General features: G+C 41.7%; 2 protein-coding genes and 2 long non-coding RNA genes across 5 annotated transcripts; 3 read left to right on the top strand and 1 right to left on the bottom strand.

Moving 5' to 3' along the window:
* The first annotated feature begins 8,894 nt into the window (after positions 1–8,894).
* Positions 8,895–32,673, top strand: ptf1a (pancreas associated transcription factor 1a). Its single transcript, XM_034104215.2, has 5 exons — positions 8,895–9,498; positions 9,801–9,997; positions 30,563–30,627; positions 32,119–32,374; positions 32,554–32,673. Exons 1-5 carry the CDS (start codon positions 8,895–8,897, stop codon positions 32,671–32,673), a joined length of 1,242 nt encoding a protein of 413 aa, XP_033960106.2.
* A 26,882-nt stretch (positions 32,674–59,555) lies between these two features.
* On the top strand, positions 59,556–60,426 carry LOC139435678 (uncharacterized). Of its 2 annotated transcripts, none has more exons than XR_011644888.1 (3): positions 59,556–59,719; positions 60,089–60,206; positions 60,280–60,426. It is a non-coding gene; the product is annotated as an uncharacterized lncRNA (long non-coding RNA). The 2 variants fall into 2 exon arrangements; XR_011644887.1 differs by having other exon boundaries at positions 60,089–60,234; positions 60,266–60,426.
* Positions 60,427–61,511: 1,085 nt separating this feature from the next.
* On the bottom strand, positions 61,512–62,276 carry LOC117462131 (uncharacterized). Its single transcript, XM_034104214.1, has one exon. The coding sequence runs from the start codon at positions 62,274–62,276 to the stop codon at positions 61,512–61,514; it is 765 nt and encodes a 254-aa protein (XP_033960105.1).
* Positions 62,277–62,913: 637 nt separating this feature from the next.
* On the top strand, positions 62,914–63,959 carry LOC139435646 (uncharacterized). Its single transcript, XR_011644864.1, has 3 exons — positions 62,914–62,995; positions 63,346–63,437; positions 63,819–63,959. It is a non-coding gene; the product is annotated as an uncharacterized lncRNA (long non-coding RNA).
* Positions 63,960–68,695: the final 4,736 nt, after the last annotated feature.

Raw genomic sequence — 68,695 nt, 5'->3', positions numbered from 1 at the left:
ACCCCAGCCTGTCTATAGGCACTCGCAGAGCCATCCTGTCAGGCGTTTCTTGGACAGAGCTTTGCCACAACATCCCAACAGCACACAAGCAGCTGTTCAGTGCGCCTAATGGAAGTCGTGCGCCCTGCATAACATGCCAGCGGACAAACTGGGCAGAGGAGGTGCAGTGTAGCCTCCCTGTCCCCAGTATGGGGTGGAAGAGTGAAGCCATTTACCCTCATCCTCCTCCTCGGCAAACGGAGCCGTCCGCCCCGCTGGAATGGCGAATGTGAATGGCACCGCCTCGGCCATATCCTGGTCCCCCAAACACTCGAAGCAGAGGTGGCGGGGATCGGCACCCGCTATTGCAGCTAGGGCACGAAGGACAGGCCCGGGTCGAAGTGGTGACCTCGACTCTTTCTTCTTCTTTCAAACGTTTTACTTTCTCTGCTTCAATTGTTGCTCGCTGAAGAGAAAAGGATGACAGTCAGGAGGCGTGGCCGCCTTTTATACGCACGCATTAAGGTAGGCCCGCCCAGAGGGGGCGGCTACGTTTATAGATATCTCAGTAGGTGAATGCTCGCATAGTATGGTTAAGAGGTAGTACCCATAGAGTCCAGTAGAGGGCAGAGCCTGTTTGAGATATAACCCTTTTCCTTTTTTAAGATTTATGAGTTGGTGTATTAGACAATTGGTGTTTGTGCAACTGGTGTAAACTATTCTTGAACCAAAAATGTGATTTTGGCCTAATAATACATTTGCCCTATAAGTATGTACCAGCTCTATGTGCCACACTAAGCTGTGTGGAGTGGAGCTAACGGCCTGACCCGCCATCAGTGAAGCTGTGATGTGTTGCCCTTGAAATAAACAAGTGTTCTCATTCCCCTCCTCAGTGTTAATGTGTGTGTCCCCGCAGAGCGTCCTGACGTCTGTCCTGCGCTCTGCGGCCTGCCTGCCTGCATGTGGTGGGGTTCCCAGGCCTCCCGGAGCTCAGGAGACGCTCACACACTGACCCCCGGTGACCTGCTTTCACCACTGTGTGTGTGTGTGTGTGTGTGTGTGTGTGTGTGTGTGTGTGTGTGTGTGTGTGTGTGTGCGTGCGTGCGTGCGTGCGTGCGTGCGTGTGTGTGTGTGTGTGTGTGCGTGCGTGCGTGCGTGCGTGCGTGCGTGCGTGCGTGCGTGCGTGTGTGTGTGTGTGTGTGTGTGTGTGTGTGTGTGTGTGTGTGTGTGTCTGCTCCAGTGTGGCACAGAGAGGCAGAGCAGCTTCACCAAAGTGTGTGTTCAGTGAACAGGTGTGTGTGTGTGTGTGTGTGTGTGTGTGTGTGTGTGTGTGTGTGTGTGTGTGTGTGTGTGTGTGTGTGTGTGTGTGTGTGTGTGTGTGTGTGTGTGTGTGTGTGTGTGTGTGTGTGTGTGTGTGTGTGTGTGTGTGTGTGTGTGTGTGTGTGTGTGTGTGTGTGTGTGCTCCAGTGTGGCACAGAGAGGCAGAGCAGCTTCACCAAAGTGTGTGTTCAGTGAACAGGTGTGTGTGTGTGTGTGTGTGTGTGTGTGTGTGTGTGTGTGTGTGTGTGTGTGTGTGTGTGTGTGTGTGTGTGTGTGTGTGTGTGTGTGTGTGTGTGTGTGTGTGTGTGTGTGTGTGTGTGTGTGTGTGTGTGTGTGTGTGTGTGTGTGTGTGTGTGTGTGTGTGTGTGGACGAGCGGACGGTGTGTCTGCTTGGGTGCAGATTCCCGTCCAAGTCAAAGTCCAGCAGTTATCAGCTCCAGAGGGACGGTGCCCCCCTTGTATCTCTGCCATTAGGCTGCAGGAGACGGTGCTCTCTGCAGGACAAAGACACGTGTGGCTGGAACCATCTGTCATTACGTGAAAGCAGGAAGCAGTGGGACAAACATTCTTATAGTGCAAAGAAAAGTATAGGTGCCCAGGTCAGGGGGCATGTCTGTGTCTTTGACCCCTGAGACATCATGTCCACTCACAGTCTACTGGCTTCCTTGCCAACATAGCAATCATATCATTTAGAATAGTTCTCTAAAAGGTTGCACGATCCAACACCAGAGAAGAACGTGGTTAAAGGATATGTTCAATACTTTGTTTGTAAGAAATACTTTATTTTACAATATCTGCTCATAAAAATAAGGTAGGGTTCAATTTAGGGAATGATTCTGGTTTAACACCAGACACATATTTTGGATTCTTTAAACTTCATTACTTCCTGGTCTGTGACAGGACACTGCTCTGAACATGAGATGCCCTCAGTCTCCACAGTCAGAACGCCAGGTACAGCATGCCGGTGCAGAACCCTGGCAGAGTGTGCAGGGCATTCATCATTCATATGGGATGTACATGGCAAGAATTGTGGTTTTATTCAGGTATGAGTGAACACATGTACGTTGGTCTCTGAGACCCACAATGCTTTGCTCTCACTTTGCAGTGTTTCATCAGGATTCTTTCTGACTTTAATTGCAATAGGATGCCCATTCAAAGACTGTGAAATATACAAACCTTTAGTTCATCCTCACTGACACGTGGAATGTGAAGCGCTTTGAGCACTTCATAATAGATACCATGAATGATTAAGAACCAACCGGAACATTTACCCCAAAAGTATAGAACAGTGAACTCATAAGCCCAAGTTCCTTCAGCACAACCCCGCCCGTTTCAACTAAAGATGGGATCATTCATTTTCCTTTTTGATTTCATGTTGTGTAAATATGACCTCCAAATACTGAATGTGTCTAAATGTTGTTTAAAATAATCCCTGCACTGCCAGATGTGTACATGGGCTGGAAAATACTCGACACGTGTCCAGATATTCAACCCTAAAATGTCAACCCAACATTTTGATGATGTAATGATAGAGTCAATATTTTTTTAAATATCCAAATTCCAGAGAATATTCCAGAGCACATCATCTAACATGTGACCTTTCATTAAAGTAAACAGTCACGGAAATGTATAGAAATAAGTATGTCAAATATTTCTTAATGAATTAAAAATTACTATTCAACATTTTAAATCACGCAGCGACCTTCAAGCGGCCGCAGCAAAGGTCACAGTAAACTGTGATGCATCGACTGAAGTTGTTAAATGACTCTTCAGTAAATCCCTTTAATTAGTTTCAGTCACAGATGGATAATCCCCTGAGCCAGAGATTAGGGATTACCCCTGAATCAGTGTGGAGGATTAGCCTCTCAGCGGTCTGCTGCTGCGGTTCACTTTCTGGATTCCCTCTTCTCTTCATGGCGGACAGGAAAGGTGTTTTTAGAATGGGTTCATATTCCTTTGCTTAGTAAAGATGAACCCTTTCATTTGGTACTGATCGAGAAGAAAGGGATATAGGTGATCTAGCACATCATTCACATTTCTTTATAGTTAAACAATTCAACATACACTCTGTATGAAGTTGAAAATGATAAATGAAAAATAATTTCATATTTAAATTGAGCTTTTTTTATGTTGGCAATTAGGTAACTATTTAAATATTACCAAACTGCATTTTCTTTTATCTTAAAAGATTGTTTTAGAAAAATATATATGAAATTACAGACCCTTAAAATAAAATATGGCTAGAATTAAGCCCCTTTCCATCTGGATATTAAATAAACATGACAAGTCAAGAATAATAATCCAAATATCTTTAAACAGATCATGGGTTTAAAGTGTTTATTATGACGGCTTCTTTATACAGGCCTACATATATGTATGTGCATATTCTTATTTGAAGCATTGGCTATTTATTTGTATATTTATATTTAGTGTTATAATGCTTGTTAGTATAAATAGGATCTGGGATTTTGTGAATGATGTTGGACTAACATGCACCAGGAGAGAGTGATACAAATGATACACCAAATAAAGCAGTCAGAGGATAAATCAGACCTGTGTGTGTGTGTGTGTGTGTGTGTGTGTGTGTGTGTGTGTGTGTGTGTGTGTGTGTGTGTGTGTGTGTGTGTGTGTGTGTGTGTGTGTGTGTGTGTGTGTGTGTGTGTGTGCGCGCGCGCGTGTGTGTGTGTGTGTGTGTGTGTGTGTGTGTGTGTGTGTGTGTGTGTGTGTGTGTGTGTGTGTGTGTGTGTGTGTGTGTGTGCTTGTTTTGTTGTGTTTGTGTGTGCCCGCAGTGTCCGGTTAATGCGCCGTCCCGCCGGCTGCAGGCTGCAGACCGAGGGGCAGCATGGGAACTGAAACACTCGGTGCGCTCGCGCAGGTCGGCCTGTGACAGCACGTTCATCAATGAGGCGGCGTGGAGCGCGCGGTCACGGCACGTTAAAAACCTGCACGGTCCGAATTATCATCTGTTTTTTTCAGAAAAGAGTGGGGGGGTGGATACACACTTTTCTAACATGTCACTGCAAACACACACACACAGTGCACTGTTGCCTTAGTGATAACATGTTCAGAAGATATAAAATCACTGCACACAAATGAAGTCTTGAAGATCTCAGAAATGAAATGTTCCCAACCTGACATGTTGGAACTTGATCTGACAACCTGGTTCAACTGGAGCCAGAGACATCCACGAGAGCTGCTGGGAGAGGCACGTGAGCAGCAATAACCAAAAGAGATCGAGCCTCACGTGTCACCGAGATGTCATGGATGTGTTTGGCATATTAGCAGCACATGCAATAAGACGTACACATAAACAACAATAGTGCCATTGGAAATGTGTTAGAGAATGATGCAAGATAAATGCATTTCATAATTAAATAAAAACAGAATGTTATATTAAATACTGTACATTGAAATTAAATAGCGCATATTTTAATAATATCAAAAATCTATGTGCTCTAAACATAAGAAGTGTTGATCGTGTTTGAACATTTAGCAGCACAAAGAAGTCATACATTAACATCGATGTCACATTTAAGCAGAGCCTTATTGAGCCTTTACATATTGATGGTATCGATAATAGAGATGTGATAATGATCGGGGGGCAGTTTTAATAAAACTACAAAAGTATAATTTGTAAGTCAAATAGGACTTTCTGGCTTCTCAACAGAAGGAATGTATATTTGTTTACTTTGGTGTTATACAGTATTCCCCTGAAGGAAACTCGCCTTCTGGTGTCAGCTTTTTGTTTTCTGAAACCAGAAGAATAAAATATCACTTGTCACCATCACATGTGTGTACCTCTTTTATTAGCATGTGTGTGTACTTCTTTTGATATCAAAGATTGAAAGGCTCAAAGGGTTGTTGTTGTTGTTGTTTTTGTTGTGATATGCACAGAGCTACCGCGTGGTTTGGGCCTTGATAACATCTTGAGTCTCAGCTTTTCCAACAATGCAACATGCAATATACTTACATCAAAGGAAAGGACATCAAATAGTGAAATAGACTAAAGGCTTGGAGGAAGTTGCAGGAATAGGAAATATAGAAATTAGAATAAGATTAAACTTAGTCCAAATATTAGAATAAATATAACATTTTTATCCTAACTTTTGTCATATTGTTGTGCAATTCTCACAACAACAAAACGTTCACATGTTAACAAGAATCAATATTGAATTCCAAAAAAGAATAATGGTTATATATTAAGGTTATGGTGATATCCTCAATAAGGTCCTTATATTTAAGGATTGCTTGATAAAGGCTACATTAATATGATATTGAACATCTTGTGACGTGGAGCGGGCGGCATGCCGCGAGCTCTCTCTCCTTCAGGACTCTTTGTTGGTAATAATGTCTTCACAAAGACTATTGATGACGACATTTGAATAAACTGATCCTAAAACAAAACCATTGAGCAACCCTGCATTAGCAGCGGAGAACAGGAGCATTTCAAACCACATCGCTTCGTTCACATGAAGGTGGCGGGACAATGAAGTGTGCTTTTTATGGTGGAAGCAGCTCAGGGTCCTTTCAGTGTGTGGTGTTGTGTTCAGGGTCCTGTCAGTGTTTGGTGTTGTGTTCAGGGTCCTGTCAGTGTTTGGTGTTGTATTCAGCACCTGGTTAGTACCGGGCCCTGCGTGTATTGTGTGTCTCTCCCCCAGCCACTGCTTCATTGTGTAGACAGCAACACATGCTCATTTATAACCCGACATGTTGCATTGACTGGCGGCAGGACGCGGATGGTGTTCTTCCCACGGCCGCGCCCGAGTGGCAGCTTTCTGTCCAACCCACACAGACACGCGGTGCGCGCGCACCCAGCCTCGCGCAGCAAAAGAGCCATTTGGGAACAAAGTGGGCCCTCTTGTGTGAATAGGCTGAATAGATTTGTACTTATAGAGAGCACCGGTGGGAAGACTCCTTTCGGTATACCGAGGAACGTTAATATGTCGCGTGAGGTGTCAGGGAGGCGCGTGCTCCAGGGCCCACCACTGTGCCTTTATTTGTCAACCAGCTCTCCCAATACAACCCGCTCTGGAGGGCACAAGTGGCGCATCGACCACTCTGCTGGTGCATGTGTTTATGGCGCAGCGCTGCCCACTTACTGCGGAATAAATGACCCAGCTGAGCGCTCTCTGCGGGGCTCCTGGGGCCGGGCCAGCGCTCCGCCCGGGACATGGTGCCGGGTCACACCATGTTCTGTGTAAAGAGATAAACACTACTTTGTTTTTTATTTGTTTTTGTATTGAAGCCGTTTTGCTTTCATGGTAGGATCCTCCATTTCCAACATGATCACTTTCTTTCTATCACATTGATTTTATTAGTATTGAATTATCTATTACAAATCAGAAAAGCAAATATAAATAACTAACAATAATAATTGTTGAAGAAGAATTTTAATTATTATTATAATAAAATCTAGCAATATCTTAACTGTGTACACATGGGTAACCTGTTGCAGAGAACATCACAGTGAGACTGAGGGAGTGGTGATGTCATCGTGTTGAGCCACCTCGTGCCACATAGTAATAATGATAGGCTATTGTAATATGAATGTGTGTTCTGTTATGGACGGCTGTGTCAGTGGGAGACTCCATAGCTGTATTACACTGTTGCTGCTGACATGTCCAACACTTTATCCATTTTCTTAATGTCTTTCGTTTTTTGTAAAGCACTTTGAATTGCCTTGTGTTGAAAAGTGCTATATAAATACACTTGCCTTGCCTTGCGTTTGTTCGAGCGAATGTTGCCCGGGCAACGGCCCGTTTTCCCTTTTTGACTGACCTGCCCCTCTGTTGTGGTCGAATCAACTTGATAAGCCCACAATTACTAGTATTGTAGTGTCTCTTCTTCTTCTTCTTCTTCTTCTTCTTCTTCTTCTTCTTCTTCTTCTTCTTCTTCTTCTTCTTCTTCTTCTTCTTCTTCTTCTTCTTCTTCTTCTTCTTCTTCTTCTTCTTCTTCTTCTTCTTCTTCGTCTTCTTCTTCTTCTTCTTCTTCTTCTTCTTCTTCTTCTTCTTCTTCTGAAGAACTCGTTTCAGTGTGAACCATAAAGCGTGTGAACTCATTCTACAGTATGACCACAAAAGTGTTTTAAACCAGGTAGGCCTACGTTTTTATTATGTATGTTCTATATCGCTAAGTGTGTGAGTACACACGTTACGTATTATATATATATATATATATATATATATATATATATAATATGTATTATAAACTACTGTATTGGTGCCGGTGCGTTAAGACCACCTCTAGTGTTGGATGTTGGAAAATGGATGTTGAGTGTTCTCACGGCAGGGACTTTCCTTCCTCTTGACACCGTCGGTTATTTCTGTGTCTTCTCATCTGCTCCGTGACTCCCTCAACGCGCCACTCGCTCTCTTCTCTTGATCGCCCTCTCACAGGAGAACCCTTCACTGTCCCGCTTTATTGTAGGATTTCTGCCATGTCTCTATACTTTAATTTGACCATCTCTGTTTATTAAGTTATGGAATACTAAATAAATAAGTAATTAGATACCTTACCGTTATAGCGCTCATAAAGAATGATAAGAATAAGAATAATGTGTATTGCACTGGTTTAATTAATTAGTGCGTTTATTTAAGGTAATTATAAGCCCTATTTTATCAGTATGTCTGCACAACAGTTACAATGGTCAAACTACATTGAATTGTTCCCATTTTTTCTTTAATAGTTACTAACATTAGATATTTTAATGAGATATGGACCGCAAAACAAAAAATGTCCCTGGTTTTCATTTTAAAAATCAAGTCACCGAATGCAAGTAGTTGCCTTAGCTTATTTTGTTATGAGATGATGATATGAATTACTCTTCAAATTAGTTAATGTAATAGTCGTTTTGGTCTTATATTTTTTTCGGCAATAGCCCCTCCAAATGTCTGTGCACGTCCCTGGATGTTACCGACTTGAATGAGCCACAACTTAAAGTTATAGGCTAGTATCTCAAATGAAGTTAAACGCGGATTCATTCTTCAGATAACTTGGTCAGATAACTGAAAGGTCACGTTGATTTATTTTCAGCTTAAACACGAGAATAAGCAATGGAACCATTTCTGGACACCGTTTAAGGCTTTAAACTGAGTCAGTTGATTGTATTGTAATATGCACAATATCTAGCGCAGTTGTTGCTAATGTAAATCTAAAGCCCCACATTATTCCAACAGTGCAGCAGATAAGATATGTTCATGTAAAATGTAAAAAGCCGGTGTCCTAAGGGTAATAACTGATAAATCAGTCTCTTCACTTCGGGGGGTCAGTGTTTTAAACCTGTCACGGGAACATGTTCTCAAATAAACACTAAATTGAGTTATTAGTGAGCGCAGGGAGCAGCCGGTGTCCGCGCGGAGTTGAGATGTTAGTTCAGCGGAGACAGGGGGCGTGGCCTGTGGGGGATTATCTCGAGGTGCGACTCACGGATAGAGCTGTGATTGGTTGGCACTCCCGGCCAGCGGCACGCGACTATGGATGTCGCTATAAAGAATCCTCGCGTGCCTGTTCTTCAACTAAAACTAACTGTTGAGAGAACAGGGAGCAGCGCGCGGATAAAAGAAACAGAAACAGCGTCATTGTTGCAGCGGACAAAGATGGACAGCGTGCTGGACCCCTTCTCTGGACTCGACTCTTTCTCCTCCCCTCCTTACTTCGACGATGACGAGTTTTTCACGGACCAGTCCTCGAGAGACGGACACTTGGACACGGATGACTTTCTGGATGAGGACGTGGACTTCCTCACGAGTCATTTCCAAGACTACTACGGCAAAGACGGCCGAGCGGATGGAGACTACGACATGGGCAACCTGTCCTTCTCCTCCTCCTCCTCCACCTTCTCCTACGGCTGCGCGGACAGCACCTCGGAGCTGTCCCCGCGGATGGGGCACCACGGCGGGCCGTCGCTGAAGCGCAGGAGGCGGATGAGGTCGGACAACGAGATGCAGCACCTGCGGCAGGCGGCCAACGTGCGGGAGCGGCGCCGCATGCAGTCCATCAACGACGCGTTCGAGGGGCTCCGCACTCACATCCCCACCCTGCCCTACGAGAAGAGGCTCTCCAAGGTGGACACGCTGCGGCTCGCCATCGGGTACATCAACTTCCTCGCGGAGCTGGTGCAGTCCGACCTGCCCATCAGGAACGCCAACAGCGAGACGCATGCGCAACCCAAGAAGATCATCATCTGCCACAGAGGAACAAGTAAGTTCTCCTAAACACATCCAGATTCGGCCGCATACATGTGAGCTGGCGGCCCATGTACTGAGACCATGTGCCTCGTGTCATCTCCCGCTTTCCACACTGCAGCTAAACGAGTGGCATACTGGTTGCTCAAGACAAATGTTTTAATAATCTAAATCCAGTGTTGGCGCATAGTGATCTGCAGAAATGCCATGCATCATTTCTATTTTTGCAAACCTGAAAAGTCTTAATATGCTAATAAATATGATGATAAATCAAATAAAAATAGACACTAATGTTCCTCTCTTCTCTTCTCTCCCCAGGGTCTCCCTCTCCCAGCGACCCGGACTACGGCCTCCCCCCCCTGGCCGGGCACTCTCTGTCCTGGTCCGATGAGAAGCAGCTCCGCGAGCAGAACATCATCCGCACCGCCAAGGTGTGGACCCCCGAAGACCCCCGAAAACTGCACAACAAACCGGGCCTCACAGACATTGAAAACGAGCCTCCCTTCGGCCTGGTGGTCTGAACACCCTCCTGTGGCACGCGCTGTGTTAGTGCGTGGACATGAATGATGTTATTGATAATGCACTTGAAGGCGCATTGCAACATGAAATGTGGACACCATGTGAGCTCCTACGGGCTTTCTGTAAATACTTTTATCATGTTGATAATTTTATTTTGTAATTCAGGCAACTGGCAATCATGTATTTATTGTTTTTCACGAGTGATAATATACGTTTTAATTTAAATGCAATGAATGAGAGAAAACGTGTTTACGTTGTTGTACAATGATTTATATTTATAATGAATCTGCGAATAAAAGCACTTACTGAAAACACTTGTTGTTGTCTTGCTTAAATATGTTTTATTATTGTTTGGTCAGAATGGCATATGAAATCAGATATGTGCATTGTGCCTGGAAAGTCACTATTCATCTTCAACACGTTGGAAAGACATTCTCAGCACATGGATTGTTACCAATTAGTGACATTTAATCATAATAATAATAATAATAATACATTTTATTTTTAGGCGCCTTTCATGACACCCAAGGACACCGTACTATTTAAAAAAAAAAAAAAAAAAAAGCTAATAGGCAACAGAACAAGATAAAAACACAAACAGGAAATCATGGAGGAGACAGTCAAGTGGACACAAATGAAACATATAATGGGGTATATATTTAACAAAATATCTAAGCAGTATGCGTTCTCCCTTTAAAGTACTTTGGAGTGTTGTCTTCAAATGTGCTACAACAACATCCTATACTGACTACTTCATTATCTAACAGCAACTGGTTTGAATGGAGATAGACTTTGAATGAAACAATGGTGAACAACTGATGACCAGAATGAAATGCATCATAAACCTGTTATTTCAAAACGTCTTGAGTTTAGTAACACGGTCAAAGCTCATGTTGTTTTATCATAAGGACCTTTATGTGTGTCAGTGCTGATACCTGACTCTGAAGCATCCTGCCTCATCTTAACATGTATACTGTACTCGCCTTGAACTCAATGTAAAGTGATCTAAAGAATATTGCTTTTCTGAACATGCAAAGGCTGTGGAGTAAATCATGAGGATAGTTCACACACATCAGCCAACACCGGAAGTTGCTGCGGGTCATATGTACGTACTGACGAAAAGACAGTTGCCGTTTAGGGCAATAATAACGCTGTTTATTATCAATAAATAAAACGACGTAAGAATAAATATGCTCATAGAGACAACAAGTGACAATTATTTAGTGAAATATAGAGCATTATAAACATGTTGCCACCATCACTGATGTGATGAACTGTCCGGGTGGGGGTCTGCTGCCACATCTGACTCTGCTCCATGCAGATGAACAATCCGTCATAGATCCGTCTGGAGAAGCTGCGGCTAATTAGCACACACTTGTAGGTTTCACGGAACATGCATTGGTCCAGACAGAAATGCAAAAAGTCTTTCAACTGTCTCCCCTCAGTCTGAATTAGACAGTACAGCCACATATTGTGACATAAATATGCAAATGAGATGCTAATGGAAGCCTGTATACCCACAACAGCTGAAGGTGTTTTAAGCGCACGCGGGCGCGCACAGGATGGTGGGAAGCTGTTGAATGCGGCTCTGTGCTGCCAGGTGCTGCCGGGACACATTTTCCCGTGGTAGCGGCATCTCTCCAACATGTGTCCCCGCGCACGGCTTCCTCTGCGGCCGAACCCCCCCCCCCCCCCCCCCCCCCCCAGCCCGCATATATGAACCGTGTGGCCCCCAGAGCTGAAACACAAGTCTGAGGGGACATGCTGCTGCAGGGAGAGTGGATTTTAAAAAGCTCCAGCACCACAGGTGGGCTTGCTCAGATTTATTAATCCAACTATTATAAAACAGTTGTGCAATAAATAATGCTATTTTACTTTTTTCATTGAGACAATAATTGAAGGTTAAATGTAATGTATTTTAAACATGTTGCAACATGTGGCTTTTTTCCTTTCAGATATTGTGAACAATCAGTCATATGTTCATCTTTAAATGCACTGAGAACATTGACTTTAATTTAATATATTATTTAGACGGTTTACACATAGTTGTATTAGGATAGTTGAAAGCAATAATACTACATTCAACCTAATGTGTTTTATTTAAACCTATTTTGTATATCGCTTTCAATTTCAATTTGTTCTGCATGGGTAATGTGTAAATGTAATATATACATGAGTTGGTCTAGACGAAATAGTCTCTGAGTAAGTAAGTAACTATTATTTATGTTTTTTATTTTTCCTCCAGGATGCCACTTTGTTCTGCTGTTTGACCTCAAGGTTGTGTGTCCCTCTCTTCTCAGCTTCCTCTGTGAGTCCGTCCGCTCCTCAAGCGCGACAGGAGCATGTAATCCGATTACAGCCAGTGGAAAGTCAAATGTTAGAGAGTGAATGCTGGGCAGCTTCATTTCTTTGGCAGGCGCCTCGGTTCCACTTTGTGTCGCAGCAGAGCCGCGGTTAAAACAGTGGTAGCATTGTGTTTCTGCACCTCAACGCCTTTGTGCCGCTGAGTGCGCAGCCCAGAGATCCTCTGGTTGGAAGGAGCGAATGGAACTCTCCCGGGCTATCTGTCTCTCCGGCCGCGGCGGCGGGCTTGGCAAGGCTTTACAGGGCACGAGCACTTTACTGTGTGACAGCTTTTATTAACTCTACTTCTCAGCAGGCCGGCATCAGAGGGCGCGTTAAGCGGTCATTTGGAGGAGAAAGAGCCGCGCTCAAAGGCCGCTGGTTCAGCATGTAGGGAGCGTGCTTTGTAGGATGTTAGGTAGTAACATAAAAGGGCCGCAATGTGTGGAAAGAATATTATAATGTTATTATGTTTCAGATTTAACTCAGCATTGTGATGATACATTCGGATTTCACTAAAAAAGGAGGAAATACATCTGATTTAACCTTATTTAAAAAAACAAAAAACGATATTATGTTTGAAATATGGAAAATCCCACTGTACAATTCTGAGATAAAACCATGAATTTGATATGTGAAACGTATACGTGCAATACAATTCATTACATTAAATTACATTTTAGGCTTAGAATATCATTTCAGTCGTTTAAATCATTATTGAAGACATCAGAAGAAGACGTCAGTGACGCAATGAGTTGAATCAGGACTGTATGAACTCCAGTAAACTAGCAGCTTCACTTGTTATACATTTCAGATCCTGTCATGTATTCCTATACATGACTGAGTATAGGATACTGATGTGAAGATTAAAATAGCACAATGTAATATAAAGATGGAACAGCCACCCGCTGAGGCCTACTCTGAAGGAGATCTTCTTAAAGGCTTATTTTGATTTTATATTTTCTCATCCATAAATATATTTTGGAAATATATTGATGTGATATATATTTACTCTGCCTAATGAAAATATACATTTGAAAAATGCTTTAATAATTCAACATTATAATTGTTTGATATGTTCAAAACGTGTTCTGGACTTTTAGAACAGACACAAATCTCAAATGAATAAAATCACCGCAAATGAATTGTCTTACATTGAACCGTAAACCGATGACTCATGTTTCTTCTGCATCTATTAATGTACTTTAAGAGCTAACATCTAATTAAAAAGACTTTCTTGGATTTTTTTTAAACAGAATATGAGTTTATTAAGGATTCAACTTTTGTTTAAACTTTTAAAATGTAATAAGAGACGTTTGAGTGGTTATAGCCTACTAATTATTTAAAAATCATAACTGATAAACGGTTTGAGTCAGCAGCGCAGCTTTGTGGAGCTGTTGCTCTGTGAATATGCACAACACCGCAGAGAGAATATCAATGAGACATGTCCCCCTCCCGCAGAGACATGTGCTGCTTTCTGGCTCCTCAGAGCAGAGCTTTCCCGCGGAGTAGTCCTACTGCGGAAGGTCGTTAGCAGGAGAAGGCTGAGATTGGCACTTTTACGCACCAGCGGCTGTCAGTATGGGTTTGCGCTCATTTCTAAAAGCTAAATCAACAGGTGATAAATGAAAAAGCCATCATGTCAAACAAGTGTGCAGTGGACGGGATGAGTGTCGGTGTGAAGCTTTAGTTCAACAGCTTTGACTGATGCATTAACGAGAGGAAAGTGAGAGGGTCTAAAGCCGTTAAAGCCGCGCTAAGCCGCGAGCCCGTGTGTTGGCGCGCAGCGAGAGACGCTAACACGCATCGGCTGGATGTCCAGATGATCTCGCTTCGGAAACACAGACCCTGGATCATAATTAATAATAGTTTATTTCTTATTTCATGCCCAACATCGGTTTGGCAGCCGTGGTGCTGCACTGCCCGGACTCTCAGCTCCATGCCATGCCGGAACAGAGCTCTCCTGTTCGGGGAGGCTGACGAGAGAGGAGCCGCTGTAACTAACCAACGAGTGTGTACAGAGAGAGCAGGAAGCAGAGGGAGGTGTGAGGCAGGGAGGCAGGGAGGCAGGGAGGGGAGTGAGCTGCGAGCATTCTCCCTTCCCGTGCGCTCTTTCCTTTCAGACGTGACCTTCCAATCTAAATTACATTTTTATGAGGCTCCCTGGAACAGATCCCTGCGCGCCGTGTTTCTCCGGGGATGCACCTGCAGTTGAAACTTTGTCTCTTTTCATGTCCTCACGCCTGAGTCCCTGGACAGCAGCTGCCTAAAAGCAAAAGCAAAGAGAGAGGCCCTTGCAAGTGTCTTCGAGACGGGTTGGCACCGTGTTCCGCGTCTTTAATGTTCCATCAGCCTTTTGTCCGGGACACAATATGCAACTGTAAAGCATGTGACGTTTTGCAATAATAAAACACATTTTCAATGACGTGACACCGGCTGAAAGCGCAGCGCGGGCCAGCCAGGCTAAACATGTCGCCGCGTTTGTTTTGTGCGCCCCCGCAGCCAATTAACAGCGAGGTCCTTTCGCCGCGCCTTGATAAGCCAATTAAATTTATGTCTTCTATGTTTTTTCAAGGAGAGAAAGGAGGTGGCTTTGGTGTGTTCTCCTCCTCGGAACGGCCATTTCCTTGCCATCACCTGGCGCTTTCTCCACAAGAGAGCAAGCCGCGGTGCCCCCCGCGCCATACGGCTCTCACCATCCTTCTCCATTATCTCCCGCGTTGATCCGTCATTACCGGGATTTAACAAATCCTTTATCAGCTGTGTTTTGTGTCATATTTTTATCTGCAAGATTAAGCAGATGCTGCGATTGTACGATCGAAAGTGTAGGGCTACTCAAGGCTGAAAGAGAGACAGGCACTCGGAGAGAGAAAAGCTTTGGGCACATCTTCAGAGGAATAAAACATTTAGGAGCCATAAACAGACTTCAACCTGCTCTGTTTCAGCCTTTGTGTTGTTTGTGAATAATTAATGTTAATAGGGACAGGTTTGTATACTTTGAATGCGGGACCACAGGTGCGGAGTGACAGGATGAATAACCGGCCCTGATTTTTGCCAAAGCTCGAGGGCACTTGTCCAGGGTCTCCAAGCTGATGGAAAATATTGTCATCTCTTTGATTCGCAGCATTACTTTCACGGAGCACAAAGCCGGGTGATGAAAAGCTTATGTTGGAGTGAAACAGGGCGATGACGGTGGCCGCTTCAGACTGCTGAAAGAAAGAAAGGGGGCGAGTCAATGGCAATGCGCGCTTCTGGTTGTGTGCGCAAGTGCTCCATCTAACTCAAATAAAGGAGCCTTTCCAACTTTTAAAGGACCACTTTTTGCCCGTAATAAAGGCCGGACGGCTGTAGCCATTAAGCATATGGTAAGGCGCTGGTCTTTTGTCCCAGGGAAGCCCTTGAGATACTAACTTCTGTTCTTTTGGGGATATTTAACTTCTGAAAAGCTCCAACTTTATGCGCCGGCAACAAGTGGCTCCGGGGCGCACGAGCAGCGTCCCCCATTGAGGGAACCAGGGAGGCCGGGAGAGAAGAATGAGTCAGTAAATAACCAGAGGGAGGGGCTTACTTCTTAATGACACGCCTGTCTTGCATTTTAGGGAAATACTTGATATGTTTGAACTGGAGAGATGCGTTAGCTTTGATATGTTCCAAAGGACTGTCTTTTGGTGCATGGATATCCATGGCAACGCATGGACACACTGGGACAGACGTGTGTGTTGATGGAGTATAATATAACTCCAGAATAAAACAAGATTAATTATCCATAAATATAACGTTTGCACCCCTCTCATGATATAGACTGTTGTTATTGTTTTATAATCAAAATATAGTGTATATTATCTCTGTATTGTACACAAGAAAGGATCATTTAAGGGAATAGGTCGAAATGAAATTTGTACCAAGGGACATTTCTCTAAAAAGGGAATTCTCCACATGAACTCTTATTTTGGATGCAGTGCATTCATGCGTAAAGCTGATGGCGTGTTTCTAGTTTGGCCTTATTGCGTAATGGTGCGTCTGCTGCTGCTGCTGCGCGCTGGGATACTGTACCGGGACTTGACTGCGTCTGCCTCCTCCAGCAGAGCACCGCAGACATGTGATGTGTCTGATCAACACACAGCACCAGTTATTTGTCCCAAACGAGACTTTATGGAAGAAGCCTTCAAATATGAAACGACGGCTCCACCAAAAGCTTCAAATCATGCATACACACATTACGCAGACTTTTGAATATAAACTCAAAATAATCACTTTACCAAGAGTTGAAAATAATACAATAAAAGAGAGATTTGACAAGAGAACTTATTTGCATTAATTTAGTTTTGTATTTTCAGCACTCGTGTCCAAATATTGGAGGTTAAATAACATTTTAAGGGAAACATTTGACAGGTTTTTTTATTGTGTTTTATTTTAATATCAAAACCAATACGTCTTAAAATGGAAATAATGTTTTTGAAAATGATGGACCTTTTTGGAAAAAGTATGTCAAATCTTTATTTGGGACAGTTACCGTACATCTTTCGTCTAATATCTTTCTTAGTCTGCTGTTTTCATATTTGTAATTTCCAACTTCACACCACGACACAGTCCGAGCAGAAGGAAAGCCTATTTGTATTGTGGCATCAGAAATAAACAACAGCCTGCTCGGTGCAGCCGGTAAACTGTGGTTGTGCGCGACGTCTTGTGACGGAGCCAGCTGGCCGCCTCTGGCCTCTGTAAACCCCCCCCCCCTGGTGGACGGAACACGGCGGGCTGACCTCCGCGCTGGAGGACGGGAGATGGGCCTTTGAATGAATTAGCCATAAAGACGTCTTGCTATGATCATTGTTGCGGCTGAAAGCAGGGTGGATATGAGAGGCATTGTGCACAGCTTTTGCGTGCCCCGTCATGAAATATTACAGTCCATTCACGAGGAAGCCCTATTGAAAAGATATGGAAATGAAGCAGACTGATTCCAGAGTTAGGCACAAGACAAAGGCAATACATACATAAATGCAGGCCTTATGAATAAGGTGCCTCCTATTGCATTGTCACAGACATGATGAAAGTGAAGCAGTGATTTCTGCACTGCTGAATGTTCTGAAGAGTGGTGGAAGAAGTATTCAGATGCTTTACTTGATTAAAAGTACCATTACATTATTGTCAAAATACTTCATTACAAGTAAAATCCTGCATTCAAGATCTTACTTAATTAAAAGTACAAATTATTATTAGTAAAATGGATTTAAAGTATACAAAGTAAAAGTAATCATTGTGCAGAAAAATTGCCTTTATGTGTGATTATTTTTATATTTATATATGTGACATTTTGTTGCATTTTACTGTTGTAGACTAACAACGTTCTGAATAGAATATTTAAATGATTTTACTCTTTTGTGACTTCAAGTCCACTAGTTACTTTTTTAGATAAATATTTTGTTAAAAGCAGTTTAATAAATGTAGTGGAGTAGAAGTATAAAGTAGCATATTGAAATACTCAAGTAACCCTCAACATTGTACTTAATTACTTCCCACCTCTGGTTCTGAAGCTCAGCGCGCAACCCACACGCGTTGACAAATGATCTATTTTCTTCTTATTTTTTTAAAGTCCCTGAAAAATTCAACAAAAGTGATAAATTACAAATATGCAAATTTTAGTCACGGCCGTTTGTACGTGTGCGTCTCCATCCATCTCCACATTCTGCGCTGCTGATCCCCGTCGTGCGCAAAGAGGACCGTTCAGACCGGGGTCTTTGTTCCCCTCCAACACTGACTTCAGCCTCCAGGAAAGGGAACTTTTTTTTTTATATACCCCCACCCTCCAAATGCCCATCCCTTGCTCTGGCAGTTGCCAGGCTTCAGAGTTGTAAAAGCATGCATCATTTTTCACCAGCTCTCCTTATGATATCCACAAAAGCGGCTGCTATGGAACAGCCTCTCCGCTTGTTCGCTGGCTTGAACTTCACTGATGTCCGACTGCTCTCTTTTCCTCCGTCTGAACGCTGCGCAGCGGGGATGGATTTGCAAGACAAATGCAGCTGTGTGTGTGAGAGGGAGTCAAGTGGCACAACAAGGCCGTTTCAGTCAGCCGATGGGATGGAGAAAAGTCAGCATTATGCGCACGTCAAATCAATCAAAAACAAAAGCCTGCATGCAGAAAATACTGAGTTTCTAGAGTCAGAATAGCAGCTCAAGTTTGGTCACATTTAGAAGACTGGAAAGCAATCTGTTGTTGCAGCAGAGAGAGTTAAAACGTGTCAAAATACTGTAGGATCTGCAGATATGATGGTGTTTAATCCGAATAAATAAAGATACTGTCCAATAAAGAAGTCTTGCTGAAGTAGCTTTAACAAGTGGAAATTCTTACGAGAAATGTAAAAGTGTGTATTGGTAGGTTAATCTCTGGAGAAAATACAGAACAAATAATACATATTTCTTTCAGTATTTAGGATTTTATTAAACATATTCAAAATATAGTTTGAATTAGTTGCAGGTAAATAGTATATAACGGTAACATTACTGATTAAATATAAATGTAAGTGAAGTCAAAGGATGTGGCAATGATTGACTGAATAATGGATAGAGCTTTTTTGAAAAGGCATTACTTTATCTGAGATGGTGCGTATTATTTGTATTTGAAGGTCCTGTGAAAAATATTCTTCAATGTTTAATTCCACAAGTGATGGTCTCCTCCGTGAAGGAATGCTGATTCAGAGTCAGGGATACACACTCTGTCCCTCCAACACATCCTCACTCCCAGGTCGGCCTATGTTGACGTTATGTCAAGTCCCCTGTGTCGGCTTTTTCCAACGCAAGGGGGGGGGGCCTTAGAGTCCATTTTCAACGCAAGGGGGGGGGGGGGCCCTTAGCATCCATTTTCAGCTTTCCGGGATGTCCATATGCTTCTATGGACGCTCATGGACGCACGGCATTCGTTTGTGTCGACTGCCCTTAAAGGCAATGTGAGTGTCCATTCTCATTGGATAACGGAGAATTGTACACCTGGAAGTAAGTATTCCCCTTACTGTCGATTTATTTTACAGTGATATTTGCACTACTCATCGACTAAAAAACACCAGATTATCCTTGTTAATTACACAACATTGATTGGTTTAAATTGTGTGCAATGCTTTTGTATTTTTCCCCTTCGATTCGGAGAAACAAATCTTTTTTCGGAGTAAAGGATGGCAGAAGACACTACACTACCCAGAATCCCCAGCTATCGTTTGGACTACACCATGTGCTCTGTTTGACGTCGTGATCTTCAAATTTCTCCCTGCAGAAGAAAAAACATGGCCGAACTTCGTTTTATTCTCGGTGTAAAATGCCTATTTTAAAGTTAGTTTGGCCATTAAAATGCGTTTTGATGTCATTTGATGCGAGAAATATGAGTTGTTATTTCAGATTATGTGTGCAGTGGATATACATGATCTTTAGTTTGCTAGTTATACTTCAGGAAATTGCGTCCATAACGTTTTCATTGTTACCAAGGTGGTTGCTTGGGACGCTGCTATCGATATTATTTCTGTTATGTTGTGTAACTGTTTAATGGTGTTATCTTTATTTCTACCCCCTTCCCCGTCAATGTATAGTGTTGGTCCACAGCGCAAACATATTAGTTTAACAAAATCCGCATCTAAAGATAGCCTACGTTATTTCCCGTGTGCAATTCCAGTCTCACAACTCACAGCACTTCGTCATTAACAAATACCGGAAACAGACCCGAAAACATTTTTTAAAAATAATACTTTATTCCGAGTGTGCTTGCTTTTCTCTTTGAAAGTCATCACATACCGGCATTGTAATACACGGTTCGGCTGCATTAAATATTACATATCTGCCGTAGTTCTGTATTTATAGAGCCCTGATGAGAAGACTTCTAGAAAAACATGAGGAACTGAAAACGTGACGTGGATCATAAATATATCAGCCATTAAACAACATCTTACATTTCTTTTCACACAATACGTCTCCTTGCAGTATCAACACTAATTCGGCTGACTTTTATATTTGATCCAATTGGTAGATAGGCTGTATTTACACCATAAAGGTGCACAGCTGATTTAACCTAGTGGTTAAAGCATGTTATTGAATTTCATTGTTTTTATTATTAGATATTAATAGGATCCCTATAAAGTATATTCATTACTCGTTATTCTCTACTAATAGTTCATTAAAGACTGTATATAATGACTATTTTGCACATCCCTTTCAAGATTTCAAGATTTTCTAAGGTTTATTGACATATATAGGCCTACACAACTATAGTGTGCATTGAATGAAAAACTTGGGTCGCAGGTTCCTCAACAGTGCATTACAAGACATCTATCAATATTTGTGCATACCTCCAGCAATGTTAATAATAATAATAATAATACATTGCATTTCGAAGCGCTTTTCCAGGTGCTCAAAGACGCTTTACAGTGGTGATAAAACATAATAAAATAGAATTTAAAAGTTATTAGAACAAGATAAAATAACATTTAAAAGTTATTAAACAGCAATACAGCATAATTCACAGATTAAAAGCCAGTCTGAAGAGGTGTGTTTTGGTCAGTGTTTTGAAAGTGGGGGGGTCAGTGCAGTCTCTGATGTGTTGTGGGAGGGAGTTCCAGAGGGTGGGGGCAGCGATGGAGAAGGCTCTGTCCCCCCAGGTTCGGAGCTTGGTTTTCTTGGGGATAGAGAGGAGGTTCGCTTCTGATGAGCGAAGGCTGCGGGAAGGGGTGTAGTGGTGGATCAGGTCGGAGAGGTAGGGGGGAGCCTGGTTATTGAGAGCTTTGTGTGTTAGCAGAAGGATTTTGAAGTGTATTCGTTGACGAACAGGGAGCCAGTGCAGGTTTTGAAGGACGGGGGTGATGTGGTCTCTGGAGCGGGTGTGGGTGAGGAGGCGGGCAGCGCAGTTCTGGATGTATTGTAGTTTATTTAGGATTTTGGATGATGAACCATACAGGATACTGTTGCAGTAGTCCAGTCTTGAAGTGACAAATGCGTGGATGAGGGTTTCAGCAGCCGGGAAGGTGAGTGGGGGACGGAGGCGGGAAATGTTTTTCAGATGGAAGAAGGCGGTCCTGGTGATGTGGTTTGTGTGTTTGTCAAATTTGAGCTGGCTGTCAAAGATTACTCCAAGGTTGCGAATGTGAGGAGAGGGGGTTAGAGTGGTGCTGTCAAGGGTGAGGTTGAAGTTCTGAGTGGTGTTGGTGCGGGATGGGGGTCTGATTATGATGATATCAGATTTGTCGCTGTTAACTATGTTGAAGCACTTATTTTAACTGATATTATACATAATGTATTATACTCTTATAAGATGTATGTAGATATTTCATCTCCGGCCTTGTCAGGTATTGAACAATCAATAAATAAAGAACACAGAATTGTTAAATATAAAACACAGAATTTATGTGATTATACTAAATTATTTACAAATAAACACCACTGCATATTTAACTGTTACACATGCTGATGTAAAGCAAATATTCCAACTTGGGATAAAGTATATCTTATCTTAAGCTGATCGGTGGCTACTGCCATATTTGCAAAATGTGCCTCTGAACCTTGACAAGTGCATGTTTCAGGCTTATCAATTAATGTAATGTAATGTTATCAATTAACAACAGGGGTCACAAACATAAGACCAGCTGTTAAATAAAGCTATCAGGGCGTCCCATTGACTTGCATAGAGCTCCCTGAATGTTGGTAATAGACGAGTTGGGATTGCGGCGAAATTCTCTCCGCAGATTAATTCTCACAGCAGTTATCAACCTTTTTCTTACTCAATATCAACTCACACTTATTGTTTTTACTTCTTTATTTTAATTGAATAATGTAGGACTTTTGTTGCCGTCCTTTATGGGGAGAGTAGGGGCTCAGATTACTGAAATCTGTATTGTTTCATCGTTTTTTCCTTCTAATTTTGTATTCTTTTCTAAACCACACACTGCTATTTACTCAACAATAACACATAATTATCCTTGTGTTTATTTATTTGTATAATGTCGGACTTTTGGAGTCCGTCAGGACTGAGGGTCGGAGCAGCTCTGAGCTCCTGAGAATGTGTGTGCAAGGTCTGTGCCTGTGTCCCTGTGGGTCTCATTCCTGAGAATTTTACACCCGGAAGTAAGTATTCTCTCCGCTTTGTTCAAACCCCGTGATGAGTCCTCAAGCTCTGTGATTGGGTGGTTTAGTCGCAATGTACGCTGGGATATGGTGTTTATGTGATATGAAATCCGAAAACTTTTTTTAAAAAGTTAAATAAAACTTTATTCCGAGTGTTCTTGCTTTTCTCTTTGGAAGTCATCACATAACGGCATTATAATACACGGTTCGGCTGCATTAAATATTACACATCTGCCGTAGTTATTTATTTATAGAGCAATGATTAGAAGACTTCTAGACAAACTGGAAGAACTGCCGCCGAAACTGAATATGTGATGTGGATCATAAATATATCAGCAATTAAACAACATCTTCACAATATAAGTCTCCTTGCAGTATCAATACTAATTCAACTGACTTTTACATTTGATCCAATCAGTATATTGGTATATTTACACCATAACGGTGCACAGCTGATAGAAAGGGACACCTGGTGGTTAAAGCACGTTATTGACATGCATTATTTTTATTATTAGATATTAATAGGAGACACAGACAGACACACTAATAAAGATTTATTTAAACATTAACTATACTTTAGGTTAAGGTCTTATTTTGAATAAGAAAAAAGCTTTGGGGGTATAAATATGAAGCCTGACAAAGTACTAATATATTGCTTTCCTGCAATGTTAACTACTGTATGTGTAAGCACTTATTTTAACTGATATTATACATATGTATTATACTCTTATAAGATGTATGTAGATAGCATAAGAAATGTGCAGAATACGACAGTTTAATGGTGGAGGTATACACACATATTCATAGATGTCTTGTAATGCACTGTTGAGGAACCTGCGACCCAAGTTTTTCATCTCCGACCTTGTCAGGTATTGAACATTCAATAAATAAAGAACACAGAATTATTAAATATAAAACACAGAATTTGTGTGATTATACTAAATGATTGACAAATAAACACCACTGAATATTTACAACTGTTACGCATGCTGATGTAACGCAAATTTTTCCAACTTGGGATCAAGTATAACTTATCTTAAAATGATGGATGGCTGCTGCCATATTTGCCTCTGAACCTTGACAAGTGCATGTTTCAGGCTTATAAATGAACAACAGGAGGGGTCACAAACATAAGACCAGCTGTTAAATAAAGCTCTTCTGATTAGCTGCATGTGGGTATATATATTAATGCTGCCCATTATGGGCACAAGCAATTTTCACCCATTTATTAATTATATGTTTTAAATTTGAGTGTTTCCTATCCCCTAAACCTCCAGGGAAGTACACAGTTTAATACCGGCAACTTCTTATTATGGGAAATATGAAAACGTCTTTTAAAACTACAATTTGCAGTAGAGACGTGCCATAGAGCATGTTGCGAAACACACAATAGCCAGCATGTGTAGTTCTGGGTACGGGGTGGGGGAGGGGGGGACGGGGTGGATCCGTTCAAATCCAATTTTGGACAGTCTGCCGTGGTTCCATCCCATTTCAAAGTGCTGTTCAACGCTCGGCGTAACGCTCGGCGTAACCCTCGGCGCACACTCAAACATCCAATCACAGAGCTTGAGGACTATCACGGGGTTTGTCAAGCGAAGCGGAGAGAATACTTACTTCCGGGTGTAAAATTCTCTAAAGCAAATGAGCTGCTCCGACCCTCGGTCCTGACGGACTCCAACTTGTGTTTATTAATCAAACAAATAAATAAACACAAGGATAATTATGTGTTATTGTTGAGTAAATAACAGTGTGTGGTTTAGAAAAGAATACAACATTAGAAGGAAAAAAACGATGAAACAATACAGATTTCAGTATTCTGAGCCCTACTCTCCCCATAACTGATGGCAACAAAAGTCCTACATTATTCAATTAAAATAAAGAAGTAAAAACAATAAGTGTGGCTTGAGTTAGAAAAAGGTTGATAAACGCTGTGAGAATGGATCTGCGGAGAGAATTTCGCCGTGATCCCAACTCGTCTATTACCAACGTTCAGGGAGCTCTATGCAAGTCAATGGGACGCCCTGATAGTTGAAACTCGACGCTAAAGGGCCCCCTTGCGTTGGAAAGTGACGAAAGGGACCCTGACATAACGTCAACATAGGCCGAGTTGGGAGTGAGAATGTGTTGGTCAATCACTTGCACGTCACTTCTGGTATGATGGACATTCCCTTTCCGGTTAGATTTTCTTGTTAAAGTGTTTCATCAATTGTTAAAGTGTTTCATCAAATGTTAAAGTGTTTCATCAAATGTTAAAGTGTTTCGGCAATTGTAATTGTGTCTCAGTTCTTGTAAAAGTGTTTCGCTAATGTAATTTTGTTTTATAAAAAGTAATTTTTTTAATAAAATGTAATCTTTTTTAATAAAATGTAATTTTTTTTAATAAAATGTAATTTTTTTTAATAAAATGTTTCGCATCTTGTTAATTTATTTTTGTTAATGTTAAATTGTTTTTTCTTTGGTAAAAGTGTTTTTTCTTTGGTAAAAGTGTTTTGCTAATGTCATTTTGTTTTATAAAATGTAAATTTGTCTCAAGTTTTGTCAAAGTGTTTCACACATTTAATTCCCGTTTGCACTTCTCAGCCACCTCATGGTGGAGCTAATTGAATTACTTTGGTTACGGCTAACATATATTTATGTGTCAAAATGTTTAAAGTTGATTTCTTTTTTAAATTATATAATAATCTGGATATGTAAAGTAACTAAAGCTCCGTATAAATGTAGTGGAGTAAAAGTACAACATTGGCTTCTAATATGTGATGAAGAAGTATAACAAATATTTAGTTAAAGTACCTTGAAAGCTTAATTATTAATTATTATTAATAGAATACTTGATTACATGTACTTTATTCCAAATGTTAAACTTTAAATGTTTGTAAATAACAACATTTCCTGCATAAATAAAAAAAGCTTCTGTATAATAATAAAAAAAGAAGTACAGTTCATATGTGACATGTATAAAAGTGAAGGGTATGTGTAACAGGAGGTATAAAACATCCTGTCTCGAGTCAACCAATCTGTTTAAGATTTCCTTTCTCTGTGTCCCTGCCATGGGCGATTCTAGGGGGGCCAGTCCCTCAGTTACACTGAGCCCCCCCCCCCCCCCCTGTAAGAAGTCTATTTGTGTGGATATGACTTCAGCCCAACAGGAATGTGTTAAGTATTCAATCATGTCATTTAATACAATTCTAACAAAGATATACAATCAGATTCAAATGGCCGTATTTTATGACATAATACTGAAGCAAACATTTAGAAATCTTGAACACTGTCTTTGTCTCTTTTGTCCCATATGAAATGTCCCCTCTCACAACATAACTGAGCCAGAGTGAGTGAGCATCATCCTGCCTCTTCAGGTTCCCTCTGCTCACAGGCAACCGATTCTTGCTGTCATGTGTTTTTGGTTGGGAGCTTTAATGCCTGTGGTTAACACAAGCTGAAAAGATGTTCATGTTTTGTTCTACGACATAAAAACGGCGGTTGCTTACAAGTGTCTCAATGAAATGACTAAACACCATCACGCCCAACATTAGCCGCCTTTAGCTTAGCGGTGGTGATGCGCAGCCAATCTGACAGTGATTTAGTTCGTATAGAGCTAAACGTTAGCTTTTTACTTCTGGCGATTACGCTTTAAAGATTATAAATGTGGTGTCTTCTGACTGGCCATAAAAAGCGTGACCACATCACCCCAATTCTGGCCTCACTACACTGGCTTCCAGTTTGGTTCAGAATTGATTTTAAACTCCCTTCATTTGTTTTCAAAGCCCTAAATGGGCTGGCTTCTGCCTATATAGCCACACTCCTCCATCGCTACACCCCAGGCAGAGCCTTAAGTCTGCTGACCAGCTGCTGCTGATAGTGCCCAAGACCAGGCTCAAAACCCGAGGGCATTCGCAGCGGCAGGCCCCAGGCTCTGGAACACTCTGCCCCTCCATGTGAGGTCGGCTCAGACACTAGGCCTTTTAAATCCACACTAAAGAGTCACTTCTTCTCCCTGGCCTTCTAGTCAGAGCGGAGCATGACTCCTGACGTTTCCCTGTGTTTGATTTTTATATTTGCTGTTGTAATTTATTGTCTTCTGTTTGCTATCGCAGTAAAGTGTTTTTATTGTATGTACAGCACTTTGGCTCGACCAAAAATCGTTTTTAAAATGTACTATATAAATAAAACTTGATTTGATTTCATATGTGGAGATTATCCTGCTGAACATAACATGATTGTTTATAAAGGTTTGTTTCTCACAGATCTACTTTCTGAATTGTTCCCAAATCCTATTGCTTTGTTTCAAGGAGGCCTTTGTGATGCTCACTCCTGGGACGGCCGACACGTCATCCCTGAACCACTTTATACGAGCCACTGCAGCAGCACTTGATAAAGGTTCATGTGAAAACAGGTTTATTTCCTTTTAGAGTTTGTTTCTTCATGTTTGAAGGCATCAGTTGCAAAGTGCTTAAAGCATCAGCCTAACACCATGTGATGTAGCCTGTGGTCCCTGCAGCTGATGGCTCTGGTGGCTGGGGGCCAGAGCCCACTGGGACAGCTTCCAGCCTCAGAGGGCCGGTGATTAACCCAGGAGCGGTCAAACTCGGCAGGAAGTCCTCCGCAACCAGCCACTGCTTTTTATCCACTTTCCAATGGAACCAATTACTTTTACAGCGAGGCTCGGTGCCGACACTATATGTGTTGTTCTGGCAGACCAATAGAGTACGGCTGTGAAAGGAGAGGCAGACGTGAAGTAGGAAACCCTCCTGAGCTGCTTCAACAGGATGTAAAATATACCTAAAGTCTGTTTCCGTGGAGACGCAGTGGGAGAGCAGCATAAAGGACACACAAAGCCTTATAGAAAACGTATTGTTTTTACTAGTTTTATTACTCATTTACATTTTTCATATATATTTATTCATTGTCGAGAGCTGTCTATTCACTTTGCACATTGCATTGAGACAACTGTGGTGTGGTATACACAACACACACACACACACACACACACACACACACACACACACACACACACACACACACACACACACACACACACACACACACACACACACACACACACACACACACACACACACACACACACACACACACACATGTATTATGTCAACAGCTTTCACATAACTGCATGAGGTTAGTTTAAAGCAATAACATTACGTTTAAATACAAAAAATATTCGGTTGAACTTAATATTATTGCTTTCAACTAACCTAATACAATTATGGGAATTGGTTGACATTAAAAACTCAATTAAAGTCAACGTTTCAGTGCCTGGCAGCAGTAGCACCGGAGCACCGAAAACAATCACTATTCAATCCCATAAATGACCCTTTAAACCTTGAGGTGATTCATTTACTTCCTGCACTGACGGACCTGTCTGTGGCACGCGTTGAAACAACAACGCAGAGGAGGCTTTCTGTTGCTCTAGCATAGCAGCATTACTGCGTATTGTCTATTCATATATAACGTCATTTACTTTTCCAAAAGTGTGTACAGCAACAGTGAATCAAAGACTCACAGCATGATGAGCTTAACTTGAACAAATAAAACACATTTTAACATTTGTTTCTTGCTATCATCGTAAAAAGAAAGGAATGCAGGTCAAATATAATATGTGAAACAAGACTTGTCCAATGCCCTGTTATTGTCCTGTTTAATAGGCAGCTAAATGAAGCACTGAGCATTTGCACTGAATTGTTTGACAAGAACACAGCTATTTGAAACACTGAAAGGTGATGAAGGAGTGTATCCTCTGGGGAGCTGCAGACTACATGTGGATGGGTTATGGATCATCTAACTGCAATGAGGTCACGTTGCAGTTAGATCAGGACCAGGGGTTACCAAACACTGGGGTTCATCCTCTGCATACCAAAGGACCACGGCCATGCTGCTGGACAGACGGGACAGACGGGACAGACGGGTGTCAGACGAACCATTCTCTCGCCCGTACGTTGTCATTGTTAGGATTTGTCTGTGTTGGTATTTTTCTTGTCCTTTTCTATCTTTGGGTTTCCTGTTTTATTTTGTAAAGTGTTCACCCCCGTTTTCTGCCTGTTTGCTTTCTGTCGGTTTCCCTCTCTGATTACCCGATTGTGTTCACCTGGTACCTATGTGTCTTCTCCTCCCTCCTCACCTGTCTCGTGTGTATGTGACTCGTCCTGGGTGTATTGTCTGGTCTCTTTCCCCTGTGTTTTCATGTCTGTCGTTAGTTTCCTGGTGTGTCTCATTTCCTGATTGTTTTCACCTGTCACTCCTTGTGTGATAACTAAGTCTTTGTCGATATACGTATCATACTGTAGCCTTGAAATAAAGGAGTTTTTAGTTATATCTGCATTTGGGTCCTACTTCCAACACAAACCGTAACAGTCATGATGAATAGGATACACTTCTACAAAGAGCGTGACATCCCAGACTGGAGTAAAGCATGAATAAATGCACCTTTAGCGTCTCGTGTTTTCAGCCCTCTGATGTCTGTGAATACCAAAAGTCGCCACTGTGCCCACAAGCTCACTTTCTCCTGAGTCTTCAGTGACTTTCATTGACTTCCTGGTTCATTAGCATTGTTTTCCCACTCCAGTTGAGCTAAAAACATCTTCATGTATTTACATACATTACATTTAATAACTTCAATAACTCACCTCACAGTTCCAAGATATGTAAGTGTGGCCGGTGACCAGTTGGATATGTCAGTGATATACTGCCATTGATAAGTCATTTATTGTCATTGATCTTCTCTTTATAATGAATGAAGAATCATGAGTAGTGTTAGCATGTTAACTGTTGAGCATTCTACCTGTACATGTACTATGAAAAGATCCTATGTGTGCTATAAAACCTTCTTCTGCAGGACTTATTTAACTTCCCACCAAAGCCCCATCAATGTAGCCTATGTCCCGTGTTTGGTAAAGCAGCGAATCACCGCATCCTCCACTTCAAAGACCTCCATCAGCACCCTGTTCCACCATCAATTGCTAATTCATTGTGGTTAAAAAGAGCCATTGGTTTAATCCCATCCCAAGTCATTTTTTTGTTACCTATCAAAGTGAATGTTGGGTCCAGCCCATGGGAGGGGCGACATGACATTTCCACGGCGGCTTCTAAACAGGTCAGTCAGGGGAACCATGGAGTCCAAAGCGGTGGGAGGGGGACACTTTCAACCAAAACCGTGTAACTGAATCTAAACCAGTGGTTAAACCCATTCAGCAGTGCAGGAATGGGAGAGCCCTGACAATACAAAACCATTCATAGGCTAACACAGGCCGGTGGAATGAGCAGGGAGGGGCTTTAATCAGGCAGAAAGCTCTCAGCCCTTCAGACAGCCAGACTGCACATAAAGCCCGCATCCCCACACTTACATCTATCTCTCCGTGTTTGTTTTTCAGTGTGTGATGCTCGACTCTTTCATTCTTTTAGAGCTGGAGGAATAAGAAAAATGTAAAGGCGCTTCAGTTGGCAGTGGCTGATGGAGTGAAAGGGGAGTGAGGGGATGGAGAATGGGGGCTGAGAGTCAGTCTGCCCCCGGCCTGACCTGCAGCTTTCAGGGAGCTTGAACACATCAGAAATCCCATTGTGGGAGGTGATTAATTGAGAGTGATAACTTACCATGAACGCAGATTGTTATAGGCTTTAATGTGGTAGGCCTGGCTTTTTAAACGCTGCTTTCACGTAGCTTTGTAGTTCAGCATATGGGCCCAGACGTATTCAGTGACAAAAGACGAGCGGAAATTTATCACGCTTGTACGTCCTGCTAACAACGTGTTCTCTGGCTTAGTCGAACCCCCCGATCCTCTTTTAGCCTTACTGGCTTTGAACCTTAATGGGAAAACACGTTCATACAAGTTCTTGGTAGAAATATAGCTTTTATTATTTTCATAATTGATTAGTCTTTAATTACTTTTTTAATGAGATGTTCAGTGTTTCAACTTTATTTACAACAGCCTTCAACATGCTTCATTTCCTCAGGCCAACGAAACATATTCTAATAATTTGTAATAATGTGAAACGGAAAATAGAAAGCACTATGATTTGAGTGGCAGACAATAGAGGGTATTTGAGATAAGAAGTGTTGGAGAAATATGTTGCTCGGCCCATAACTCTGACCCGTGTGCTGCCCTCACTGAGCTCAGGCACCTGTAGCCGTGCTGCTGCGCTCTCAGTGCTGTGACTCCCTGTTCCTGCCGGTGGGCGTCAGGTGGTATTGTGCCTGGTTTATCTTGTTACGCAGCATGTGGATTCTTCTCTCAGAACCAGCTGAATACACGGGTCTGGCGTAGAGATCTTCAGAATTGGTTTGGCAGCCTCTGTGTCAACTCGTGACACACCACCTGTCTTGTGAATTCTCCGGCCGACGCTCCGAATACACCGTCAGTGTTTGCATCAAAGCTCCGGCTCCCCGTGTCTCTCTGAGTCCCGTCTCCTTTGCGTCACAAGTTTCCATCACAAGAAGGTTCATGCAAGTTCACGGACAAGGACTTTTCATTAGTGTTTTGTCGCATGTATTATATATAAACAGGAATACAAATGTGTGTAAAGTGCTGGACACGTCAAGAACATTACAAAAAGACATTAACATGTCAAATATGACAGTTTAGTGCAGGAGGTGCAAAGACGTGTGGATAGAGATGTGCCGTACAAAAGTGAGGCCAACCTGTTGACTAAGGTCAACTTTAACACAACATTATCAAGTTTATAATGATTTCCCATTGGCTGTCAATCAATCAATTAAATGGTATTGATATTAATAACCATTTATTCTCAGGGGTTTGACAGTATGTACAGCGTACGACCCCCACTGGGGAAATGCAAGAGAGCTCAGGGAGAGCAACAGAGAAAGGAAAGACAGGCGAGCAGTAGGTGTCGTGTGTGTACATAAACAAGACATAAGATGTACAACATATCAAATGACATCAATGATAATGTGAACATGATCAGGATCCAGGAGTTTATCAAATCATACTGTGGGCCCGCTCCAAAGCAACATACTGTGGGCCCGCTCCAAAGCAACATACTGTGGGCCGCTCCAAAGCAACATACTGTGGGCCGCTCCAAAGCAACATACTGTGGGCCCGCTCCAAAGCAACATACTGTGGGCCGCTCCAAAGCAACAGGTGCCTCCACGACTCGGGATGGAGACATAATATATATATCACACTGCTCTGGTTTCTGCACGGACCTCACAGCTGTTCTCTCTGTAAACATCGCGATGCCATGAAAGCAGTTTCTAAAATAATATCCAGGGGATGCATGCAGAGCTGTGATTGGCTGAGATAAGTCCGGCCGTGCGTCACGACTCTTTGAAACATCTCTGTTCCCGGAAATGCATCCGGAGGATCCGCGGACTGGCGCGGAGGACCCATCAGTGTATCCTCGGTTAGAGTCCCTCAACATGTCGCGCTGAAATTCATTTCCGGGTCACTACCGGAGGACCGAGGAGTCGAGGAGTCGAGGAGGGGAAATTAGACAAATGGGAAACCTTCACTGTGTCTACTTATTGGTAAAAAATAACTCTCAAGGATTTATAATGCGTGTCTCAGAGGTAGCACTCTAATCAATTAGTCAATACTCTAAAGACAGAACAATATAGGGCTAAGCTGTGGGAGACATGAGGACATCACAGCAGCCTGTGAAGGACCCCCTCTGATGTGTTTAGTCTTGCTGTCTGACTGGTCTCTGTCCCCAGCAGGTGTGACGTCTCAGTGGAGCACCACCTCTCAGGCCTGCAGCTCAGACCAAAGTCCTGGGCTCTGGACAGACGGAGACACGGAGGGGACAGAGAGGGACGCTCACTGTTTGCTTCTAGCGGTGTCAGGACCCCGGGGTCTTGTCTGCTGTCTCTTATCTGTCCCAGCTCAATTACTGATGTGTCAGCAGTGATCTATGAGCTGAGAGGGGCCGGGGGGGACCTGGTTAGAGGTGACCACGTGGCCAAGTCATGGAGGGTGAGTGTGATTGTGTGTGTGCACGGACTGGGGTGACCCAAAGCTGGTGGTGGTAGAGGTGGTGGTGTGTGTAGAAGTGGGGGAGGGGGGGTTGTATTTCTCAGGGTGCAGCGGCTGGAGGCTCAGAGCGCTGATAGATGTGGGCGTATGCTGACCTGTTCATACTCTCAATGTTTGAGGAGGAGGAGGAGGAGGAGGAGGAGGAGGAGGAGGAGGAGGAGGAGGAGGAGGAGGAGGGAGCTGTGACGACTAGTCGTGGACATGAGGTTACAAATAAAGCACTCCTGCATAAAAGATGAAAATGGTATGACTGCAACCAAAGAAACTAAAAAAAAACAAAGGTCATCCCCTGACCCCCCCTTCAACTCTGTCTCTCCAATAAAGGCACTGGTGGTCATAAAGATTATCTTTAAATAAAAGGTAATACAAAAATAAATAATGAAATACATACATAAATACAAATAAATACATGTTGGCTTCATGGGGCTGACGCTTTTCAAGACGTGAATTCAATGCATTCAAAAATAGAAAAACATGCTTTGCAAACATAATAATAATAATAATAATAATAATGGATTACATTTTTTAATTAGAGCGCTTTTACAGGTGCTCAAAGCGCTTTACGATGACACATTACACATATTAGACATGTAAGAGTCATCACTGTGGACATTATGCGGTAGAGTGTCTCGCCCGGGGACGCCACGGCCTGACGCGGCGGCGGCCGAGGCGGGTTTCCAACTGGAGTTCACCAACGCCCCTTGCAGTAGCGGCTGGTGGAAAATATTTTTGGTGGGGCTATTGATAGAGTGAGTAAACAATTTTTTTTGGGAGAAATGACCCCTTAAATTAGGACTTCTGGTGATGTAATGGCGCATTTCCAGTGCAGCGCGGAGCTCGCTTTAATGCTGCGTTCAGACCGGACGCTCCTATCGCATCGCTCTAGTCGTTCGAGTTTCACCGCAGCTGCCAGCTGTGTTTACTCGCATCATTCAAACAAGACGCGCTGGCTCGGGAGCTACAGCTACAACAACATGAACATATTTTACCGTGATTCAATTGTAATACACGTTTCTAAATGATGCCGACGTAACAACATACTGATACCGGTTAGTAAAAACCATGAATTAATGCTTTGACAAGTCTGCAGACAGACGGCAGAGAAACACCTTTTAGAATGCTTGTTCCCTGAATGGAGCTTGGCTAAGCTAACGCTATATATGCTCCGACCGTCCACACTCACAACAACGGCCTACAGACATAAATAAACCAGCGACTGTATTCTCCATGACACAGACAGTCTGTGGTTTGTACTTGTTTAACTTTTGTCTAGTTTCTGAACAGATCGTATCTGTCCCCGGCTGTTTGAAGAGCAAGCATGGGAAACAAAAGATAGCATTTACCTGTTTGCATCCAGCTAGCCATGTGAGAAGCCTTGTTGATACGTTTTGTCTTTTTCACGAGCTTGCTGTGATATATACAAATCGGGTTGGTCCGGTCCAAGGTCTTTAAGTATCAATTTATCTCCCAAACTTCTCCTTTCAAAAGGATTGGAGAGTAGCTCTTGGGCGGACCGAGGTTCCGGCGACTCCACCTGCACACCATTCTCATCCAAATACTGCGTCACCTTGGTCACTCACGAGTCTAAAAAACAACTCACGTCAATGCACGTAAGCAACATAGGCGCCAACGTGAGCGCCCACGTGACCAAAATATTTGACGGCGCTGATTGGCTGAAATTATGTTTCGGCGGCACAGTTTACTATTGAGACTTTTGCAACGTGCTGGTTGCTGCTGTTTCGCTCGGGGGCTCCTTGCACGGCGCCCGGTAATGATAAACTAATGCCATGGGCAAGGCCAGGCAGGAAACAGGTAACTTTAGACATCGTAACACCATTTTAAACGAGATTGTATTGTAGATTATACATTTTTGTGATACCAATTGTATGATATTTACCTTGTTCATTAAAAATTAAAATATATATTTTTTTTAAATATATTTGTTTTAAACATATATTTTTTTATTTAATATTTATTTTTATTTTGTATCTGGCAAGAGGTGGGGCGGCGCCCTAGCGCCCCTATGGGCCGGCCGCCACTGGCCCCTTGTTATGGCTTTCCTCATGAAATAACTCGTTACATTAATTAATTCGATATTTTTAAAATGGTTTATCAAAGTGGGTTTGGGTTAGTTTTAAAGTTTGAGCGGTGAGGAAAAAGCTTTTGTGATTTAGAAATTCTACTTAATAAAAGTGGCATATTTTGACCACAATGTAACGGCTGTTAACGAGATGTTCTCGATTGCCGTGATGCACTTTTAATAATGGAACATCCCAATTGTCTGCACCTCTGCACTTCCACATATAAATGTATCCATACATATTCATGAGTTTGCATGAAGTACTGATGCAATTTGATAAACCTCATCAGCGGCTGTGTAATCCTCTCACAGCCTCAACATACAAACAGCTTTCCCCCTCACATCCCCGAGGACGTCTTCTCACCAACAATGGCATAATCTGGTAATGATGGTATAATGAATGTTGGCTTCTGTGCATCTGATAGCTCAGTCAGCTGAGTTAGCTTCCATGTTGACAGGGGGCTTAGATACCCCCCAGACTTATCTGTGCCGTCCGTGTAAACTAAGCTCATTAAGCGCACAGACCAATTAGCAGCGAGTCAATATGAAGCCAGCAGATTACTGCAGTTAGCTCAGCTGCAGGTCAGAGGGAGGCTCAGCTTCCTCTGCAGGGGCTGCGGGAGGAAACCAGGACTGACCTCTGGTCCATCCTGTCTCACTCCATCATACCCCAAGGAAACACCCCCAGATGTCAACGAGATAAATAAAAAGGTGTTCAACACTGAAACTTCAGCAACAGGTCTGAGTTCTGATTCCGATTCTCCATCAGGGTTTTCAAACGACTGGCAGGTGGTTAGAAGCCCCTTTATGCTAGACGAGAGAAACTCATTATTCTACACCAGACAGGGAACACAGGTTGTCGCTGGGTTATTTCTGTCTTTTGATATATATTCTTTGCAATTGATTTATCAAAGATTCCCAACTAAGTATGAGTTTCCAAAACCTACATTTGGGAAGCTCGATATGACCCTATCCAAAGACAGTGGCACACTGACAACTGAAACTTTGACTTTGATTACATGTATACTGTCAACAGATTTCACATAACTGTATTAGGTTATTTGAAAGCAATAATATAAAGTTTAAATACAAAATATTAGGTTCAACTTAATATTATTACTTTCAACTAACCTAATACAAATATATGTCATTTCTTGACATAATACATTGAATCAAAGCCAATGTTTAGTTTGTTCAGTGCACGATAAGGCTGCATTATTTTAGCTCAACCTGTGTTTACTAAGTTTTGAGTACTAGTAAATATGAAGTTGTTGAAAATCTGTCATTATTTGTAGATGTACAACCAAATACATCACTATTACAAGATCGGTCACAGTATTATCTAAACAGAGTGGTGAAGGAATAAGTCCTTAACGCGGAAATTAGTTAGCATTTAACAATTCAATCAATGTTTTTTTAATGTGTTAGTGGTTAGCACAAGCCGACAAGACTTCCTTTTGTACTACGACATGAAATGTGTCGGTAAATACCCCACTGCTGAACCTCTGAAGATCTGACTTACATCACAGGGGGTCGCTATCAAGTGGCGGAGTGAGATGACTAAACAGCATCACAGCAAACACTAGCCGCCTTTAGCTCAGCGCGTTTGCCATGAAGTGATCCAAACAGACAGCAGTGATTCTGCAAAGATCCCACATCGTGTTGTCAAGGTTCCCCAGAAAATGGACTTTACATCCACTTCCTTGGAGAACATGCAGGAAACCATAGTGGCAGACATATATATATATATATATATATATATTTATATATATATGGCATACTATAACTTCAGCGAAGGAAAATTATCTTTCTATTTGAATAGAAGTCACTATGTGAGAGTTTACTATAGTGTAGACCCTTTTTCTGTGAGCACGGAAGATTTGAGCTGGAGTCTTTCTTTTCTTTTTTTCATTCAACTGGTTTATTCTGATAAAGAGCACAACAGAAGACACGCCTCCTCTTTTGCTTACTGACTTATAGCCAATTCTGCTAGGTAGAAGAAAAAACCTGAGTGCACATGTGTTGAGGGCCTCCAGGGGAGTCTCAAAAAACCCACACACGAATGCAAAGCGATGCGTGCACAGAAAGCTGTTTGTGTTTGCAGGTTCAGAGGATTTAAACTAATATGTGTGGATCAAAAATACACATGTAAAACTTTTTTCTGTATTTGGATTTTATTTACATGTATATGAAACGGAATACATTTGTGTGTGCATTGAAAAACACAAGTGTGGATCCGGAAATACAAGTGTGAATCCTTCTGTGCGCATGTGTGTATTATGAGACTGTTCTGAGCCCATAGATGTCCGGTCACCAGGATGTGTGTGTGTGTGTGTGTGTGCATGCGTGCGTGCGTGTGTGTGTGTGCGTGCGTGCGTGTGTGTGTGTCCAAGAAAACAAATGAAAGTCCTAGTGAATCAGCAGTATGAATATTCATAGACTGAGAGAAAGGCTGAGACGAGTAGGGCTTAGCAGGACCGGCACCTGGTGAACCCGGATCTGTTTCTATCCAAATGTGTTGCAGTGAAACACAAGAGAGCATTTAAACCATATTCATGTGTGTAAGTGTGTGGCACCACAGAAGAAGAGAGAACGCACAGCCGATGAACATGTATGCGTCACTATATGTAAGTATTATAGATAATGGTGACTTTCAGTATTTTTATGATGAATCTTTTTTTGGATCATATAACTTGAGGAATGTCTACAACGTGGTATTATTTGTGTACGTTTATTCTCATGCAGTAGATCTTTCGTTTTGTATCAAGTTTGTGCTCGTCGGTTTCACATTGTTGCTCTTGTCTTTGACATCAAGAGATTTGGTTTGGAAAGAATGAAAGCATGTTGTGTGAGCAGGTCATGGTCTTAGAAGGTGATTCCTGTAAGCATGGATCAGGGTGCTCATGAGGGGTAATCTGCATCTGTGTCAGGGCCCACGTCCACATCGCGCCTTCTCTCTTTGTGGTTGATCCAATGGGAACAGAGCGCATGCTGGCAGCCTCTTCAAGAGAAGGAGCTGAACCAGCGTGTTCTGAGCGCTCCTGCTTTTCGTGCGGCCATGCCGAGCGTTTTGAGTTGTTCATATTTCGACTTTTCCGAAAACAGCCGGTGATTTGGCTTTGGCTGTAGAATTTGGTAAAGAAGATAGTTTTCTGGCCATGTCTGTGGAAAACGTACAAAGACCTACATGTCATTTACTGGCCAGCGGACCCTGGATGTTGCTGCCGGTGTGTTTTGTACTTGTATCATTGAAGGGTGACAAGCTCATTGATACAACATGTGAGAGCAAGCATCTTTAGTTGTCGTTAGTTAAAGCAGTGAAAACATATTTTAAACAAGTGTAAAGTAGCACGAACAGATAGAAGAATCCAGAAAACAGGCCCGAGCCTAGACAATCTAAATAATCCTCCCAAAATGAGAGCAGTTGACTTTTGAAAAATGTACAAACATAAATCTACTCTACTGCAAAAAGTCCTAAAATGGGTCCTCATGTAAGAAACTTCTTGTTTTCTAAATCTAGTTTTTCTGTGAGGTTTCCTCGTCAAGTGTTCCAAGTGAGATGCAGCCACCCTTAGCAGGACTAACTTGTGATAGGTAGCTATGTTTGTATGACAAAATAAAAACCTTGAACCTTGAATGCTAGTTCCTGCCTGATGAATGTCCACTTCATATCAGGAGGTTTGACTTTGTGAGACTTCATCATTAACATACAACCTGCTCCCCCATGTATCTCATATTTATTTTAATATTAAAGTGTTACTGTCGGACATTAGCAAAAACACGTAGCAGTGAACCCTTAGCATGTATGTTGTGGCCTCTTGCCAAAGATTGCATGAGTTTCTCCAAAAAAAGCAAAGATTATAGAAATGGCAGACATGTGTGGTAGAAATATTATGTTTTAATGTAGTTATTTTAATGAGGTGGTACTTGGAGACGTTTATGTTTTCCTTAAGTCAAGGAACTGTGTTCATTCGGCCTTGGCTAATCTAATGATCCCTGTGTATTTGACTACAAATCAATATATATCATGTGACCGAGTGAAGACATCATTCACAACGCGTTAAGTCTACATCCTGATTAAGGAGGCGTTGCTTTGTATGTTTCTTTAAATCCATTGTGTGTTTTTCTTCCATTCTCAGGCTCCTCCCACTAAATGGCAGTATGTGTGCGGTTAGTGCTTGCTGTGCCATTAGCTGCAGATCCTACAAAGAGCCCGGCTGCCCTGGCTACGCTGTCCTTTCTCCTGGCCCACGGTCCTGCATGGTGAATGGGCGTGCTGGCCTTTCTTAAGACCTACGGCCCGCATTGTGATGGGCAGCAGCGGTTTGATTTAAAGCCTGTGGTCAGAGAAGCAGGTGAAGGTCAGGGCAGCGGAGGTCAGCCCCGGAACATCTGATTTACTTCAATATGCCTGCCGTCACGCAGATGAAGCTGTAATGACCGTCAGAAGTGAAACGCTCTGTCACACAGACATGATGTAGAGCTTTCACCGGGCTACTATGTTCACTGAAACAAGTCGAGTCATTTAAAGGGTCAGTTCACCCAGATTACACACACATGTTCTCCTTTCCCGCTTGTTGTGTCCATCCCATCAGATCATTAAGATGTTATGGTTCTTTGGAACTACTTTCTGCTGAAGAAATAGTCCCTAAAACGTCCCCTGGGACAAACGTTTCATTCATGTGTGATAGGGTTAGGGTTAGGGTTACCCTAACCCTAACCCTAACCCTATATGAATCCAATTGTATTTATTTAGTAGGCCTAATTATTCAGGGACACTGAACGATGTTTATATGGTTATTTCCAATTATTCTAATAGTTTGAAGCCCGATGGTTTAACATTAAAAAGTCACAGTTGTGTCGGCGGCCGCTAAATATCTTTCTGTTTCTACACAATAAACTAACAATGAAATACATTTTCTTTTTAGGGTAAGCACATGTATAGTAGCGGAGAGAGGGTAAGGATTTTGGTTATTCTGATTCTAATAAATGTAATAATTTAGACCAATATACATATTTGTTTTATCTCAAAAACGTTTGCAATGGTCAAAAAGCTCATCATATATCTTTCTCCAATGCAAAAACTATAGGCTATATTGCACAGCATCCACTGTTAGTATACCAGCCATGCTAGCCTGTATAAGGACACACATTAGCATAGCAAGGCTTTGAGCTAAATGCTAACGTTGCAGATAAATAGGCCAAGTGACAAGTCTAATAGTTAGCAGGTTATGGTACATTTGTTTATATCTTAGTTTAGAGTGTTAGCATGCTAACGTCTGCTTTGTGCAAATGCAATAATATGAAGGCAGATTACACACATATGTTGTCCTTTCCCTTTTGTTGTATCCATCCAATCAGATCATTAAGATAAGATAGTACTTCATTGATCCCAATTTGGGACATTTTTGTGTTGCAGCAGCAAAAAAAGACATGGCATTACACAATATAAATTAAAAGACATAACCAAGAAAGTAGAAAATATACATTTGTTGAATTTACAATGAAAGATGAAGTTATTCTTCTTTTGAACTACTTTCTTCTGAATAAATAGTCCCTAAGATGATAGACGGAGTGTTCGGTAAGGTCCCCTGAGACAAAGTCATTTAATGTATGTCATTTGGCTATATGAATAAAAGGTTGGTTCAGTATTCAGGGACACAGAACCAAGAAAGATGTTTATTTGTAAGCTTATTTCCTATTATTGTAATCGATTGAAGTCCACAACACTCAAATGTTAAAAAGTCACAGTTTGTGTTTTTAGGGTTAGCACATACAGGATATAGTTGCATGTATCCTGTATGTGCCACTATATCCTTTAAGGCTTAAATTGGTTATTAATGTAATCATTTGGACCAATTCCATCCTTGTGTGTGACATGCATACTCAAATCTCAAGACTCCAAACCAGAGGTCGCGTTAACCGAATATTTTCCAAATGTTTCCCCGCAGCAGGGCTCCGGTGTATGCCGTGTTATGCATGCCAAAAGGAAATGATATAGTTTCCAAACCTAACTTTGCCGAACAGATCAACGGAAGTATCTGCTTTACGCTGTGCAAGGTGCTGTGGGCTTGCATAGCACGGCGCTAACAGTTCATGAGCGAGCGTCCACCCCACCCTTTAAACCAGCCGATCGAACCTCATTTCAGACTCCTGATCGCTGAACAGCCTGATCCAACTGTTATCAAGTGGAACACACAGAGGGCACCGGCGGCAACCAGTGGAGATGCTATCAAAAGAAGAACACTCATATCCTTAGATCCTAATTCAATTGTTTTCATTGTTACATGCAATAAGAAATGTTTTTCACCGGCATTGGCAACGAACAATACACACATAGTATGCACCTCTTGCATGCAGAAGTATGATGTGTGCGTAAGTTGTTGACATTGTATAAATGACAACAACTACAACCAGCTAGTGCATTTGTATTGTAGGCTGTCCAAATATCCAGTAGACAATGAGCAGCCCAGTACAGAAGGCCGCGCTGAGAGGGGCTCCCATCACCTTCTTGTCACATTATCAACTGGAGTGAAAGCATGTGTTCAAAGCTTTGAGAGCTGCTGGGGAGTTCACTGTGAGTGTGTGAGGGCGATTGTGTCTCCATTGGTGAATTCGTATGTGTGCATGGAAGTGTGCTCGCGTGTGTGTGCGTGTGTGTGTGTGTGCATGCGTGCGTGTGTGCGTGAATGAATAGCAGCCTGTCACATTAGCCATGGTTGGGAGTGTTAGTGGGCGTCTTTCTGCTGCTGTGTGTTTTGCTCTGGCAGAGTGAAAGTGTCTCGGTCTGAGAGGACAGTAATGAAAGAGAGGATGGAAAATGGCTGAAGAAAGAGAGGCGGACCTCCTGCGCCTTGATGTGCTTTGTGCAGTGAGACAAGACGGTAAATGTGTAGGTGTGTGTCACTGACAATGGGAGCAAAAAGCATCATCTGCCTGCTTGGTTACAAACTGAGTGGCTGATACCTCTCACTGAGAGCCTCATTGACCGCCTGTCAGTCGCATGAAAGAGGTCCTTCCTCAGTCAACAAACCAGCACACACATTGACATAATAGACTGGTTTAGCTGTAGAAAACACTTCATTTGACAAACCCACCAGAAAACCCACCAGTAAAGAACCCGTCTTTCCCTATTAAATATATGACAGCATAGGATTTTTTGCTAAAATGTATTGAACTAACATAGAAATAGAGGAGTCGTTCTCTATAAAAAAAAAAAAAACATCAAATATTAACATAACAATAACATATTACTCGTCCTGGTTATACAAAATGTAATCCAGTTGGTATTATAACCAACACCGTGTCTGATGTTGCAACGTGGTTGTATACAATGTAATTTCAAGTACAGGGTTGGTCATAGACCTTAAATGATGTTTCTCAGTTGTTTTAACCCAGATCTTCCCTTGACTTAACCAACTATTGTAGTTTCCTAACTTCAACCACAACCATATTTTATTTGCCATCACTTATTTTGTCATAGTACATAATCTGGAGGGTTGCAGATTTGTCAAACATCACCATCCTGTCTGGGGGTAATTTACATGAAGCTCTCCGTCATTGGGATGGAACCAAGGCTTCAACAAAGAGGGGGTCTTTGTGACATCACACAAAGGATCCTACAGGCTCAATGAAGCTCAGAGTGGTGATCGCCATCTTGGCAGTGCTGCCTCAGCCTATCTCTGGGTGACGGGTAACCTGTGACGGTATCGACCTGTCACTAAATATCATTTAAATGGGTTAGTTATATGAACATTTCTCTATGAACCTTTCTTTTGTACCAGGCTGCTTGTGTCTGCTGTAAAGTTGAGCATTTAAACATGGTGGTCTGTGGGGATTGACTCGAGTCAGCTTCAAGTGGCTTTTTAAGGAACTGCAGTTTAAGGTACCTACGCGTAGGGTGGACTATGCTTTGAGTGGTTTAGAGGCTGCAGATTGGTCCTCCTCAGTTGACCAAAATAAACTCTTTGTTAACCTGGCCTTCTTCAGTGTTCCCCTGGGTGATTCTGTTTTCTCCTGCAGTCTCAAGACCTACCGATGATATGCAGTGAGTTTACATTTCCAAGTAGGAATGTAAAGGTTTTTGACCATTGATATTTGGGAGTCAAGTGGTAGACTGGGAATGCCATCACGTTAGCCATCTGAAACATTATTAAATGCAGATTATCACAGAGCATGCTCCCAAGACTGTAGTACGTTTTTGGCAAGGCAAAACCTGAGAGTGCTTAAAATGAAGTGTTCCTCGAATAGCATCTGAAACCCCACTTCCCCATAGAGGAACTGGGAGATAGGTCAATGTTAAAAATGTTCTTCTCTAATCTTTTTGCATACTTTAAACATCCACTTTTTTGGTCACTTATTTAAGAATCGTAACAAATGAATTCTAAAGAGTACAAATGGTTGCAAGTGTTTTAATGGACACAGTTTCTCCGTAAGAAGTGGTTGGATGACATGTCATAGTTTGTTTAAAAGATACTGAGGCCTTAACTATCTGATTGTTGAGGCTTGTTAAACTAATGTCTTCCCATCTCCTTTTTACTATTCGATCTTCAATTAAGGAAAATACTTTATTAATGTCTGTAAGCCACCAAAGGAAGCCACTTCCTAGGAAAATGTGTTGTGGAAACGTTGCCCGAACAGTCTGGAAGACATCAGAGGAAACGTCAGATATATCCATAAGGTGCAGCCATGTTTCATAAAGCGTATCAAACTACACTCCATATATTCCGATACATCTTGTTTGGATCAATGATACAGATTGCTGAATAGAAGGCATAGTTTACTTCCTGTTACCCAATGGGATTTCCCTTTGGTTTCAATGTCAAATAAGAAGATGAGTATCACACTGAATAACTTGTAAGCCATGTGTTTAGCATTGCTGATGCTTTAAAGCCGAGTCACTAGCGTACATTCCTGATGTTGGTAATAGGTGTTGCTTTTGACACCCTGATGAATGCACTTCATTGTTGACCCTGCGCTGAACCAGAAGTCGTACATTAACTCAGAATCAATAGTGGCGGAAGCCCTGTGTGTGTGCAGACCCTGTGTGTTGTTCTCTTGGTCTGATAGCAGTAATGCAGAGATCAGAGGCTGCGAGGTGTTGTTGATTAAACGTTTAAGAGACGGACAGACTTTAACCTTCCTATCACCGGGGCCACAGGTGACGTGTTAACACCGCAGTATGGCACGTTTCCTGCCACTGCCTGAACCCAGCTGTCAAATGTCACAGGTACTGCCAGATATCATCTTTTTTTGTATGAAATAATTAACCAAACAAAATGCATGTATGATGATCCTTCATGATTGGCACAATTAGGTAGTTAAATATTTACTAATAATGTGTAAGTGGACCTCTTCGGTTATGATGTCGTTGTTGGCAAGTAAGATCAACCATAATAGCATTGATTCTTTTTTGTTGATTTAATGATTTGTTTTATCTGTAAATGCCTTGTTGAACCTGAGCATGTGGCTGCAGAACTATTCAAACTAGGGCTGCACGATATATCGTGTCGTGACGATAATCGCTTATGCGCATGCGCGATATTCACATCGCAAGATGTGCGATTTTGAACTCAAACACGTCATGTTACAATTATGTTGCTGTTTGCTACAAAAGGAAAACTCGCGCGTCTCTCATGTCAGGGGTGCTTGAGTGAGTGACAGGCTCTGCATGCACAGCAAACCACCAATCACAATCATTCTTGATCAGATCACAGCAGGATAACCGAGCTATAGCTCAGCTTGTTGCTCTGATAACTTAAGATCCAGAAGTCCGTGACTAAAATCCTTCATCTGGTTAAATATTGTTAAAGTTCAAGAAAGGATGGTTTGCGCACAAAAAACACTGTCTTTTCTTAAATTCCTGTATTTTTTCATATCGCAATATATATCGCACGGAAAGAAAATATCGCAATGTCAGTTTTTTCCAATATCGTGCAGCCCTACTTCAAACTAAAAATGTTGGTAGAAGAGAGATGAACCTGACCCCGGTGATGGGTAATGTCATGGAAGTGTTCCATGTTTTGTTGGATCCATTAGATATCCTAGGCAAATGTGATATATAATGATTCAGAGCACTAATATAGCAGATAGCCAAGTAATGTCTACCTGAGCATAGAGGGAAGTCACACTCCTGTGTGTGTTGTAGTCCAAGTGTCTCTGTTTGTTATATACCGGTAGAGAGTCGTGAGAGCAGGCAGTCCTTAATAATTGAAATGCTGTGAATCTTGAATTTGAGCAGGTTTAAATAGATAGTTCCGATCCAAGGATTTTGTACATTTAAATGAAACACTTGAATGGGTGCAGATCTAGCTTCTGGTTGTAATTGTATTTATGTATTTGCCTGCATTATCTTGAAGGGTCATTATTACCCTGACATGTCCATGCTATAAAATGCTATATTATATGAAAATATCGAACAATCACAGAAGAGGGTCTGCATCTTGCTCTGTATAGCAGTTTTTGCAATATGTCCACTGCTTTAATGCATACATTTCAAATGGCACTTTCCTTGGCTTTAAACCTAAATGCATACATCCCCCCTGTTCTTATCCTGCTGTCTACTCTACAACATGTATGAGACATTCTATTATCGGTTCTTTTGTTGGTGTGGGCTTTTGCAGGATACATCTCCTAAAACCATGGAGGTTAAAGTCATTCTGACTTATCAATGTCAAGCTGAAACCGCATGGCATTTGTTATTTATTTCATTAAACTAATGTATACTCTTTGAAATGTGGCTCACTTTAATCCTGTATATTTGTATTATTTTTTAGAATGGTAAAAAGCAGTCTTCACACCCATCTATTTGCATCAAAGCTTTATTGCGTACGCCCTGTAGAGCTTGTCACTGAATATAGCAGCTATAAAGCCTATTGTCTTCCAGAGGATGATAAGTGATTGCAGAGGTCTTGAAGGATGTGCATGTTTACTCTTAATGCTGAAAAAAAGAGCCACTTGAGCCAACTCAAAAAGCAGTTTTCAATTGAAACTCACGGGAAGGAAGGCAGGTCAGTGATTATCGAACAGGTCCAAGTGCCCATTTATGTAAAAAGTAATATAGTGGCTATGGCTTGAAGATGTATGCATATATGTTTGCTCATGGGCTGAGAGGCCCACCATTAGGACTGGACACAAAGGTCCAACACAATACTGAGAGACACAGTCCAGAGCTGAAGGCTGCACCTGCCTGTCTCTCTGCACCTCGCAGAATGGAAACCTTCTTTAAGGAACTGTCTTTGCAATTTGCAGATTTGTTTCAGTTCATCACCCAAACACAAGCAGAACAATGTATTATGAGCATTCATATTTATTTTATTACATATGGTAATGGGGATTAACTGAATACATGTTACAGTGTTACGTTATGAGGATACAAACACATGTTAACTGTCATCCGTTACAGTTATAGAACAAAAGATGTAATCTTACTGATACATCTTTAAAAACTGGGGATAACTCTCCAGGATAATAATGTTACAACACATTTTAAAATGAAGAACAATAAATTACGAGGCTCATGTACACAGTACAACACTTCACGAGTCACATCACCAATAAAGCGACCGGAGATAATCTCCCAGACTCTCGTTCCAAGGACATACAGACAAACATTTATAATAGGCTATATTAACAGCACAAATATGAGTTGGTGAAGAAGTGGATGGAACATTGCTTGCTTTGTTACTGTTTAAAAAAATTATCATCATCAAATTCGCTATTGGACACGTTATTTGTTAAACAATTCAGTGGATGTTCTTAACGCATGTAATAAAACACCATTTTATGTTTACCTTGTAAAGGGAACATATTTATGTTTGCATGGTAAATTATACATTTGTGTAAGCAATCCAATACTTTTACTTTAAAAAACACTAAGAAGAAGTCGCATTTTTGATACAGAATGCGTTTGTTTCTTCTTTTCTTATGTAACATGTATGTACATATGAGTTTGACTTTTTTGGTTGAGAAATGTGCGAATGCTGTAAACAGCATTCGCACTAATAGGTTGGAAAATAAAAATAAAATTAGAAAAAATATTAGACAAAATGCCTCTTGAGGGCATGAAGTGACAAAAACGTTCAACATTCCTCCATTGAAGCCCATTGTAATTTCAAGCAGATATTTCCTCACGGTAGCAGCCGCACACCTTTAGTTAAACTGCCAAAAAGGCCACATTATTAAACCGAAACTACACACAAATTACACTTCAGATACTCAACTTCGTTGACATGCTTCACGTTTTGAAATTTCACAGATATCTGTTACGGTTCTTCCACAAAACGTTCACATGTAAGAGGTTTATCTCTCATTCAGAACAATGGAAACCTGTGATCTCTACAGAGCTCGTTAGCTCAACTATAAACACCTGTGTAATGGAACACGATGATGTCATCACTCCAACTGACATGCAGCAGACTTCAACAGTCCAGCTGTGAAGACGATTCTCGGCAGTTTTGAGATTTCTTCAAATGCCGTTGCCATGGCAACACAATGCTCGCCTTGAAACACGGTTTTCTCATAGCTTCAGTGAAAATACTCCAAACAGCCCAGAACTTCACAGGTTTGATAACGATGCAGCCATCAATGCATCTAAGCGTAGTATGGGGTGTCATCAAATGTTGTTGCCATGGCGACAGACCACTCGCCATGAAACACGATGAGGCTGTAAATCCAATCGACACTGTCCAATCGTCCCCCAATCTTCCCTTGTATATCACCCGGTCCATGCCTCAACAGCTCTACGACAAATCTGAGATCTCACCATATGCCGTTTCCATGGAAACGGCATATGGTCCATCCCTCGCCATTAAATATTATGTCACTATAACTCCTATGCAAATGTTCAAAGAGTGCTCAAACTTCACATGTGTGCTAACAGTCCAGCCGTGAAGACATCTCCAGGACAGTTTTGAGATTTCTTCAAATGCCGTTGCCATGGCAACACGATGCTCACCATGAAACACGGTTTTCTCATAACTTCAGTGAAAATACTCGAAATGGCCCAAAACTTCACAGGTTTGGTAACAATGCAGCCATCAACACATCTAAGAGTATTATGGGATGTCATCAAATGCCGTTACCATGGTGACAGATCATTCACCATCAAGTTAGTTCAAAAGTTTGCAGTTCAAATATTCTTCTGCTTTCCCAAGCCTTTTTACATTCTTTTCTCATCTTAATACAAATTCATTCACTACTACTTATATCTGATATTTAACTCCTTCAGCCTATTTTCAGCTGCAGAAAACATTCAACTATTACATTATTCAGCTATTTCAGGACATCAAGGCTATACATGTTGTTGTTTATACTTTTTTTAAACCTTTTCTTTGAAATATTAAGCTTTTTCTGCATTTTTTTGCTAAAAGCAGCTACCATTCAGCTAATAACACATTCAGCTTTTTCTGCATTTTCAGCTAAATTCAGCCATAAATGTTCACAGTTTACAGCATTCGCACGCATTTTCTGCAGGAAATGCATTTTCTAGTTCCTTATGTCTGTCTAATTATTGAACGGATTTCCACATTTTCTTCATTTCTTTCATGTGATGATCTTTTGACTTTTATCTTATATCATCTATTCTGTATCTTTTGTGCAATATAACTTATCTGCAATATATATATATATATATATATATATAATCAAATGTTTTATTTAAAGTTAATATTATCGCTTTCAATTCATTTAATACAGTTATGTGTAATTGTTGACATAATACATTCATTAAAGTCAACGGGTAGGCTTTTTATAGCTGTTGCTTTGGCTTCACACACGGGGGGCTCTTCTGCCCCCCACACCACACGGGCCTGCTGTTAGTTGTTCCATTGATCAAAGTCACGACAATAATGAGAGAAAAGCACACTTTTCCGACCTATCTTAAACTTCAGGCCCTGCCACCGGGCCACGGTGTGCAGCCCTGACACTCAAACTTTGCCTTTCTTGTCAAAGGACTAAACACACATATATAAAACCACACACACACACAACACACACACACACACACACACACACAAACACACACACACACACACACACACACACACACACACACACACACACACACACACACGCACACACACACACACACACACACACACACACACACACACACACACACACACACACACACACACACAACACACACACACACGCACACACACACACACACACACTCTCTCTCTCTCTCTCTCACTCACACACACACAAAAAACAACAAAGGGAAAAAGCACTATAATTGAAATGGTTCGTGGATGTGTGTATGTGGGGGCAGGAGACAAAACATGACCTACGATTGAAGTGACCTGAAGGGGGGAGGTCTTTATAAGCAAGACGTAAACAGCAAGGGGGCCTTCACCAACATCTGCTTTGCTTCTATATACTATATTTGAACTCCACTAACATTTATGCATTTGTCTGTGAGTCTGTCCATCCGTCCCTCCTTCCAAGCAGCCAACATTTCAGATAAAGTGTAGCGTTTCCTTCAGTGGTAACACTGAAGAACTGAAACGTTGACTTGAGTTAAATGTATTATGTCACCAAATGACACATAATTGTATTAGGTTAGTTGAAAGTTAATAATATGAAGTTTAAATACAAGAATATTAGGTTGAGCTTAATATTATTGCTTTCAAACTAACCTTATACAATTATATGTAATTTGGTGACATAAACGTCAATTAAAGTCAACGATTCAGTTTTGGTCAATTGGAACACGATTGATCTTAACCAACCCTGTCACTTATCATGTTCTTTGCTTGCCTCCTCTGACGGGGGGCTGATTGCTGTTGCTAACTCTTGAATTTCACTTCCATCCACTAACTGCAGAGGTGAAGTGCTCCTCTCTTCTTATATTTTCCCTTTATCGAGCCGCCCCATCTACCTCTCTTTATAGTGCAGCTATTATTGTCCCCTAATAGATGCCTGAAATGTGAGCATTGTTAGGGTTCTAAGGCAGGTGCCTCTGAAGAGGTGTTTTAAAACAATCAGTTCTACAACTGGGGTCAAGAAACACCAAGTAAGGACCTGGAGGTTGCTTACACTCAGTCTTGGCACCATTGTCTCCTCACATCACCCTCAAATTTAAAGATCATGCTTTAATGGCAGACGTCTCAGTGTGTGTGTGTGTGTGTGTGTGTGTGTGTGTGTGTGGTGTGTGTGTGTGTGTGTGTGTGTGTTGTGTGTGGTGTGATGTGTGTGTGTAAAGTTGTGTTTGCGTGCGTGCGTGTGTGTGTGTGTGTGTGTGTGTGTGTTGTGGTGTGTGTGTGTGTGTGTGTGTGTGTGTGTGTGTGTGTGTGTGTTGTGTGTGTGTGTGTGTAGATTTATTGATCATCTCGCAAACCCTTGGGCTAGTCTACTTCACTTTTTGCTTGTGCGTTGAGAGAACCCACACGTGACTGAAACGAAACGTTGACTTTAATTAAATGTATTATGTCAATAAATTACACTGTGGTTTTTGAAAGCAATAATTAATTATAAGTTGAGACCTAATATTCCACTCCTCTCTGAAGCTCCTCTCCAAATCCTGAAGGTTTTGAGGCTGATGCTTGGCATCTGGAAGCTTGAGGCATCTGTCCCCTTAGCAGAGAAAACACTCCCAAAGCATAATGTTTTCCACCTCCATGCCTGACGGTGGGGATGGTGTTCTGGGGGTATAGTCAGCATTTCTCTTCCTCCAAACACGGTGTGTCGAGTTGATAACAAATATCTCGATGTTGGTCTCATCTGACCACGTCATCTTCTCCCAACCTTCTCTGAATCATTCAGATGTTCATTGTCAAACTCTCAGACGGGCCTTTCCTGTTCTTCTTGAGCAGGGGGCCTTCAGGCAATGCAGGGTTTGATGGTGTAGTGTGTTCCCAATAGTTGCTTGGTGACTGTGGGTCCCAGCTGCTTTGAGATCATGAACAAGTTCCTCCTGTGTAGTTCTGGGCTGATCCCTCACCTTTCTCATGATCATCATACCCCACGGGACCAGATCTAATCCATCTAAACATTACCATTGGTGAATGAGTGAGCGCAGCCAGAATGCCCAAAACCGGAAGCTGGGTTGTAGCTCTCACACCGGGCCCGGCGCCACGAGGGGGAAAAAGGTGGCATTGCCCCCTCAGTTGTATTATTTGCCCCCTCACCTTGAGCATCATTCATCCATCAAAAAGTACAATAAATGTCACAATTATTAAATAATAACTTTAAATAATTATTTTCCCCAATACACATTATGTTTAGATCAGATATGTGGGCAGGCAGTCAAGCAACGTGTAAAAAAGCCTCAACCCCCAAGTGAGCTTGTAGTCTTAATGTTAGCGTGTGTGCTTAGCTGTAACACAGTCGGATGGGTGACCAAAACGTCCCGTTTTCCGGGCAAAGTCCCCCGTTTTTGGTGGCTGGGTACCCGGTTGAAACTCCCGAAAATGTTCCCGTTTTGAATGTGCGTTAAAAAACATAGAGCGAGGTGAAATAAAATGTTACATGTCAGTAAAAACAGAGTAACAGTGTTGTGCCTTTTGTAGCGTCAGCGCATTTCTTCTTCTTCTTCTACTACCTCTTCTTCTTCTTCTACTTCTAATTCAATGTACCTGGCCGCGAGATATTGGACAAAAGAAACTCGGCTAGTAGTGTCAACTAAATCCATAGTATTACAACAAAAGTGCTTTAAACAAGGTACTGTAAGTTACGAATTGATGTTCTCAATCGTCATGTGTGGGATTGAATATTAAATTAGACTAGATGTATTGTCCCCAGGGGGACATTCATTTGCACAGCTCTGTGAAAACAATATGAAATCAAAAAAATAAGACAGACAACTACAGATAGCACCACACATGATGGTTACTTGTTATTAGTTAAGGCTGCAATGCCTGTATGGTGTGCAACTCGATTTTGACAGGATGGTGACTTCTAGAATTGTGTGAGTAACATTCTGTTTTTAGACTTCTCTGTTTCAGTGTGTGTACTCTGTATCAATGCTCTGTAGTTGATCTGACTGAAATTGGGATTTTAAATCTCAAAACCGCTACAGGATCTGTCAGGCAGAAACTTGGGACAAGTAATTTGACTGAAACTTTTAAACTGAACTAACTGACTGCTAGGGTTAACTTTGATTTAAACATTTGTAGAATACTAAGAGCTTTATTGAGTAGGTGTAACTGTATTAAGGGTTAAACTCGTAACTTTATAACTTAGGGTTTAATGTAATTGTAAAACCATTGGGCAACTGAAAAGACAATAACAACACTGCAAAAACAGCCCTTCCAAAAACTAGTAAAAAAAGAATGAAAACAAGATGTTTTCGCTTGTTATGAGCAAAAAAATCTGCCATAAGAACAAGTGAACATTAGCTTGGTAAGATATCTTGAAATAAGATGTGATATTTAGATACATGAGATCTTGAAACTAGCTGGGAGAACTAATTTTGAACTTAATTTTACCAGAATTAGGAAATCTTATGTTACAGAAATTAGCCAAAAATGATCAAAAACAGTATTTTTCACTCAAAATAAACTTTTAGATTTTTTAATTTCAGGACCATTTACCCTTATTTTAAGTTATATGATATGAGACTCTTACTTGAAATAAGATGTGCAAGTATGGCTTAAGTAAGCTGGAAATACTCCTATTAAGCATTTACTTCTATTATTAAGTCAAGAATTTAACTCTTTGTAAGCTCTACAATGGCGACACAGATCTAGAATTATCGCATTCTCCAAATAAATCTGTGAAAATGAAAACAAGTCTTTAATTTAGCAGTTTATTTTCTACCAGTGAACTACAGGAGCATACACGGCAAAGTACTTACATGGAAATGATCACAAGAAAACACTTGACATAATTTCCAAAACTGTACAAACTGCTCCAGAATTGAAAAAAACACTTTTCCTTGGCCCATGATATACCCTTCCATAAAGTTTCATATTCAAAAGCCTAGTTGTTTTTCCTTACAGTAACACACACAGGACCAAAAACATAACTTCCTTAGCAGAGATAATGAATGAACATTAACACTGTGAAACACAAACTTCAGTGGCCTGGAATAGAATAACAGAACTTGAGAATGACATCTGGCCATATATCACTTTTTGTTCTATTGGCCAAGAAAAGCTTTCCATTCGGCCATGCCTTTCTTGTAGGATGGTGTGAGGTCTTTGTCATGGATTTTGTCCAAGAGGATCTCTGTTTGTATGACTGAAAGCAGGGTGGCTACACACTTGGGGTATGTAAGGTGAAAGGCATAATAGTAGGCCATAAGGTATATGGCACCCACAGCAATGTCCTGTTTTGGGAATGTAGCTATTGGCGCATCACCTATGGCCAGGAGGCAGCTGGACGAGCTCACAATCAGGACTGGACACGGGAGAGGTCGCTTCTTCAAGTAGGAATTGGGGTCTTCTTTTACCTTAAAATGTATAACACAAATGTATGCCATTAGGATCATGCACTATTGTTTTAAAGTTCATTTTCGTTATTTGTAAACTCAAGCCTTTTTAACTGTCTTCAATGCATGAACTCAAGGTTTAAAGTATGTAAGAATGAATATGTTCGTTTGCTGTACAAACTGGTTTTGCTAGTATTGGTTAGGTTTACCAGGCTAAGCTATTCTTCATTAGATCTCTCAAAGCTACAACAAACCCTTGTGTTAATTACAGTGTCTTTGAAGGCATAATAATACATTTTATTTAGAGGCACCTTTCAAGTCAACCAAGGACACCTTACAATTCATAAAATATTCCAAAAAAGGTTAAATATGGATAACATTTCTTCTACTGTCTGCAAGCTGAATCAAGAAATGTAATACACACTCCCTTTTATTTATTTTTCACAATTCAATTAATTACCTGTGCCTTGATGAAGAATTGTTTTTATAAAATTCAAATGAATAAGCAAGGTGCTCATATTCAAAAATAATATGGTTAAATTCAACCTTTTTTCTTCTTATCTTATTAAAAATAGGCCATTCAAATGTTTTTACTGTGATAAATATGTCGCCATTGTGCCTGGCCCTTGCATAAGTAATGAATGTGTTCCACAATAGTACTGGGTAGAAGAAATCCATATGGTACTTTCCTAAAATATTGAATACTGCATTGTTGTTGCTTTGGACGGTCAAAATTATCCTGCTACATTTTACACACTTACCTCGAGGGCATGCAGCAGAGCCTCACTTGCATCTCTTAGCTTTTTTGGAGGAGCAGACGGAGAGGGGAACAGTGATGCAGCACACGCAGGATCCTTATAGCCTGTTCAGCTGTTTGGAAAAATACATGACTTTTACAGAAATTGCAGGAGGTAAAATCTGAACAACAGTCTAGTACAGATGTGATGCTTTAAAAACATGAACATTCAACAAACAGTTAAACTCCATCGCAGATTAAAATAATGAAGCCAATACAACAGCATATGAAGTTGGCAATAAACATGCCTTAATGTATGTCTAACTAACCCTGTTCACATAACATTAGAACTTACCTTTGTCCATTCCCAATGGAGGTTTCAGCATCTTTTTCCATACGCCATAAAACTGCACCTTCTGGCAGAAGTCTTGCCATCTTTCCAACATTTCATCAATGCTGTGGCTGTTATCCTTGTCCAGAAGACGTCGAAGCTCACCCATTTCCTATGAAATATCCAATAAACCAAAACAGAGATCGAAACTATCACTTAGGAGGAGCGAATTGAAAAATAATACCTGTTAGTTATCACATTTTGACTAATGGATAGTTAATAATTACTCACATGTCTAATGTCCCTGAAACAAGGATATGCCTCAAGAATCTTCTCGTGTTTGTTGTCCTCACGAGTGGCATCAGAATCAATGAATGCTCTTCTGGCTGCATACTCCAAATCCAAGAGCTGAGAGACAGACTCATAGTCAGGATTTTTCTTTTTATTATACCAAGCCTGAAGGGTCCTGTAGTGCTTGGCCATGGAAGTGTCTGGACTATCAATGTTTGTAGACCTGTTCGCTATAAGACACAAAATACATAATATTACGAAACAGAATCAACTAGAAGGGCACACAAGAAAAACACGAGACATCATTTCCAAAACTGTACAAACTGCTCCAGAATGGAAAAAAATAAACTTTTCCCTGGCCCATGATATACCCTTCCACAACATTTCATATTAAAAAGCCTAGTTGTTTTTACCTTACAGTAATACACACAGCACCAAAAACATAACTTCCTTAGCAGAGATAATGAATGTTCTTGGCTATGGTTGCTGGACTGTCAGTGTCTGGAGTATCGACTCCTGCATCTGTTTTAAGTGTAAAATACAAAAACACAGATTTAGAATATCACAATATTTGAATTTAATTGGTGATACAGGAGTCAGGAAGTAGGATTGTTACAACACATTTGAGTTTCAATGCTTTAGGTCTCTATTTTGACGTCTCAAAAAGAAGTAAGCCCCAAGCACATATGGCAAGAGCACATCGACTCACACTTGATATATCTTATTTGACCAACATGCTTAAGGCGAGACACTACAGGTGAATAGGGTAATTTTTTTAACTTAAAGATATCAGCTAGAAATTTCTCCAGTTAATTACTTACAATAAGGCAATTATTAATTAATAGCATGTTTAAATATGCAAATGATTATCTCATTAAATATGCACATATTTGAATACATTTCAGGAACACAAATCTGAACTTTGGATAAAGCCAGGTTCAAAATTCTTGTTTCATTTTGTAGTCATATTAGTATCTAAGGCTTTTACTGAAGGGATATTGGATATCTCTTTTTATCACTCCATAAATCAGAAAATACTGTCAACAGCCCTAAAATATCAATTTTCGCCATGTTTTTAGGTATACAATGTTGTATAATTCAGGCTATGAATGATATATGAACAAACCCTTCTGAAAAAGCCTTCATAATATTGATAGGAATATAACTGGAAGGTTTGGTGTCTCTACGTGCTACTGAAGTGGACATTTCGAACTCAGAGTAGGAGAAAAAACTCATTTTGAGAAAACGACCTTTAAAGATTGCAGTGAGGCGCTAGCGAAACCCTCCTGTTCTTTGATGATAGCTTGCGCCTCGACGCACTCCGTGAAGGTATTTCATGTTCGGGGTCATTTATTTTTTGTCTAACATTGCTTCGTGCAAGTGACAATTGTTGTCGTCTTCTTCTCTGTGAACGTTTTTTTCGTCGTTCTTTTGCCATTTTGAGATTTCAATCTCTAGCGGAAAGCTAACCAGGAAGTGTTTTAGCACACCACGTGACGCATCTGAACGAATCACGTTGTCAGAAATTGACACCAGCTAATGAGATTTCGTTTATTGGTTTAAGACCCCTTTGTGCTTTCACGATTGGTTGCTCATGCAAAGGAAATGACCATATTTGGATCCGATGAGATTGTGCAGGAGAGACACAGCTTTCCAACGATATCTCTGTTGACATGGTGCACACAGCGGTCGCGGTACTTTATGTTACGTTAGAATGTTAACTTGTGGTGAATTTAGGAGAAATCTACAGACGCAAATAGACAAACACTTAAATGTGTATTTTGTACGTTTTCCTTCCAAAAGCCTGAAAGAAAACATGCTATAGAATCAAAAATGCACAAAATCTCAAAATGTACCAGTGCATGAAAAACGATGTTTTTGCCTGCCGTGTCTCGCCTTAAATGTGAAATCTCACCAGGAGCACACAGAATAGTTTTGTATTGTTTACAAGAGCCAATTATGTGACTTTATTATATTTGTGACTATCACAAGTCTATCAGAAATATGAACACCACAAAGGGGCACATTTGTAAATCCAAAGCTGGAACTTACCTGTTTCTTTACTGCCCGAGCCTGGAATGCTACTTCCATCCGAGGACTGATCCAGAATGATTGTCGAGCCACTTGATTCCTCCGTGTTACTTCCCTTACCAACTCGGCGCTTCTTTGAATGTCTCCCATCTGGACTGGTCTTTTGGGGGGATCTCACATTTTGCAATCTTTTGTATAGCTGAGCATACACAGTGACCTGGGACAAGACACATGAGTACAGCCTTCAAAGCTCTATTACAAATGCAGAAATTCAAATATCTATTGTAACCAACTGGATGCATTTCAACACTTACCCACAAAGTTTTCTTGCTGCCTCTGTCCTGCAGCATGGGGTAGTATTGAACTATTCTCTTTGCCATAGCTGTAACTTCTGGCTTTGAAGGGTATCTGTCTGAGTCTTTATCCCCCTTTGCCCTCAGGATTGCAATCATACTTGTCATGGTGTTTCTTATGAGCCGGCATCTGAGGTCCTTTGACATTTGAAAGTCGCTCTCACAACCTTTCTTCGCCAATTCAAAGAACTGTTTTCGGAACCTGCTCAGTTCACTGTCAGTGTGCAACACATATTCTGGAGAGGATAACTTCACAACCTTTTCAGGGGTTTTGTACTCTGGAGGACATCCTTTCACAGGAGTGGATGTCTGTGGCAGGGGCGACTCATTAGTAGAAGCAGGACTTCCCATTGGTTCGGAGTCTTTTAGGCAAGGTTCCTTTAAAATAAAAAAAAGTAATGGTAAAAATAAAAATCTTATTTTCCCCATTCATATTGAGACTCATTTAATTGAATTAGTTATGCAATGTCATTGAAAGACTGACCTCATCCAATTCTGCATGACATGAATGCCAAACCGCTTTTCTCCGAAAGAAGTTTTCTGGGCCGGGGAAAAGATCGCGCAGGTCCTCACGGGACAGGGTGCTCATAGTTCCTTCACTGATGTTTGCAGCTGTGAACAAATTCAAGGAGACATGTAGCGGGATTATAAAATATGTTGAAATGATATTAGACTTCTAGTGCTGTAGTAATTTAAGACAACAAAACAACAAAGGAATAACACACACACATTTAACACAACTCCTTTCACAGCTATAATTAGGGGTGTAACGGTTCACAAACATTTCGGTTCGGTACGTACCTCGGTTTTTAGGTCACGGTTCGGTTCGGTACGTTTTCGGTACAGCAGAAAAAATTATCACAAAACATAACATATATTTTTTAAATTATTATTAAGCTGTGAATAATGTATTCACTCAAATTAATACAAAATAAACATTAAGGTGCAGCTGAGATTACTTCCAAGAAGTTGTTCACGTTCTCAATTTTTTCCGTTTAACGTTATATTCGTTCGGTACACTTCGGTACACACGTGTACCGAACCGAAGGGCCCGTACCGAATAATTTCGGTACGGGTACGTGTACCGTTACACCCCTAGCTATAATACATTCATGAACTTGAGATATTTGTTTTAACAGATTTACACATACAGAAACATACATGATGCAATTTCATTCACATACATTCAAAAGGTGACGTAACTGCTGGTGGTAAAAAAATACATTTATTTTGACTAGCTCTAGTTAACAACCCTTAGTTTATTCCATAGTTTTATAACTATTTTTTGGGAATGTGCCATTCAGATGCATTTTTCCAATGCAGTTAATCAATTACACAATCAAATTATATGATTAAAATACAATTTTTCATACAAATATTCAAGTTGAGCAATTCATATTCAAATATAAATCATATTGAATGTCTAATGACATATTGCTTTCCAAATTATTTAGTTTATTTAATGTTACACGAAATTCAACAGTGCACTGGGTCCCCAGCAATAACTTTAAACCCCCCAGGTGAGAAGTGAAATGAACTACCAGTTGTATAAATATGCTATGACAGGCAAAGAGCTAACATGCATTATAATTCATTGTTTAAAACAGAACTAGGCTAATTGCTGACAACTACACACACAGCAGAGAGAGCCTAACTTACAGACCCGTTTTGTGCATCAACTACATTTAAAAATAAAAATAATATTAATTTCATACATTACCCCTTAAAATCGACACAGCCACAGCATCAAGTTGGTCCATGCTGTTAGCTGACCTAGCTAGTTAGCTCACCTCAGCTAACGTTAGCACTGCTATCCTAGCGGCTGGAAACTTCACACACAAAATAAAACATGTATCACTGAACGTGGATACTTAAAAACGCATGTCATGTCAACAACAAATATGAATTAAATGTCGAATATAGATTACTTACATGAAACAGGTCTTCAAACCAGGGGGAGTCAATGTTTAGGCGGGTCGTGAAGTGACTCGTGTTCAGCTCCACTGCAGCGGGTAGCCCCGTTTAAGCGTCCTGAACCGTCCTCAAGCGGCCAGGCCAGTTTTTGGTGGCATTTCCATATAGCCTAGTACCGGCTAGCGGGTACTTTTTCCCTTTTTTCCGGCCCCATAAAATCGTGGTTCTTTTTTATCAGACCAGGCCAAGGCTGTGACGTCAACACTCTCGACTGCTGATTGGTCAGAGAGAATCGTCACAAGATCGCGCGCGAGTTCATCCCTAGCGTCGCATATATATTTAGAAGCAAGCTTGCAGCATTTTTATAAACAGCATTTTGTAAACGGAGGAGCTACAAACATTTCTACGTTTGTTAAGAAAAGCTCACCGTGGTCGACCGAGGAGGTGACGACGTTCCTTCATCTCATTGGGGATGATAAAATCCAGCGGTAGCTCGACGGAACAACAAGAAATGTAAAAGTGTTTCAGGATGTCTCTGCACAGATGTCCGAACGCGGATTTTCGAGGACTTTCCTGCAGTGTAGGGAAAAACTTAAAAACATGAAGTGAATATCGCCTAATAAAGGACAACAATAACACGAGTGGTGCGGGTCGCAAACAATGGAAGTGGTTCGACTTGTTGGACCAGATTTACGGCCACAGACCGGCCAACGTTGGGAGGGAGGGAGGCCTGGACTCTGCAACGGCTTTACTGGAGTCCCTGCAAGGTACGCTCACTTCTAACAAAGAAGTCTATTTTATCCTTACATTAATGTTCGACAACCCATGCTTTTATGGAGCCTCGAAGAGCTACATAGCTAGCTAAGGCTATCTGCCTTAGCTAGAGCTATTGTTTGCTAATACCATATGTGCCATTGTTTACGTTCAGTTTTTCTTTTCTATAGTTGTTGTTGCTATTTAGTATTGTGCTGCAGTAGTTTGTGGAATTAACAAGTCATTTTGCTGTTCTAGATGATTACATTGGGACTCGTGAGGAGGAACATTCCCGAACAACGGGTGATGGCAGTGTTCCGTCCACTTCGTCATTGAATCCAGAACGGACCCCAGCCGAAGACCCTAACCCGACTCAACCACCAACACCGAGTGCCATCACGACACCGCAGCGTGTGGTTCTAGGTAAGAAATAGAAATGGCAAAACGACTGGAATTGTGTTTTGTTTTTTTAAACCTTGGATCATCCATCGTCAGTAATTAAAATAAGCTATACCACTGTGTGGAAATGCTCTGTTACAAGTAAAGTCTTAGCTAGTAAGCAGCTAGTACAGTTGTGTGTGACATCCTATCATATACATATATTTATATTCATTATCAACAGGCTGGACATAATGTAATTCACTTTCACAATCACTGTAAACATCTAGGGCCAGAACTTTCTTTAGTTCACCTTGTTCTGTTTATACATGTTATTCTTATATCCTTGTGTGACCTGTACCTGTCCTGTGTTTTTTCCTTATTGCTAATTATTATTATCTTATTGTCACCCAGGCAAGAGGAAACGAGGAGGAGAGGATCGGGCCCAGCAGGAACGGCACCATGAACAGCACATGGCCCAGCAGGAACGGCACCTGGACTGGGCCAAAGCGTCTGCTGAGCGGAGATGGGAGTTGGATGCGGCCTTGAGAAGGGAGGAGGTCGCCTTGAAGGGAGGAGGCAAGGGAGGAGGCCGCCTTGAGAAGGGAGGAGGCCGCTCAAACAGAGACCTTCAACCTAGCCTTCCTGCGCACTCTTGGCGAGGTGCTAGGGGGACTGGGCAGCCGACGTGGCCCGTCTCCTCCTCGTCCAACTTAAAATAACATTAATAGTTATTGTACATATTATATATATTTTTTCTAGTTACTTTTTAAATTTGTACTTTCTTGTTTATTTATGTTCTTTAAAATGTTCATTTTATTTGTACAATGCCATGTATAGTTATGCTGGCTGCAATACCGTTTATAATTTTTAATTTGTATTGTTTACTGGCATGCCTTTTTGATACACCATTTTTTTTTTGTATACTGCCATCATTAAAGTACTTCTTTGACTTATCTTATCTCTTGTTGATAATGAATGGCACCCAACAGAAAAAAAATCAGATTCACATAATCTTTATTTAGAGAAGATATAAACATACATGAATTTATAAAGGAATAACAAATGCCATCAGTTAGGAAAAAGCCCCTTAGTTTTAAGAGATTTAAAGCAAGAAATTGAGTTTGCTAGCTTGAGGTCCTCCTCTAAAACATTATTACATGTTTATTTTGTAATAGTATTAAGAATACATGATAAATACATAATACATGTAGAAATTGCTCAATTGTAATACCCTCGTTCTACTAGACTCAAACAACACATTCCTTATATTTCAAAGACGAGAGAACAAAATAAACCAAAACCCATTCAAGCAAGCTTTTAACATGTCTAGAAGAAAGATTGAGGTTATATTTTATATTGTGGATACTTTAGTCTCCATCCATGTTTACAATTGTCCACACTATTTTACACTTGCATTTATGAATATAGTTTTGCTGTGTTTTACACTTTAGTATTTATGTTTATAGTTAGCTTTGATATTTGCTTAATTGATTAGAAAGATTTTCTTTTCATGATCTGATATTTCCTCAACTGTTATTATGGGGCAGTACTTACTGGTGCTTGAATTTCAAATATTCAATTCAGATAATATTTGTTTAAAACATTTGACAAACACATGTTTATGTTCAATACAATGCATATTTAGGTATTCAGGTAGCGCATCAAACCCTCTCTGATGTCAGTGCCCTCCTCCTCTGCACCTTGAGACACTGCTACCCCAGGCTCTGCGGCTGCTGGTGCTGCATCCCACCCATCATCATAGTCCTCTCCATGACTCTCGCAGAGGTTATGCAGAGCACAGCATGTAAGCACCATGGATTTCACAAGTTTAACATCAGTCATTTCTTTTCATGAGGCAACGCCACCTTCCCTTCAGTCTACCAAATGCGTTCTCAACCACAACCCGTGCGCTGCAAATTTTCTTGTTGTATACGACATGTTCTGCTGTCAGCCGTCCAGTGTCTGGGAAGGGTTTTAAGAGCCAGCTTTGCAAGGGATAGGCATCGTCTCCCAGGATGTAATAGCCAGCATTCACCCCACCAATGTCCCTGGTGCAAGGTGGAAAGTAGTTCCCACGACTGGCTAACTCCCACAATGAGGACAGCCTCAAAACCCGAGCGTCATGCATGCTCCCAGGCATTCCTGCAAACACATTCCAGAAATGTCCCTTTCCATCTACAACTCCTTGAAGGACGATGGAGTGCCAGCCTTTCCGGTTGAAATAGTCACAGTGGTATTCCTGTGGTGCCAAGATGGGTATGTGTGATCCATCAATAGCACCTACGCACTGAGGGAGCCCCCACCTGTTCTCAGTGTAGGCAGCCATTTCTGCAAACTTCTGCCGGTCTGGTGAACGAATTAGTTCCGGTACTAACAACGCCTCTGCAGCAGCACAGAAGTCTCGCACACACCGGCACACAGTGGTGTTGCTGACTCCGAAAAGATGTCCAATGCTTCTGTACTCTGAGCCGGTAGCAAGCTTCCACAGTGCGATGGCCACTCTCTTCTTTAGAGGTATACACACGCGGAATGTTGTGTCCCGTCTCTCCATCGCTGGCCGCAGTTTGTTGCACAGGTAGGTGTATGTTTCCTCAGACATCCTGAAGTTCTCCACCCACTGAGTGTGTGTGAAAGATGGAACAATCACAGACCACCACTCGGTAGCTCGGTCGAGCATCCAAACACATGGTCTGCGGCGACGTAACTTCTGAAATACACAAACAAAAGCATACATATTTTAATACGTAAAAGTGGTAACTACAATTAATTAAATATTTGAAACACTTTGGTCGTATTGTGAGCGTGAGCCTAAACACATGGCTAGTTAGCGAACGTTAGCTTACCGAGTAGTAAGTCCTGTTGTAGTCTCTGCAGCGTTGTAGGACTTCCACAACTCTCTCGTCAGCTTCTTCTGCATCTCGTCTTGCTATACGCAGCCTACTTTGAAACATCACTTTCCTGCTTGCTGTGATCACTTTCCTTCTTGCTGTGATAACAAGCCACACACCAAGAAACAAGTAAACGATCGCTTCCACATCCTCCATTGTAGTGTGTGAGTTGTGTCGCATTGAAGATGACGCCACTGCAGTTTTACTCAGCGTCGCTCCGCCCAAAAAGCTGATCGCCCCGCCTACACTGCGTTGCTACCCCAGGTCCTAAACTGTAATGGAAATGCGCCACGGCCTCGGCCGGTCAGCGAGGCCATAGATATATATAAACACTAGATGGCTCATGGGAGATTTTCCAGCGTAGCTGACCGGCCGCCATCTTGCTACAGTCAACAGTTACTCTGATTCGCGTTATGGTAGCTGTTGTAAGGTGAGTGATCTGCACAAAAATACTCTTAACTCACTGAAATCTTGACTGATTTACAAACGGTTTGGTTTATTATAAACATGATTAGCATGGCTATGATACAGGATCCTTGGAAATGTTGAAATTGCAGCTTTTCTTTGTGTATGTGGTTGTATTTATTAGCTGGCTAATAAGTGAGACCTAGTATTACAAAGTTGACCCAGCAACTTTACACCAGTGTCTCCCACTGGTGAGGCAGAACTGCTCTTTCTTTTCAACACAACTTAAGTTACACATGATTTCTTCCAAGTGGTTTGGCTTGTTAAAAACATCTTGCATTATGATACAGGAATTTGCTGGCTTTGTGTTTACAGAAGTACCTGACTATGCCGGACTTTTGTGCAGCCTACGGATGCTCTAATCACCGCAGTCTGGAAACAAGAACCCGTGGGATCACCTTTCACGTGTAAGATATGACAATATTATGACTAAAATTAGGATAATCGTTAATTACTTAGTGGATGTATGTACATTACAAGTCTTGCTACACAGGATCTGTGGGGCTATGTGAGATAATAGTATTGCAAGATTGTTGTTGACCCAGCCTCTTTAGAATATGTTGCTACCATTTCTTTACACAATTATTTAATGTTTCTATTGGACACCTTTTGTATTACTCTTAGTGTGGTTGTCTTATTCTTAAAGTAGGCTATACATAAATGAATACATACCAAAAATATGATAATTTCGGTGTGTATTTTTGTCCTACCCTTAATGTTAAAGGAAAGAAGGGAGGAACATATTGACAATAATTTATATATCTAGCTACCTTTCTCATGTTTTTAAGGTTTCCCAAAACCAAAGAGAGGAGGAGGCAGTGGGAACTCGCCCTAAGAAGGGACGGTTTTGTTTCCTGTGACAGGACACTGCTATGCAGTGAGCACTTCAGGAGTGAGGAATTTGACCGGACAGGAGACGCAGCACTATGTTCCCCATATGTTTATGTTTGCTCAGTCTAATAAACCCATAACATGGTTGTGAAAGAATACCAAAGCTGAGGCTGGACGATGATTGATTGTTGGTGTGCCATGTGTCACCGTGTGTCTTTTTGGTTTTGTGTTATACTGTATTTTATTGTGTGCAGCTGGTCCTTATCTCCAAGACACATTTAAAACAAATAACCTTGAAGTCCCATCTCTCCCCACCTGCTCCTGCTTCCTACATCCCCTCTACACCACACCAAGTTGTTCTTCTTAATAATAATAATACATTTATTTTGGGGGGCCGCCTTTCATAACACATAGGATAGTTTATGTTTAAATTGTTCCCTATATTGCATAGGGGCAATATAGGGAACAATTTAAACAGTGGATTTTGTGATATATCAGCCGGGGTGAGACAAGACAAACCACAAATGGACTACAGAAGGACACAAAAGGACACATGGTACAGTTTATATTATTCTTGGTCTTTTTTTCAATAACATATTTCAAAGGTTCTGGATTTGTTTACAAATCTAGAAACTAAATACAAAACTAGGATGATATGAAGATCTCATGTCAAAAATAATTGTGATAAATTAGACAGAACTGGCCTGTCTGTGAGCACATTTTATGTTGGTTTGGTTCTTCTGATAAAGGTGTGAATATCTAAATAATATACCAACATATGCTATTGTCATTAGTTGTGTCCCTGTTCTTAAAGCTAAGGCATTGCTAAATTAACAACTCTTGGCTTACAGAGTGGTAACATGAGAACGATTTTATATATAAAATATAAATGTATTTTAATTTTATAATTTATTTTAAATATTAACAATATAATAAAATAAATGGAAATATATACACCGGCAAATATTTAATATAAATACCTTGTGTGTGTGTGTAGCTATTGCTTTATCTGATTAATGTTATTTTCATATGAAAGTCCATGATTATAAGTATGCAGTATCATAACTACATCTTTGATGTTTATAAAAAACCAAACCGTTTGAAAATTGGTTGAAAATTGAACAAGCTATGGTTATTTAAATAGTAAACCATAATGTTATGAATGAGAGCACTGCCTGTAGCAAGATGGCGGCCAAGTGGCAACGTCGGTCTCCATTGGCCAGCAGCGCGGGTGAGTCATCTAGTGTTTATATATATCTATGAGCGAGGCAGCCCGAGGCCTGAGCGAGGACGCTTAGGGACGCTTAAACGGGGCTACCCTGTTGCAGTGGAAATGCGCCATAACGGTCCACACACTACAGAGGGAGAATAACGCCGGAAGGTGGCAGTAATGCCTCAGGAAGCAGCCGAAGAAGAAAAAAATACCCGCGTGTTCTTTCTTTGATGAGCCCGCCTTGACGTGACCGGAACTGGACGGAGCCTCATGTGTGGACCATAGGTGTGGACTGAACAATCGAGACAACCGGATTACTGCAGGAAACTTCAATTTCGGTAAAGATTCAAATGTACCTTTTTTTTTTTTTATTCATGCGTATTTTGGTATGCCCTAAATTGTAATGTTAAGTGATTTCCCTACACAATGAGCAATAACCTACAGAGACATATTGCTTGATGATCAGTAGCCTATCACCTTTATGATTTAAGATGTATGTATATAGAATAAATGTTAATGTTCTACTGCTTTTCATTTCAAATAATTTACAATGCCTTGTTTTGCTGCAAAAAAGTCAACATTTGGGATCAATAAAGTATATCAGATCTTATCTTAGCTTATAACTTAAACATTATATGTTTTATGTTATACCGTGATAAGGATCCCTTTTCATTTATTTTTTCCGCAGCAATATAGCCTACTTACATACTTTAACTCCCTTAATAGCCTTCCACTGTTTTGTACCACACACACACACACACACACACACACACACACACACACACACACACACACACACACACACACACACACACACACACACACACACACACACACACACACACACACACATATATATATATATATTAGGGCTGTCAAACGATTACAAATTTTAATCAGATTAATCACAGCTTAAAAATTAATTAATCATGATTAATCACCATTCTATCAATCATCAAACCGTGGGGTCTTAATTCATTACGTGTTGATTTCTATCAACGGGGGAGTACTTCAGGAAAGTCGACAGAGGGGGGGGGGGGGGGCTAGTGGAGTACTTCGTGACCACAGAGTGTGAACGTTGTGATCAGCTGTTTTAGCGCAGTTCTCCAGTGATGGGGGGAGTCTCCCTCCGCAGCCGGTTGGCGTAGTTTTGGCACAGTTCCGTTGTACAGACCGACGTTAACAGCAGCCCTGTTTGTGCACACGGAGACCGACTCTGTCATCCGGTGATCTAACCGCCTTCTGGAAAAGCTTCACAAGTACGTCGGTACGCAAATGCGCTTTGTGACACAAGGGCCGTAACGCATTTCAGATGACGCACATAACCTGCGTACCAGTTATGTGCACCCCTGTACCAGAGCCATATTATTACTATTATATGGCTCTGCCCTGTACTACAGCAAGAGTATTCTCCGTCGGGACTTCCTGCAACAACACCACCACGCCGTTATCAAAGATGTTCTATTGAGAAGACGATCACTACGTGACAAAAGTTTTCAAAACCGTGGCTACTGAAATCAATCTTACTAACTGCTGTCTGTGCAATTTACTCCGCGCGAGTTGGCAGACTTTATTTTGCTTACTTTAACATCTTGGTATGGGTGTAGCCTACCCCAGTCATACCCTGGCGCTGCCACTGGTGGCACGTATGCAGAGATGGGGTCGTTACTAAAAAAAAGTAATATATTACATTGTGGTGACACGTTATGGGACATAATTCACCTCTCTTATTGTGTTGCCACACGGACCCTTTAGTGGGAACACCTGGAGAGTTAGCCTCCATTCCTGCTAGCTCGTTAAGCAGAGCAGACGATGTGTTGACCTCTATATATTTAATGGATAATAAAGAGTGGAACTCCGTTCTGAATACACCGCCTCCGACTCCCTTTTCCTGGCGCTACACTGGTGACCCTGACGTTTCCGAGAAAGTTTCCGGAAAATTAACGAGCATGGCTGAACGCGATGTGTTCGTAAAGCTGCCGGAATTCTGGGAGCACGCCGCGGAGGCATGGTTCGCACATGTGGAGGCGCACTTCGCCTGACGACAGGTCCGTGACGGGGACCTGAAATACTACCATGTGGTAGCAGCGCTGGGCTGCTCTACGTCGTCCAGGTTGGTGGGATTCATCGCAGCCCCCCCACATCATGGCAAATATGAGGCGATTAAGGCCCTTCTCCTTAAGACATTTAGCTTATCTGCTAAGGAGAGGGCCCGCCAGTTACTTGACATTCAAGGCCTGGGAGACAGCAAGCCATCTCAGCTAATGGAGAAAATGCTAAATCTGCTAGGGGGGGAAGATCCCCGGATTTTATTCACGGAGATTTTCCTGCGTCACTTGCCTCCCCGGGTCCAGACGGCGCTGGCCAACATGCCTGTCACGGAGCCGCGTGCCTTGGCTGAGGAAGCGGATCGTTTTTTCCTGGCTACACAACAGCCCGGTGCAGAGACGTTAGCCGCGACGCTCAGCGGCCCATCTGCAGTCAAGACAGCATGGCGGGGGCCGGACACGGCTGTGGCAAGCCGGCGTGGAGACACCGGAGAGTGCTCTTACCACGCACGTTTCGGGGCAAGGGCGAAGAGATGCATCGCTCCGTGCAGCTACAAACCCCCGGGAAACGGAGGGGCCGGCGCTCGGTAGTGGCCCTGAGCGTCGGCAGCACGTGCAGGCTCCTCTTCGTCAGCGACAGCGTTTCGGGGAGCCTGTTTCTGTGTGACACGGGCGCTCAACGGAGCGTAGTTCCCGCGTCGAGTGAAGACGTCACCCGGGGAGGGCACGGACCGCGATTGACGACGGCTAACGGCGGTCCCATTCGCACGTACGGCGTGAGGCCTATGTGTTTGTGCATCGGAGGACAGCGTTTCACCTTTTGGACTTTTTGAGTTCCTGCGGATGCCTTTTGGACTCAAGAATGCCGCTCAGACGTTCCAGCGCCTGATGGATTCGGTACTGCGGGACCTGCCGTTTGTGTTTGTCTACCTCGACGACATACTCGTCGCCAGCGCTTCAGTGCAGGAGCACCTGTCCCACCTCCGAGCCCTTTTCACACGGCTCAACGAACACGGATTAATCATCAATCCGGCAAAGTGCCAGTTCGGGGTGTCTGACATTGATTTCCTGGGGCACCGCGTCACCAAGGGCGGTGCGACACCTCTGCCAGCGAAGGTGGAGGCTGTTGCGGCTTTTCCTCGCCCGCTCACAGCCCGGTCGCTCCGTGAGTTTCTGGGGATGGTGACCTTCTACCACCGTTTCATCGCCCGGGCCGCACACATCATGCGGCCGCTGTATGAAGCGTTGAAAGGCAAGACCCCCGTCCAGGCGATCGACTGGACAGCAGAGTCGGACGTCGCTTTTGCTGAGGTCAAGACCGCGTTGGCTCAGGCGGCTTTGCTGGCACACCCATCATCTACGGCTCCCATTTCCATTACCACGGACGCGTCGGACTACGCGGTCGGCGCAGTGCACGAGCAGTGGGTGGAGGGCGCTTGGCAGCCGCTCGCCTTTTTCAGCCGCCAGCTGACGCCCAGAGAACGCAGGTACAGCGCCTTTGACCGAGAGCTCCTTGGACTTTATTTGGCCGTGCGGCACTTCCGTTTCATGCTGGAAGGCCGTGAATTTACGG

Source organism: Pseudochaenichthys georgianus, chromosome 17, assembly GCF_902827115.2.
Source record: "Pseudochaenichthys georgianus chromosome 17, fPseGeo1.2, whole genome shotgun sequence".
In the NCBI taxonomy this organism is placed as follows: domain Eukaryota; kingdom Metazoa; phylum Chordata; class Actinopteri; order Perciformes; family Channichthyidae; genus Pseudochaenichthys; species Pseudochaenichthys georgianus.
Note: the sequence above shows the minus strand (reverse complement) of the source record. Positions and strands in the feature narration are given on the sequence as shown.

What these genes read in the sequence shown, in the direction of transcription:
- ptf1a (XM_034104215.2), top strand. Translation starts at nt 8,895, where the DNA reads ATGGACAGCGTGCTGGACCCCTTCTCTGGACTCGACTCTTTCTCCTCC. An exon ending in CATCTGCCACAGAGGAACAA is followed by an intron (nt 9,499 to 9,800) that starts GTAAGTTCTCCT and finishes TTCTCTCCCCAG; the next exon opens with GGTCTCCCTCTCCCAGCGAC. An exon ending in AGCCTCCCTTCGGCCTGGTG is followed by an intron (nt 9,998 to 30,562) that starts GTCTGAACACCC and finishes CACTGAGCTCAG; the next exon opens with GCACCTGTAGCCGTGCTGCT.
- LOC117462131 (XM_034104214.1), bottom strand. Translation starts at nt 62,276, where the DNA reads ATGTCTGAGGAAACATACACCTACCTGTGCAACAAACTGCGGCCAGCG.